The sequence below is a fragment of the Ammospiza nelsoni genome, chromosome 9, assembly GCF_027579445.1.
Source record: "Ammospiza nelsoni isolate bAmmNel1 chromosome 9, bAmmNel1.pri, whole genome shotgun sequence".
Classification (NCBI taxonomy): domain Eukaryota; kingdom Metazoa; phylum Chordata; class Aves; order Passeriformes; family Passerellidae; genus Ammospiza; species Ammospiza nelsoni.
The window spans coordinates 18,151,414-18,223,502 of NC_080641.1; the positions used below are offsets into that span (position 1 = coordinate 18,151,414).

The following is a 72,089-nucleotide window of genomic DNA, read 5'->3' on the forward strand; positions in this document are numbered from 1 at the left end:
TAAGCTGCCATGGTGTTAAAAACATTATTTAAAGAACAGTCAATCTTCCCCACATCACATATTTACCGTTACTTTGATTCCAAAGAAACTTTTTAGTTTGGTTTTAAAAGTTAATGGCTTTCTGGTAACTCTTGGTTAAATATTAATGCAGACATAATAATGCTTATTCCTTAAGTAAACTTTTAAGCAATACAACTTTCAAATTAATTATTCCTGCTGAACACTTACTGTCATGTCCCAATCTAGGTAAAAAATTTTAAACCTCACATATGACTTTCTGCCTGTAGGAAAATGAATACAATGTTTTTTGCTATAGTTTTTCCAACTAGGTTTTGGACAAGGACATCCTCTTACTGTTCATTTCTTCAGATGTGTGTGTACCTCACCTAAACCAGGATATACCCTCATTTTCCAGGTCTCCAGAACCTCCCAAATCTGCTGAAAGTTTGTGTCCATCCCTTTCAGGTTCAGATGAGTTGTTGCCTCTTCCTCCCAGTGAGGCAGTGGCACCAACACTGGGGGCTGCATCCAAACACTGGTGCAGCTTGAAAATTGTAGCACAGGGGGTTTTCTGAAGGAGTTCATGGTTCATGCTGTTGGCCAGCACTTTCAATCACTCTGTATTCAATAAGGAGCCTCTGGGGATTGCATAGATAAGGCTTCTCTGTCTTCATGGTGATTGCAGGAGTACAGTAAAGATGCTGCCTGTGTGACACACAGCAGTTAACAGCAGGTCCACACAGCAAGAGCTGCAGAGCTGGCAAGTGCTTTATGAATACTTTGCTGTCCAGGTGCTTTCTGCAAAGGTTTTACAATCTCATCCTCTTCTCACTCAAGTCAGTTGCACAGCTGGCAGGTAGGAGCTCCTCCATTTGTTAGAAACAGGGTTATTTAGCAATTTTCTTTGAGTAAATTTAAAACATATCAGAGTAGCTAATTTTACACACCTCTACTTTCATCTGTTCTTCATGAAGTTGTAAGGGACTGTTTGTCTAAAATAGTGGGCAGTGCTGATGTGTGATATTAAAATATTATTTAGATATATGAAACAAAACCACTTGATACTCCTCATGGCCTTCAAAGCTCCTGCTCAAAGGTTGATTTCATGATTAATTTATGCCAGCATTATCCTAATTTTAGTGATACTAGAAGTGAAATCCTGTCCACAGCTATCAGGAAAATGAATAGAATTCAATACATAGTGCACAAACCTTTTTGAATGATCATTATTTTAGGCATAGGCTGACAGCAGCAGGGGCCAGAAGAACCTGTATTTATTTCCTCTTTCTCCAGACATGCATGTTGCCATAGATCAGTTGTGAAGAGTTGGTATCAGGCAACACTTTAAAATCATTCAGCTTAGGGCCACTGATTTTTTACACACATCCTTGTTTTACCTTTACTGCCAGCAATTTGCTCTGGTGACAGCTCCCCTGTTAGGTACCACAGAAGGCTTTTGTTCTTTTCTTTGTATGTGTTTTCAGTCTAATGAGAGGGAGGTGCATTGTTTACAGGCCCTAGATATGAACCACTGAAATACACAGAGCATGAAAATCCAGTAAGGGGCAGACTGATTTTCAGTAATCAAATAGCTTAAGCACTTTCCAATCATAAACCTAAGGAAGGCTCCACAAAAGAAGAATCTTTGGAAATAAGTCTAAATAGGCAATAGATTTTCTAAAATTCTAAGTTTCAGAAGTATTTCCATGACAAAAAGACAATGTTTGATCTCAACAATAGACCTTATTATTACATGATGATAGAGCTACTAAAAAATCAGGAATTTATGGTCACAAGAAGGCCTCTATAAAACTGACTGCTAAAGTCTTTCCCACATAAGTTACGGCCTAGCTAAGAGAAAAAGAAATGAAAAATACATCATGAACATAATGAACATTTTTACCTAGAATGCAAAATGTCCATTGGTGCTTCTCATTTCCAAATGTCTCAGGTAATAATGTTCTAGTCATATATATACAGGTAAAATCAATGTAACACACATTGGCACTCCCCAGCTCAGCTAACCAGACATTGTATGTCCTTAGAGGTGCCTAAATTAGCAGCATGGTCGTAATTTTTGGTTACACTCAATAATTTCTAGCCTTCCACTAAGCCTCTTCAAGCTCAATTCCTTGAACCTCCACTTATCTGGTATTCAAAGTGTTACTGCTGTCTGTCTTGTTGCAATCCTGTTTATAGAACTGTACATTACAGAGAAATTAGGAGCTAAAAACAGCAGGCTAAATTGAGTATTAATAAATGCAAATAAATGCTCACTGGGGAAAAGCCAATTCTCCTATATATACACACTGATGGATATTAAATTATTCAGTAACCTTCAGAATAGCTCTGTGGACAGTTCTGTGGAATGGCAGCTCAGCATTCAGTGGTACTTCAAAAAATAAATTAGGAATATGATGACAAAAATCAAAGCATAATTATGACAACATGTCCATTTCTGGTGTGTCTGCATTTTGATCACTGGTTGCAGCGGAACTAGAAAATACAGAGAAAAGCAGTAACAATGAGCACTGATGTGAAGTGCCTTTTGTACTATATGGTATTGAGCTATGGCTTTTCCTCTGGGAATAGAGGCAGCACTTGGAAAACATGCTAGAGCTCTGTAAATTCTTGAGTGGCACAGGGAAAACAAATAGGAAAGAGTTGTTCATCTCTTCTCACAATTAAACAGGCAGGAAGTGTTACCTAAAGTTGTTGGGCAACTGGTTTAGATCACAAAATTAATTGATTTTTCCTACATATTAAGTTGTGGAATTCATTGATATTCATCATGGTAAATCCTATGAATTTAGAAAAAAAAAAAAAAAAAGAAAGGGAAAGCCATTAAGCATATTGAAAGAAGCTCTGGTGTTAAAAAAATCCTCAGGAAGGTACAGTGGGAAAAGAGCACATGGCTGGAGAAGAGCCTGTGAGGCACAGCCCTCCAGCACTGCACTGCCCTGAGCACAGACTCACCTCTGCACAGCGAGTTGTCCACTTTGGGAGAGATTGATGCTCCCTGCAGGATTTCAGGAGCACCTTAACTGACACTTCATAGATGAAAAAAAAGAGCTGAGCTTTCACTACCACTTCATGGGGCGGCAGCATGAGAGCACTTTTCCTAGCATTGCTGAAAAGGTCATGCTGGTAGTCAAGGTCTTACTTGCAATATGCATTTTTTAAGATGAAAGCCACAAAACCCTTGCTCAGCTTAGACAGCTCCACAGCCACCCAGGAGCAGCAGCCATGTGCTCTGGAATTGTCCCCTGCAGCCATTAGGAGACTGACCAGAGCAAGCTCACAAAATGCCAACACAAAAGGTGCAGGTGATGGCTGAAGCCCTGCTCTTCTGCAAGGCCAGAGCCCTGGTTAGGCTGTCTCTGATCCCTGGACCTCGTTCTTTCCATATAAAGCCTGTGTCTTGCTCAGACCTTAACCACCAGGGAGAACTGCAGAAACTACAGCTGCAGACTGGACGACCTTCTGGGTGGAATAATTCAGTGACTGGAAGACTTTAATGCATATTGCATGAGTGGATCAGCTGATCATTTTAATCCAAACCTCTTATTTTCTTAACTCCTCCTCTTCCACACTGACTATCTAAAGAGTTTCACCCTGCAAACTCCAAATGGAAGTTCTTGTGTTGGCAGGATCAGTGCTATGACTAATGGTATCACTGTACATACAGTGTTTCATGAACTGTCACTTTTTTCTTTATCCTTTAAAAATGTCAAACTGAAGATGTCTAACAAACATGTAAATAATGCAAACTGAAAACTAAATTATCAACACTTTAAAGCAGCATTAATCTCACAGAACATGTTGGGCATCTTTATGTCCTATGTTGCCATTGGGCAACTAGAAAGATCTATTAAAATAATACTAAAGTACTAGTCCTTGAGGACTACATAGCATAATTCTGTAAGTACAAGAAATTACTCAAGAAAGAGAATCTAAAGAAGCAGGCTAAAATACCAAAATACTTCTAAAAAGACAAGGATACAGACTGATGACAAACTTTCCTTAGTCAACTTTTTATTAAAATGGAGCTATTTTTACATATTTAAAACACTTTATATCAAAATTACTCAATATTTATGAAAAAATTGTATGCAAATGCATAAAAATATGTAAAATCACAGCTAAGCAATATAAAGCAATATATAGCATGTTTCAAAATGTATTTCAGGACTAGAATACCTGAGTGTACAATAAGCTGGTTTCTTGCATTTCACTGATTTTAACAGTTAAATTTAATAATATATCTGATCTCATATAAAGCACTTTGGTTGGGAGAAACTGCATGGAAAAGGCAGAGATCAAGCAGAAATATTTCTCAAGGCCTGTCTTCAGAATCTTCATCCACATGAAGATCCACTGTTTGAGATGCTAGGAAGGACTCCCATGTAGCAAGGCACTGAAAAAACCAAAGACATTTATGTGAGTGCAGCAGAGAGATTTCTGTGAACTGTTAGCCAAGGAGAAAGAGAATGAAAAAAATAGCAGAATAAAACACATTGTCACAAGCTGCTTTTGTAGGATCATGGTAAGAGCAAAATACGGTTTCCTAGGCAGCTCAAAATGCAAAATGTTAGCTAACATGCTGAGTGAGCTGTAAAGGTCAATTTTACATAATGACAGGCACACACTGTGAGCACTGTAATTGTATGTTGTAGCATGGAAGATGCTATCATTAATTATGCTCTTCTTTAATCTCTTCCTTTAGTTACAGGCAAAGATCTCTTCCAAATAGAAAGCACATTGTCAGGCACTGTTCTCTTGTAATCTCTGTGGATTCCTAATGTATACCCAATTTTCCTTCCAAGTTAAATTAAACCATTTTTTTTTTCTAAATAAGGAGAGAATTCACTTTCCCCCAGAGTAATGGGAAAGAAATAGAACCAGAAAGACAGAGGCTGGGAGTAGGGAAATTGTTATCCTTAAGTGGTATTTCTCGGCTTATGGAAAAATGTATTTACAATTGTAAAAACTATTTTTTTAATCTGAAGCGTCCTGCAGGCAGTAAAATGAAAAAAACAGAAAACCAACAAAACCCCCCAATTACTTTGGTTCAATTTAGCTTAAATGAGTGTTGGCAGCTTGGCAAGCCATTCTAAATCAGAAATTACTGTTGAGAGCCATGGCAAGGCTGTCACAAGGTAACCTGCAGTGAGTTGATGCTTGTTACCCAAAGCACCAGGTTTCTACTATTTCAAGTCTGTCAGTAGAACAGGACAGGCAAATTGCTGCAGTAATTTCCTTGTTCTCAAGCTATTGAAAAAAAGCCCTTGAAATGGAAATGTTCTTAAAAAAATTTGACTTATACATTCATACCTATTGTTCTTGACAATGCAGCTGATTTACTACTTCCTCTACACAGTTTTTTTTCCATGAAGAATCTTTATTATGCACCATAAATAAGTCTATTGAAATTTCCCAGGAAATATATATTAAAACCTGGACAGCACACTCCATTTACCTGAACTTTCAATTAAATCAGTACCCTGAAAACAGTGTTATTTGCTAACTGAAATCTTCTGTCAACAACTATTCAAGCCACAGCAACCTGCTAAGCCCAGCTCATTGAAGCACCTTGTATCCATCTGTCATTGCTTAGGAGACATGAAAATGACCCTGCTTGAACTTGCAGCCACCTAACTCCATTAGACATTTCTTGTGAATGACTTCCAATCTCTGCCATGAAATATGGAGATTTAATCATTCTACACTGAAGAGCCAGGTCCTGGTATAACTGCATGTCTGTGTGTAAGCAGATGAGTGGGAGGATCTGATAATGTTAAATATAAGCTTGAAGAGAAAAACAAAGAATACAAACAGGATGACTGGAGCTGGGGGAATCCATGATGATTCAAGGATACAGAACCAGGGATACCCAGAAAATTAAAGGTGACAAAAGTAATAAGAAAAAGAAAAAAAAAAAAAGCAGTAGCTTTGTCTCTAAAGACATAAGAAAGTAGAACAAGTGGGTCTTCAGGAAAATGAGAGCAGTTAAAACCCCAAGCCAACTGAACTAAAAGATCACAAAGAATAAGCATGAGCTTACTATTGCACGGGTTTTTGGCTATTATCAGGCACGAGATCATTCCTGCTATTCACATTTAAATTCATGGATACCATGAATTTACTGCCCCAGTCTTTCTCTTCAGATCTTGCTGACAAAAGCCCCAAGTAACTTCTGCTGCTCTTGCACACAACATTACTGTTCAGAGTGTATCTAAGGTCTGAATTACTGTGAAAAGAGAGGACTAACAGGATAAGATTCATGTGGAAATCTGCTTTCTTCATTGACTTTTTGGAGAAATGTTATTTAGAAATGGTACACCAGGGAGAAACAGTGACGATACTGCCAGCCTGAACAGTGAAATACAATGTTGAAAACTGACTTCTGATTTAGAAGGTCTTTTTGACCTTTTGTATAAAGCCTTAAAGTTTGATCATTAGATTCTCCCCTACTTCACTGTGGCATCTGAGTCTATCTGAGAGGCTTGAGCTGAAATGTGGCCTCTTGGTTTTGAAATGTCAGTGAGGCAGCTACTAGCAATGTGTCTTCACTGTGCCTCTCAAACTCCTCAATTTCTGTGTTAGAGCCCAGCCTGGATCACCATCCTAGAAAGCTGCAAGGCACAGCTGCTTTTCAAAGCTTTTTCTAGGTGTGGTACAAGAAAACATCACTTTTTCTTGAAGAGTCTTTCATTGGAAATGACAGATTTTTTTCTGAACCACAGTTTAACTGAATTACCACATAAGTCCAAGTTTTGTTATTCCATAATTTCAGTAATGTGAATTAAAACACATGTATTGTCATTGGCTGCAATGTAAAAATGGCTTTGTGTTATCTTTGCAACACTGAGCCAAGGTGCACATGTTAAAATGCAATAATACATTGCTTGACCAGATAGATATGATCTACTCAAGTCTGTCCAGACAAAGATGCAAAGCATTTTTTTCACACAAGTTATTCAGCTTATAATTTATCCCTCTTTATGGAACCAAAACACATTTTTAAAAATGTAACAGCAATGGTGGCTCATTTCACTGTCAGACATCACAGTGCTCCTACAGCTGACAAATTTTATAATTAACCACACCAAAACAAAACTAGATCCCTGTGCCTTAGGGCCAAGCTTTTCACATTGTGAAGCATGAACTGCATTAACAACGTTTTGTTAGTGATGTATACTTCAACATTATTACCAAATGATTTTACTCCATTCTCCTGGGAGGTTGAAAATGGAGATCAAAATAGAGGATCAGCCAGTTTTCACAAAGGAGACAGAAATGAAAAAAACTCCAGAAAATCCAAACAGAGGAAATTAAATGTGTTTGCACAGGATTGAAATTCATAATCCAATTACTCGTAAAAGCCCAATGGAAAAAATAAAAAAAAAGTCTAAATACACAAAATGAAATAGCAAGAACTTAAATAAGGCTACTTTACCTGAAATATTCTGATTACTACTGGACGACACATATCTATTCTGCAACATCATTCTTAGAAAAAGCAGCAAAAAGTTTTTCATATAGTATAATTGCATATATAATGAAAAGGAGATATAAAATTTGAATATGTAGTAAGGATGCTAGCAGAAGCAGTGTGTGACATGCCATGTGTGTTTCTGTTCCAGTTCCCAGTTATCCATGGCTGATACCTTAAAACCAGCAATTGTGATGGAATTTTTTGGAGTAGAATCTGAAAATGAAGTCTTGTTTGTGTCTGAAAGTATTTTCATTATTTCTGTGTGCAGGGGAACAAAAACTAGACCACACAGAAATAGTAATTCTCACACCAAAAAAATCTTCCTGAAATTATTTAAAAAAAAAAATTTAAAGGCTGAAGTGAATGAGGGTTCGAAGATGGACCTGCCTTTGAAGCAACAGGGACAAAGAGGCTCAGATTTTCAGCTTTTGAAAATCTCATGAAGTTTGGTAGCTGAACTCCCAGGCATGGCTAAGGTAGGATGTGATCAACACACAGGAGCAGCCAACTTTCTGCTACACGACTAAATGACTGCTTAAATGCATCACTACAGAGGCCTATAGGGCAAATAAAAAAATCTCATCTATTTTTCTGTAGCTTTTACAAGACTGAGAGGTTCATAAGGGCTTTGGAGTTAGAGGGAAGTTGCTGTAATGGGGAACAAGTATTGCTTTGCCCTAATGAATCTTTTGGATCCATTTATGCCTGTACAACAAATTGTGCTTGAAACACTTAAGAAAATCAGGAAATTATTTATTTTTTTGAGAAATAGTAAGATGTGCCAATACTAACAAGAATCTGACTATATCAAAGGTAACTAATTATCTGATTAAGATGCGGGGATTAATTACCCATGCAATAAATAAAATCAAATTATATGCCTTAAAACCTTAAAAAAGGTTCATCCATGCTCAAGAGAAAACAAATTCTTTCAATGCCAAAACTATCATCCCATTTTAGGAAAAACCACCAATCTGTCTGCATTTCCTGGAGTACCCAACAAGCAGTGGAAACCCAAACTCTGGTATATTTGCTGGATTTGCAATCTATAACTAGTCTTTGGGTTGGACTGTAACCTAGCCACTTATTCTGGTGGTTTTCCTAAAAAAAATAGGTTGCCAAAATTCATTGGCTGCATATGTACTAGCTATACTAAACACATGAGAAAAAAAATGAAAAATTTAGCACATGTTGAATTGCTTCTATTCTTTGAAGCCAGAGTTCAACAGGGCCTGGTTTGGTTCTGCTAGTCTGCAGCAGCAACACTTCAAACCTGCCAGCTAAGTAACACTGCCAGCACCACCACTAACTCTGCATCCTGCTTTGGATTTAGTGATGCTCCATCTTTAGAATATCTATTTCTAAATTTAACAAAATATTCATGGTGGCACTCAGTTTCTCAGATGAAAGCTCCACCCTGTGGACAGTTTGTGATTCCAGCTGTTTGGCAGATACCTCTTCTGGACTAGGCTGTCAGACCATGGTGTCATGCCTAAGACCTCATTAAAAGGAACAAAATAAATGGTGTGGTGTTAACACATGCTGAATCAATGCCATTTATTTCAGAAATAGAAGTAAATTGATGAACTTTTAAAAACTAAAACCGTTTCATTTTGTTTCAGAAAATCCTCCTTATTCTAGCAACGCATTTACTGTCATTGTAAGTACAATATTATTTTGGATTTAAGACTTTGTGGAATACAGAGAGACTTAAGGATGTTTTCAACTCTTTTCCAGAGCAAAGAAAGTACAGAACTGTATGAAGCACTGAGACCAGCTACAGGAATACCAAATGATTGGTCAGTCATGGTAATTCTTGGCTCCTAAATGATTTTAAATATATTATAACAAACCTTGCACATTATCAATTGAAAGCTTTCATTTTCACAGTCCTGCACAGGAGCACCCTGTAAATCTGCAACACTGGGATTTTATTCACGTCTTTGTTACCACAGCATTGAGAGACACAAAACAGCTGTAGAAACAAAGGAACACTTCCTATTCAAGTTTAATAAATGCAGATAGCCAGTGAACTGGAAGACTACAGGAATAACTTCTAAATTGTAAATCTGGAGAAACATAATTACATGTAACACTTTGGAGTAACATTTAATTCATGTGAACACTAATTCAGCTTAAGGAAGAGGTACTCTTTTGTGCTAGCTAAGTGATGCTTGACAAGTTGACAGCAGAATCCTTAGGAGGCAACTACAATTAAGCTAAAACCCAAACAAATGTAAGGTCATATTCTTTGCCCATTGTGACAAAGATGAAATAATATTTTGGAAATTCTAGTGTACTTTGACACGCTACTGTGTTGTGTTTGACCACACTGGCTTGGGTTTATAGTTTTGAAGGGCTGCATTCTGTACTGCATCAGCCATCAGAAAGTACAAGATGCCTGTCTCTCAGTACTTTGTGGTTCCCAAAATCTAAGGGCTGCAGGGAATCACTGTGAACAGAAATCTCTCCTCCTTTAGTTGTGTGCCTGGTAAATGCACTCAGCAAGGGAAGTAATGAGAAGCACAGTGAAATGCTGCTGTAGAGAAGAGAATGGGACACTGCTCGTGGAGAGGCACAGACAGTTTAACTGAGGGTAGGGGGAAGTTGTGGAAAGGATGAGAAGCAGGTAGTGACTAAGTTAGAAAGCAGGAGATGATTTCTTATAGGAGCTGGACAGAAGAACTGGGTGACTGAATCACATTCATAGCATCCATGGTGCCTGGGAAAATGCACAGATCATGCTTTGGGGAAGAGAAAAGGCAGGAAATAACATGTGGGATGTTACAGAAGAAAAGGCTTAGTAAGCATCAAATGGTGCATCAAAAGTCTGAATGAGTAACTTCAGACATGTGAAAGAATGCTAATGAAGCAAGTAATAACTGAACAAGTGAAAAACACTGTAACAGACACTGTGTTTGTGCATGAGTTTAATGAGTCAGACTCTAACTATTACATTTAAGGCTGGATTCTCTTTCCTACTGAAAGCATAAAAACAATATTCCCCTTCTCAGGTTTCTGAGATTCCCTTCCTGAAGTTTCAGTCCCAAACAGCAGGAGCAGATGCCAGAACTGCTTTTCCTGCTGCTTTCTGAAGTATACACTCTTGTAGTTTAAATACACAGGCCTCTGACAGTAATCAGTAATCACTTCTCTAATAATTAACCACCACTGTTAACCATGGGTCTCAAATAAACAAATTTTAGGTGAAAATTCCCAATCAAAATATTAACTTTATCAAGTTCTTTTGAATATCATGATTGTGATGGTGATTTTCTGATAAAACAGAAAGAGATTGGTAAGCTCTATCTTTGCAAACAAGGAGTGATAGAGTTAGCACAATTGTTACTTATTATTGCAACTGCTGTAGTAAGATAAGGTGCTTTTTCTAAAATGTAGATCTACAAAGATGTAACAGCAAAACCACTTAATGAAGATTTCATTATTCAAGAAAAGCACCAATAAAAGATTGTGCCTCAATATAAACCAACTTGTCTGGTATTTCAGAGGCTATTTAAGAACCTCTGGCAGTTAGAGAGAGAGCTGAATAATTTTCTACAGTTTGTGGCTTAAGAACAGTAATTTAATGTATAATATGTGCTTTAGTGCTCTGGATTAAACTTCTAATTCAGCAAAAAAACATTTCTAGACAGGAAAAAGAACCAAATAATTATTTTTATATTTTAGCTAATCATTCACAAAGAAAATATTCTAATATATTCAGCATTGTTTTAACATACATATTGCTGCTATAGAAGTCAGAGACCATCAATAAACGAAGACAATGTAAGAGGATGCCAAAAGCTTGCTGCCTGATTTCTGAAAATATTTTGATCTTAATATGTAACAACAGATTGTCAATGTCCATGCATCTCACAGACTGCATGTTAATTAATTAGACTTGATAATCAAGAGCTCTGTCTTTTCAATTATGTTTTAACAAAATGATTTGTAAAATCAGAGCACTGCCATTGGCTAATGTGCAATCCATAAAAGGCTCAGACTACAGGACTGAAGTTACACATATCAAAATATATCTGTGAAAATGACTAATTTATGATTAATATATAGCTCAGTGCATTCCATTTTTTCCCCCAAAAGTAAGGAGAAATTCTTTTAAAACCTTCAAGACATGTGGGATATTTTCAAAATGCGCATTTCAATCAACAGGGTGTTCCCCATGAGGAAACTTCACAGAATGCTTAATGTATTTTGTTATATGTTTTCAAATTCTCCTTCCTAGCATATATTCTTGGAAATTCTTACCAAGAATATTACCTGAGGCGTTTGAGCTGAAAATAAAAATCTGATGGAATCACACTTAAATGTTTTCCTCATACAGGTCTGAGCCTTTCAGAGGGCTTCTTCTGAAATGCAGCAAAATGTTTCCAAACTGAAATACAGCAGCTGACACTGAACCAAAAATCATGTTCCAAGTTGTTGTGGTTAGTAAAACAAGAGTGCCCTCTGTCGATGATGAACTCAGGATCAACGACTTGGGCACAATAAAATATATTCTGCTTGAAATCTGTCAAATTAAGCATAACTGCCCCACTATTCCCACAGAAACTGATTCCAAAGTTATCAAATATTTGAACTAAAATGGAAAAATTCCTCTTTACCATGGACTTCTTCACTGAAATAATAAAAAAATAACATTTTTGGGAGAAAGAGTTTTACCTCTTCATAGTAACGGAGATTATTCTCAGCCACATTTGTGAATGTTGATCTCATATCCCACTGCATGTTCTGCTTCCATCTGTCCCAATCCGCTTTCAGAGCATTATTGGCACGTTCAACTTTGTCTTCAAGTTTCCCAATCTCTTCTGAGAACTAAATATTAATTTTAAACATTAAAAAATATTAGGAAAATCACCATTTCCAAAATTATTTAAACCAATTGACTGTAGTGGAGATGAAGAGAACTGCAGAACCAAGGCTAGTATTTAACTTAGCAAAAAAAGTCTTTTCCCAGGGATAAATTTAAAATTAATTCTTAATTAATAACTCACTACAATTTTTGAAATATTAATAAGAGAAAATATAGATCAGAATGAAAGTATTACTGGAGATATATTTTATTCCTGAAAGAATTACAGACTCTGGCACCTCTTTACTAGCACTTGACATTAATGCATTAAAACAGAAATACATAGAGGGCTTTACCGAAGCAGAATCAATTGTACAAATTAGATTTGGCGAGGAAAACTGAGAAAATCCTGTCAGAATCTTTGATAACAGGAGAAAACAGAATGGGGAGAAGACAGCAGAAATCAAAATCACAAGCTTTCTGATTTCTTGCCTGTCACATTACCATCTTTTCTTGTGGAACTGTGTGTGACCATATGAGGGAAAAAGAAATACAGAAGCAGAGAAAGAAATTAAATGAAAGGACTCCTACAGAGAAGAAACTCTTTCACAGCAATCCAGGACTCAAAACTTTGAGGGCTACTCTTCAGATATTACTTGCTTCTCATTACTGTAGATGCACAAGCTGACTTGCCAGCTAATGGGAGTAAGTGGACAGCAGCCCTGTCTTTAATGAGTTTTTCTGGTCTTCTCAGTAATTTGGTTACCTATAGTTATTTACTCATCAGCTGCATCTGTTCTGGCTGGCACCAGGTCACAGAACATCTCCTGTCACATCTCCTGTCACATCTCCTGTCACATCTCCTGTGGCTACAGTGCAAAATCCCCTGCTGGGACTGCAGAGCCACTGTCTGCAGCAGGAGGGAAGGCAGGCACAAACACCACCAAAATAAGGAACATCAAGCAGGAAAACTCAATTCCTTGGATTGCTTCCATTGCAACTCAGGTTCATACATTTCTTCTTCATCCTTATATTCTGCCATAAAGCAAATTGTTTCCTCCTCATACCACACCCGTGTGACGTTGGATAGCTACTTTTACTTTCTGCAGAGCTAGTGTTTTCATTGATAGGAAGTTCAGGATTCCAGGACTAACTTCCAGGATTTTAAAGGAATGCTTATGCTCCTGGTAGAACACAGAAACCTCAGAACTCAGAGCAAGACATGGAAAGCCTGGGTGCAGAGCCTCAGCTTGGACCATGCAGGGGAGAACAGTGATCGAGCGCAACAGCAGTGATGCTGCCATCAGACACAAACTGAATCATCAAACACTGCCTGAAAGGGTCACAGAACCTGGATCCCATTCTGCTCTTAAAGAAGCCAAGAACTCCTTAGCTAGTAAAACTGAAAATTTCACCTGAATCAATGTTATCCACAGTCAATAACAAACATTTTTAGTTAGATTTGATTTCCACACTGATTTTCTTTGCCACACTTCTAGGTTAATGACATACTGGTTATTAATGAGGAAGAAAATGAAAAAAAAAAATTTCTACTTTACTGAAAAGCCCAAGTTTAGTTATCTGGCCAAACCACTAATCAAGCTACAGACTATTAACACTGTGTTCAAAATGAAAAGGCTAATCCAAAGCTTAAATGTGGGGGGATTACCTTTAAAGGAATTACAGACAACTGGATTTGGTATTTTGACCATGTTCCATGCTAACTGCCTTTCCTTCAAATACCAAAAAATGAATGTGCACAGAATACTGAAAATGATGATATTTTAAAGATGATTTAGAGCAGGAAAGGCAGTTGAATCCATTCTCTGCTTTTTCAAAAAAAAAAGTTCCTATGTAGGAATACACTACTCTACACACATAAAGAACTTCTCTGACTTAGAAGTCCTGGCTGGAGCTTCCCCTTACCTTGGTCTTTACAACTTTACAACTTTAAGTTATTTTACAGTTTGTTTTTGTCTAACCTTTTCTAGGAACTACAAACTTCTTCCATACTGCAGTCAGAACATGATATGGACAGGCAGACTGTTACACAACTCTGCCTGGATATGCAGTTTAAACATCCCACTCCAAAGCCCCAAAGAAATCACATGTTGTATTAAGCAGGGGTTGGACTTATGGTCTAAAGGCAGCATTATGCCACATGTCACCATGTCAAGTAGACACATTCAAGGTCTACTTCTTCAAAACTGAAAAAACCCAGCAATGCTACTCTCTTTAGCTGCCATGACAGCAGAAATTGAAGAAGAATGGTTTGGAGTTAACTAAAACATCTAGTTTTTGTTAAGTCCAAACCAAACCACACCTGGCGTGTTCCTCATTTACAAGGTGTAAATTGTTACAATTGATCCTGCAAATTAAACAGGATTCTGAATCCATTTTCTTACAAGGATCTCACTGAGGCAGCCAGTGTGAGAAATGAAATCTCCCACCACAGCACTAATCAGCCAGGGGACCAGAGCTCAGGAAGGTGGGAGCCAGGCATTGCTAGGGCAGAGTGCTGCAGACATGGACTGTGTGACTGTAGCCAAGGAGACATGGCCCAATGGACAAATTACATGGTGACAGTATTTTACACCATCTCACTAAGCAAAATAGCACAAATTTCTAGCTGCTATGTGAATTAATCCTACAGCTTGGTGATACTAACCCCTTTTTAGCCTGGAGTTAAAACACAAAATATATTCAGAATGTAATAGATTCAGCATTTCATCTCTTTACTACTCAGTTTCAAGCCTGAACACTAGAATCCTTAAGTTGGCATTTAATGCTTATCTTGCTTTGTCAGAGCACATTAATACCAGCCTTTTTTTCAGAATTATTATCAGCCCTAGTGGCAAGACTAAAACCATTAAAAATGCCCAAACCATAGAGGGATACACCAGCATTGCTGTGTAACCTTCAGGATGGAGTGAGGGAATCATGGAGCAGCATATTCCACTATCTTTTCAGCCACAGCTCTGGAGGTAAGAAATGTCTGGTTAAGCAGGAGGGTACCAAAGTTGGGCACACTCTCTCTGTCAGAGCCTGCATCCAAAATCACAGTCTTCAAACCACCCATACCTTGAATAACAGCCTCCTTTGTGGACCAAATTTGGGAGTAGAAATCAAGGTTCTGGCTTTTGTAGCAGCACCAGCAGCAGCTGGTTTCTAACACAGCTAAAGAAAACATTTTTTTCCCAGCTGATTAGACTAATGTCCCATAAGGTTTAATTTGCAATTTCAGCCTATTTCATCTGCACTGACCTTAGGGATGTTTTACATTCTTCTGCTGTACAACCTTGTATTTGTTAAATCATTTAATGTTTGCCACGACCAATGCTAAATATCTCACAGCCTTTTATCAGCTCTAATGACAGTCTGAGACTTCTTATCTGTAGTGGAAATGTATTTCAAATGAGATTAGGGTTCATGCCACTCATTGTCAGCAAAATTTCTGGCTACTAGATTGCACTGACAAGTTCAATCTGACATCTGTGAGATCATTAGAAGCTACAGGAGGTCTGCATAGGAATAGATATGTACAAATATACCCAAACTTGGTGTCTGAGACCTGTTCCAACAACATACTTGTGTTATGACCACCTTTATAAGAAATAAGTCCGATTAGAAGTGGTAGAAAATATTTCAACACATAATAAAAATGAAAACATATTAAAAAAATGACCAAGAAAATAGTTAAGTCACTTGAATGGTTAAAAATAGCAGTACACCATTCTCTGTTGCCAAACTATTCTTACTAGAAAAAGGCTTCAGCTTCTAATTAAGAAAAAGTCTTCAGGATACAGCTGCCACTCAATTAGAGAACACAGGATTTTATTATCAGATTAGACTAACAGACATCTGTTTTACCGCTCTTCTGAGACTGCAAGAAGAACCAGACTCTCAAAAACAGGATTTTCTGAAATTAGTAAGAAATAGAGGGGTTGGAAAGATAAAGCAAAGATCTGAACACCTGGGGAATCAGAGTGTCCAAAGCCTTTACCAAACTGTAAATGCAGATATGGAAACATACACACAGTGAAAAAAATAAGTTTGGGCAGACTGATTTCAAAATCCTCCTGGAAGCAAGTACAACCATCTCATGATGGAGTAAACCATTGTCAATATCAAATCAACATGGTATGATCAGTACTATGCTAAAATAAAGATATCCCTTTTTTATTTGTAACAGTTCAGGAAAAGGGAGTGCATGCACACTGTCTGAGAGCTCCATCAGATTATAACAGGAAATGCATCCTGAAAAGAGAGCACATCCTGCCAGGCTATGGTGTCTTTTCTACAGTAAACAACAATGAGTCTGGCTGCTAAACAAGCTGTATGGAGCTGAATTCATCTCTGAGTGCACCTGCCATGGCTATCCAACTCCCAGCCTAGGGGGCTTCTCCAACTCACCATCCTCTGAGCATTTTATAAGAGCTTCAGGCTTTAAACTAAGAAAAAAGGACAGGAGAAATAGCAAATAAAGTAAAAAAAAAAAAAAAAAACAAATTACAGAACACAAAATTTCTGCTTCAGGAAAAAAAAAAAAACAAAATCAGAGATATTTACTTAATGTCCCACTGCATTACACAGAGGCAAATTGTTGTATAATATACCATAGCCATTGCAGATATCAGAGTTCAGCAATATATTCTTATTTATTCATCTCAGTGCCAAAAAAATCAAATGAAAATATGCATTTAAAGTGCCAAAAAGTATCTAAGCAGCTCATCTTTACATGGAAACTAATTAGAACAAGCCCAGTAAAAAGTATCTGGAATGTTTAAGATTTTCTCCTTTGATGTACTAAAATGGTATTAGTAATTCCTACATATTATTTACACTGTATAACACTTGGTGTTAATACTGTGCTAAAAGGACATTATTTAGACTGGAGAGTTTAACTATCAAAAATTTTTAAAAGGCCAATTCTCATCCCAGAGGTTGTTTTTATTTGTCTGCTGAGTCTTGCTGGTGGTTTTGGGGATGCCTGCCCAGTTGGAGTCTGACTTAACTGGAATGAATGAAAGTTTCATATTGGAAGACAAAAAATATCCCTGGGCCCAACTAGAAAAACGAGAAACCCGTAAGAACAGAACATTTTACTTTGAATAAGTTTAATGAACAGTTTTGCTGATTCTAATCTCCTCCTCTACCTCTCCTACATCAATGAAGCAGCAGCTATGAGAGCACTGCAGCAACTGTTACTTTCTTTTAATGCAAAAATGAGCCGTGGTCAGGTCTGTGTTGACAAAGGCCAGTGGTTGCCCACCATGACCAGCAGCCCAGCTGCTCAGTGCTGCTTCTTGCTGGTGATGGCCTTTGCCTGGCACAAGAGCTGCCAGAGTGGGGACAGCCCCCAGTCCCAGCCCTTGGCCTCAGAGGACAGCGTCCTTCTGCGCCTCGCTGCTGCTACAACACGGCCTGGAAGAGGCCAGCCTTCTGAAAACACTTACCAGGTCCTTCTCTGTCTTTTTATTGGCTAAAGCATCAACTTTGGAATCCAGCTCGCCTTGAATTTGGTCTCTCCTTTTCAAAACACCCTTAGTAGGGAAGGAAAAAAAAAATAAAGAAGTAAACTGCACCAAATTTTAGCTCTTTCAGAAAACAATCAAACAAGTTGGCTATTTGATAAACAAGACCACAGAATGATACCATTTAATAATTTAGAAATTATATAAGTTTTATCAAAAAAACTCCAAACTTAAAATAATGAAGACTTATTTTTCGAAACATACTTGTATTTTATCTTACAGGTTTTTCAATAATCTTACTAAATCCAAAATCAGTGCCACAAGAATCTGCCATACACAATATCACTGCCAGCTGTATAAACAGAACTGCTACAGGAGTTTACTTGGTATCAACTTAACTTACAATATATTCATTTAAAAACAGCAACATGAGTTTACCAAATCTCATGAACAGAAGTATCTTCTTTGAGTAAAATTTACAAAATAAAGCAGAATGACTAGAAACAGTATACAAGGCATTATTGAAATTGTGACTTTAACCTTTAATATTATTTTGTAAGTGCCAAATATGGTTCTGGCAAATCAGAAAAAAAATATCAGAAAAATCAGTTAAAATTATCACAGGAATGAAAGCTTTTCTACCATTAATATATGTGCTTATTTTCAGAATACATAATTTTTACCTTTTTTGAAACTATCTTATCAGGTATTGGGTTTTTAGCATAATGTCAAAAAATAATTAGAAAGGGGAAGCAATATTACTCATTAAGCTACAAAACATGAACAGCATTTCCAATGCTCATTTGCTCTGAGACCTTGATGAAGCATTACAAATGTCTCTTTGCCTTAGCTTCCTCATCTGTAAAAGCACACTCAGGTATGCTTTTCTTCCAGAAGTGTTGCAAGGCCTTAGTATTTTTGAAAAAATCAGAAGCAGGACATATATAATTACAAATCTCAAAACCTTCTTTTACATTACCTTGCCACAACTGGTTTTACTGCTTCTTCTGTAGAGATGTTCAGTATTCACCTCTAGCATAGGGCATGTTGAAACAGCACAGGGCACAAGCAGCTCTACCTTCTCTAGCTCTCTTTTTGACTGAGTTCTCTCTGAAATTTTGGCACTTTATCAAACATGATAGAATAATTTAAGAGCTTAATTTTCAAGTAATTTTGCAATGTTTCTTTTTGAACAGGTAATCACTATAAAAACCTGGTAAATCTGACTTTGGGTTTTTCTGAGCAATAGATCAGCAATATAGATGAATACTCATCAATACCTTGGAATCTTTTGGTTAGATAAATACAGAAAATGTTTATCTGGAAGCACAGAAGCAAAAAAATCCAAACTGTCTGGAATAGCTTTTCTTCATAAAGAAAAGCTATTTCTCTTTTTTCCTATTTCTTTTGCCTCTTTTAAAGCTTTTAATGATAGCTTGGCAACATTTATCACACATACACTTTAAATTACAAGACAAAACCAATTAACATTAAGGTGCTACATCAACAAGTGCCGAGTTCTAATTGCAAACAAAGGCACTATCCTTTTAAAACATATTATTATACTTCTGCAGGGTTTTTGTACAATACTTAATGGTATCTTGCCACAAAATACACAAATAATTTTATGTGGACCCATAACTAATTAACGCTGTAATTTGTACCCTGAGGGACAGCAGATCTGTTCTGTAGGTCAGTTAGGAAGGGGTTGGTCCAGATGTAAATATTTTAGTTATGAATCCAACTCTTTTCCTAGTTACAGGCTGGACTTTCAACACTGGAAAATACAAGGATTGTATTGTATTGATCACACCTTGTTCTGCACATTTGCAAGTGATCTTGGCAGCACTGCACCAAGGTCCCTGTGATGAGGGGTTAAACACACCTCTGAACGGCTTACTAGTGGGTGACTTCCATAGAGTATTTTGGGTATTTTATTTTAGTGGCTAGCATTTCCCTGGGGAAGTAAGCAGTAAGTAAAATAAAAATCCATGGTGAACGAAGGGAAAGGAACAGTTGTGGAATAGGAATGAGCTACTGAAGGAAGACTTCTCCCCTTGACAGGACCTCATGGCAGCCTAATACTGTGTTGCAAGTGCTGCATCAAGAAAGCTACAAGCAGAAAAATTATGCAGTGGGCAACAGTAAGGTGTGCAGGAAGAGCTAGGTAATCATCCTGGGGCTTGCCCCCAGAAATCTTTCTGTGCTCTGCACAAAGCAGAACGCCTGAGAAAGGGTGAGGGTGAGCCAGGCTGCAAAATAGAAGGCAGTGGGTAGGCAGCATCTCTTCAGTAGCATAAAGACTACAATTGCTTTTGGGTAACATAGAAATTCTGAAAAATAAGATTGGAAGTGGGGGAGAAGATGACCTGCTAGGACAGTAATCTCTTCAGATCTTTAAGCAAAGCAGTACCTACCTCCATCTACCAGAAAAAAATGAGGACTGTGAGATACAGGACATTTTTGTACGGCCCCTTTTTCTGTGAAGCTTGTTTTAAAGACAGCAGTCATTGCAGCAGGAATTCCTAACTCTCAGTAGCTAAGCCTTACTGAGAAATTGGCAATACCTTGCAGAGAGCCACCAAAGGCTCAGTTAACTTGGGTCTTGCTCTATCTATGGACTGTAAGACTCATGCAGCCCCTACCCAGAAACCACTACAGCAGGAGCTGGGTTCCCAGCAGTAACACAACAGATTCTGCAGCTGGCATTGCTCAAAACCTAGACAAAGAGGGGTTTGTACACATGTTCTGCTTTCTGTAGGCAGCAAAGTGGGAATTATGACACACTGAATTCGGTTGCTTTATTATGCTGATTATCCACCAGCACTGACTGTATCAACTCTGGAGTCTGATTTTTTACATCCTCTCCAAGTGTAAGCAAAATACATACATAAAGGGAACTGAGAGCAGTAGCTTATGGCAAAGACTAACACATGCTTATATAATGGTGCAGGGACTGGAAGTTCCCAGATGTTCAGGAAAAGGAAAACATACTTAGGAAGAGCTCCTAGAAAGGGAAAAACCTCTCCACTCCTTTTCCCACACACAATCTGTTACTCAATGAGTTCATATTTTGGCAGTGCCAGGGAAGGTCTTTCTCAACTGCTGTTCCCAAACCCTCACTGCTACAATGCAGAGCTCACTGAAGATGACAAAACTAGATACCCTAGCACAGTTACCCATGGCTGCCTGCCAGGCAGAACTATCAGACTCTTCTTATTTGGAAGGAGCACCTCTTGCCTGATTAGCAAGAGAAACAGGACCAATTGGATTCCCAATAATGGACAGGTATCATATGCCGTGTATGCTTTGTACCGAGTAAATACAGGGACATTTTCATCAGCTACAAATTCTCCCCTGGACGTGGTCACTGGCCTATGTCAAATTTTATACTGAGCCATCAGGAGTCCTTCAGGAAAGCTTACCATGAGAATGTCACTGTAGAGGACGTACTCATGCAGCATGGGCAGCAGGTGCTCTGAGAGCCCTGCCATCCTCCTCTCCGTGGCCCTGCAGCAGCGCTCGATGCAGCCGGCCAGGCCCTTCAGGGAGTCGCCTATGGCCTCCTCCGACGCCGACCACAGCGTGTGGATGGGGCCGTACTCCTTCATCTCACTGCAGTAATCTTAAAAGGAACAGATACACCTATTACTCTTCATTCATAGAGATCTAAGGGGTACTAAGTGCAACTTCATATTTACTGTGAACCAAGCAAGAGACTGACACTAATTTTCAATTTGCTCAAATGACCAAGATAAGTAAACTCCAGTTCACTGTTAATGAATAAACTAATCAATTAATGTATTGTATTTAAGTAGCTTTGAGAAATTTATCAGCCAAAGTGCCCCGCACATTTCACAATGACACACATACTCAGGCAGACCTGAAGAGCTGCAGTCAGACACCAATGACCTGCATTACCTTACACTGTCTTCAAAAAGAGCAACAGGAGCCACGGCAGCTGGTCTGACTTGATGACTTCTACTGCCCTGAATTCCTCTGCTTCTTGGTAACAGTAATGTTCCAAATACAGTCTCAGTTATTGAAACTAGACGCTTTGTTATGTCCCAAAAGCTTCAGAAGAAGCACTGAAGTTCACTCCTGCTCAACAGGTATCTCCTTCAGTAGTTTTTATTAATTTAAATACAGAGATATCTTAATAATTACTTCTCTTATGTAGAAGACATAAGAGAAGTAATTTTCTAGACCAAGTGATAATCCATAAACAGAGAAGGCCCACAAATCACTGTGCCATTTGGTAGAGCTAAACATGGGCAAGTTGCAGTTCACAGGAGAGACTGTGAACACATTGGTCATGCACTGAAAATGCAATTTTGTCACTACTAGATTTATAATGAAGAAATGTCCTAAGAGACAAGAAAGCAGTTGTGTGGAATAAAGAGTGTAATGTTTATTTTGAGGTTATTTGGACAAAAAAACCCTCTATGGAAGATGTAATCAGGAACCCCATGTTAAGGTACCACAAGCAGGAATTCTCTGTATCACAGCTATCAACAATTCCTATTCACAACAGTGTAGCCCCGCACACAAGTGTTCTGACAAGTGTTGTTTGGAAAATCTAGAAAGAAGATATAACCTACCACATTTGGGAGCATGTCAAAATTCTTAAGCTTTCCCAAGAAATATTTTGGTACTGATACCTTGAACCTACAGAACTCGGACAGCTACTTTCACTGAAGGAACAATGTCAATTGTTCCCTCCAGTGAAAGAGTTCCTACTCTTTTCACCGACGTGTATTTTTCTTTTATAACACCCTTTCACTGATGACACACTGAGATCTTCAGTGAGGACACACTGAGATCTGGTATTGCACAAGAAAGCTATAGGACTCAGTTATTAACACAATGCAGCTCTTCAATTTATATTATATAGACAAGTAAATACTTTAAGTGCTGCCCAGTGGAAATTCTACTGAGCAGGCATTGTCTGAGATCAGGATCATCTCAGAATCTCAGGAAAGTCAGTAACTTAGCATTCCAACTAGATGTGTGAACTGCTCTTACTTAAGGAAAAAATTCAGATTAACCCATCCTTCTTGAGAAAACTCTAGTAGGCACAGCTTACCATGACAGAAATTATCATCAACAGTAAAGCTATTAAAAAATTAAAATCTACTTTGTCAATGGAAAAAAGGTGCAGAACAAAACTAAACAAAGTTTAGAGACCTAGAATCAAGACAGCCTCATGTCACCATAAGATTGCACAGAAAACTGCACATTGCCTTGAAAGTTAAAAACCAAAGGTCATGCAGCTTTCCAAAAAGCACATCTTAAAATATTCTTCTAAGTAGCTGAATGACATGTTATAACTCTTCATATTAAAAAATTATTCAAACTTGAATGTCTGTCAAAAACATGACCAGAAAGAAAAACACAATAAAAACACCTCCCTTTTTCCTGGAAAGAGTATTTTTCCTGCCACAATGAAAACTAATTTACTTTTAAATGTCTTAAATCAGTAAAACAGATACATGTTTTCTACTTACCCCTTTCTTCCTTGTAAATCCTATGAGCTATTTTATCTAGTAAGTTTATTTTCTGACTAAATGTTTCCATGTAATTGTTCATTTCTGTAAACATTTCAGGACGATTTTTAACTGCTCCTCTTACTGAGGATGCTACAGCTCTGACAGTCTGTCCCATCCTGCTCAGCAAACCAGGACCTTGCTTCTTGTGGGAGGAGAGTTCCTAAAGACAGAACAAGCTCTCTTTACTCCAGGTACTTTTGTTAATTCTCTGAAAATTATAAATAAAAGCGTGCATTTTCTTTTTTTACAAAAACCAAAACTACATACATAAAGCTCTGTCTTTTTAGTGTATAAATCTTATCATTGCTAGACCAGTGTCAGAACCATCCCTGTCTTGTGCATGTATTATTAGCTAAGCCTTTCTGAGCAAACACAAGCATGCCATGTGTGACAGTGTCACAAGAATGGCTGAAGACGGCAGAGAACCTTCACCCCTGTGCTCCTCAGGGTGAGTTAGCCAGTTTGCAATTTAGCTTTTTGAACAGGAAAGCAGAGGTAATGATTGAAGAAATAAGTCTTTGAGAAAAGCAGACAATGCTCCTACTGGAGGAAGTAATCCATCTATTTTTTAAACTTTTTTAATACATTGCTAGAATAACATTTGCTGAAATTCAGAAGCAGGCTTTTCTGAGTACAAAACTCCTATTTGCAACTGGACACAATTTTGCAACAATGCAACAGGAAAATCCTGTATTTTTCTTTTATGAGATTAGTAAAATTTAAAAAAAAGAAAGAAAAGACATTGCCATGCCAAAACAACAATTAATTAATACCACTGTTTTACTCATAATCTTGGAAACTTATTTGTGTACCAAAAAATATGCAGAGTTGAAATACTATGAATTTTCTACAAAAATCCAAAATGCAGTAACAAAACCAACTTTGGATGGTACAGCACCATTTATGGTCATGATTATCAAAACCATAGAACCACATGATTACCAAAACCAACAGAAAAGGTTATCTGAGATTATGAATATTCCACAAATTCCTGCCTGCTTCTGCCACTTCTGTAAAAAGCCATGGGATGACACTGCTGAATACTGAACCAGGGAGGCTCCTGATATACCCTACTAACATAACATGTGGCTTCACGTAACTGTAAATAACAACAAAGTCATTTTACCCAGGCTTGAGCAGTAAGAAAAATTTTGAAGTCCTCATTAAAAGTTAAAGTTGGATGATCCGCAATACGGTTCAAAAATTTATGTAAAGCTTTTCTTCGAGTCTCAATGAATTCATCACTAAATCGTTCCACCATTCCTCTCATTATGAATTTTTCAGGCAATGGCTAAGGAAACAAAAAGAAGAAATATATTGTATAAATTGCATAATGTTTGGAGTATTATAACAGGTCTTCTGCTTACTAAAAAACATAGGCATACCTGGTAAAATCCACTATGCAACAATCCAAAAGCTATATAAAGTTATTGTTTTCAACTAAGGTATACCATTTTTTCTTGTAATATACAGTGCAGAAGAACACAAGTACAACTAGGAAAGGACATAAATTACTGCAAATTAACCTAAGAAATACCTTTATGTGATTTTTGTCACATATATATAAAGCTAAGGAAAATAGGTTGGCTTAGTATTTGTGAAATTTCAGAAGCTGAAGAAAGACCTCAAACATCTCTATATAAAACTGGAGCCATCTTATAAACAAAGAAAAATAACTTAAGTTTTAGCAAACAAACAGGAATGATCAGTGTTGGATGTGCTTCTTCAAGTTTGCTCTTCAACCAAAGGAAATCCTGGTATCGTCTTCGGACTTCATATTCACTGGAGTCAAATTCACCACGGGTTGTCTGAAAACCAAAGGCAGAAAAAACAGGCTTAGGTTAGAATACCAGAAAAAAAAAGTTTTAGATTTTGGAGAAAACTGAGTACTTGAGGGAATGCATGCATTCTATTTGGTCTCTGCTACTGGTTTGCTGTTATGTTAAAGAACAATGATCAACTCCTTGAAGAGTTAACACACCATATTTCAGCAAGAAATCAAAGTTCTATTGGGGGAAAAAAAAAAGCACTAAGCTGCACTTTGGGCAGTGACATATAATGGTTATCTTACCACAATTTTTCCAAATTATTGCAATAATTACTTTAGTGTGGCATTTTTCTTTCAGCAATCACAGTTATGTTTGGTACTCTGGGCACTTCTCTTAAACTGATTAGTAATCTACAAGTGAGGAAAGTCCATTTTATAGCACTCTGAACAAAGCCCAAAGAGCTGACACACCTCCTTGTGACATTACTCAATAATCCCCACATTCAAAACATGAAAACTTCAGCATATCACAGCAATAACACTTCCTGCATTGCTTAATGGATTCTGCAGCCTATCATTGATTCCAGTTTTGAAGCCCCCTGTTAGAATTTGCCATCAAACATTTAATGCCTACAAAAAATGCTTATTACAGATTAAAAAATTGTCAGATCCTGAGATTGATTTTACCACTGCTCTGTCTTCTGGAGGCAAGCCACAAAGAGCCCATGTTTTCATTTACATGTGCTTTTCAGCATTCTTTGTTGCACAGAAATTTATAACACGATGCAAGTAAATTCTAAAAACCTCAGAAGATGCTTGGTAATCCAAACATTTTTGAGGGCTGAATAAAAATTTTTCAAGGTGTGTGGGAGGAATGCTATTACTTTTATCATCAACAACCAGCACTCCAAATTAAATATGATAAGAAAGGATAGAAGAGATAAAAAAGCAAGACCAATGCAACTTACAGCCCTTTCATACTTGCCTGAAGAAAAAAATGTTCTTTCGTCTACAGAAAGAGGCATAAAGTGAAAATTATTGCTAGCAACATAACAAAGATAGCTCTCTTCCTACTCATTAAATATTTTATGAGGAATTGATATATCTTATTTAAAGAGGAATAATTTCCATTTGAAAATATGCTTTTAAATGAATATTTTAAAAAGAACTCAAAGTAAAATAAATTAACAGTGCAATTCTCAAAATGGAGCCAGCAGAATATTTACTGGTAATCTCAGAAGATCTGTCTGGTCTCACAAGGCTGACTTTCTTCCTTATTTTCTGTAAATAAGTTGCATTCAGGACAACTAAAAATACACTTAATTGTTTCCTAATACTACTTTTTCATTAGAGAATTGTGGCAGTTCCCTCAGAAATCACGTGCAACTGCACATGGGAAGCAAGCACCATGTGTTAATGGATGCAATTAGAAAAGAATGGAACTGAAAGACTGTTGGAGGTAATGTTTATGCAAAATGTAAGACTGGTAGCCTGTAAGTTATCCAAAAGTCATCAATACTTGTGCTAATACAGTGTCTTCAAAGTGGGTCAGTCCTTTGGCTGTTTCCTGCTCCTGCTGAAGATCACAACAGAAAATGTTATTGCCTCACAGCACTCATTTTGCCATTGAAGAATTATTAACTACTTTCTCAACATAAAGAATCTAAGTACGTGTGTATACAGACTCACACTGAATTTTTCCATTACATAGCACAGGTTTCATGCAGTTTTGGTTGTCTATAACTCCTGGCAAAATTAAAGTTTAAATTTAGCAAAAGGCCAGAGAATGGTGTGCAAGAAGAGTGAAAATGCCAGTTGTTATCAAAGCAAGCCATTAAACCACAAATAGATACTCACCTTTGTGACTACTCTGTATGTGATAAATGTTTCAATGGCTGTAATGTGGCTTTCAGGATCATCCACTGTAATGAAGAGATCTCTTAATTCTGGCCCATCTTCAAATTTATACTGGTTTATCATTGATGAGGGGGATATTGGCACTGAAGGACTGAATGAGTTTACCTCAGTCAGAGATGTATCCTACAGATAAGACATGAGGACATCCATATCAGTAATCTTTGTATACAAACACGTCTCTGATGCTAAAATGGCAAGCTTTAAAATAATCTGATAGAACAGATACAACTCAGATCAAATGAATTATGTAGTACATAGCAAATCTGGTATCCTTTTCAGTATTTGCTTTGGTGAGGATGTAAGAAATGAGATTTATTCTAAAATGGATGAAAGATCAAAATACTACTATTTGAGAAAATGTTATGCATAGGTAGAAAGAGTACTTGCTATGAATAGTAAAATTAGTTATGAACCAAGCACCCATTAATTGTGTAGGGTACTTACCAGTTTTATTAAAATTGTTAGAAGCCAATTATTGAGGACTTATGATGTTTGAATTATCTCTTATTACCTGAACAGGATGGATAAAAAAATTATGATTCAAAAAAACAAGGCAAAATCCAAATCAGAATTTTTACTGGAAGTGGATATTTCAGTTGCATTTATTTTAAATAGTATTTGAAATGGAAAACAATTAAAATACATAAATTAATTTTTTTTTCTTGAGGAAAACAGTAAGTAAGGATGCAGTACAAATTTGCTGCTTAATTGCTAAAAAAAAAGTCAAACCACTGTTTTGCTGAAGTGAAAAACCTCTTTTTGATACCATTGACCACTTCCACACAACTCAATAAGAATATAGCAGCTGCTTCTGCTAGTGCATTCAATGGTGTTCACTCAACTGCTGAGAAACAAGGTGGAAATTGGAAATGGGCCAGAAATCTCATTTTCTTCCTCAGATACAAGTCTGGGTGAAATCTACTAATCTAGAATCTTGAGGGATACAGTCACCATGAAAAGAAATTAAATTCACTTACTTCATAAAAGAGCATAACAAATTAATAAATCATTAGAGATAATAACAGAAATTGAAACAAATATTTTTAATATCAAATACTGTATATGGCTTTTTTAATATAAGCAATACAAAGAATTCTCTTTGTAACAAACTTTAATCTATTTCCTAGAAGTTTTCTAAAAGGGCTGTTAGACTACACAAACTATGAGCAACAAAGAGTTCCCGTCTCCAATGCCTTGTTAATTATGGAGGAAGGAGAAGAGGGATGCAGTTAAAGAGAAAACTGCTCAAATGCCAGGACTGGAATAGTTGAATCCACACAAACTGGAGTCACAGCATCATCCCAAGGCTGATCTCACAGGAATGAAGGGAACCTCACTTTAGTGCTGCTGAACTGTGTCAGTTGCTTTTTGCCCTTTGAATTCAACTGGATCAAAACTTTCGAAACACCTTATCTTGTTCTTTTGCTTTGGATTTATCAATGTCCTCCTACAAATACGGAAGAGACATTTATACTAGAAATTATGTCCAGAAAGTGCTTATGTACTAGCTCTCCTCCCCTCCCTTACATGCAGCTCTTTGAACAGGGAGACAAAAGCAACACAGAAGACTGAAGACAACACTTTAAATATTACACAGTGGCCTTCTTGTATGCCTGTCAGTCATTTTACTTTTTCTCAGTGTGTTTCTACACAACTTCTATGCAGCCAGCACTATCCTGAGTAGTGCAGAATAAACAGAGCCGTTCCCAGAGCCTGCTAGCACTGGCTGCCCGTGGTCTAGGTGAAGAATGAGGACTGCTAGCTCAGAGCAGCCCATGCAATTCAAACTGCTGAGGCAATGGGAAATTTCTATGGAAAGAAAAATGGATGTGAGCAAGTAAGCGACTTGAATGGCCATATAATTTGAGCAGTAATGACTCTGCAAAGCCTAAATTGGATCAAGGTAAATGTGTTTCATATTTTGTCATTTTACATAGAGCATTAATGTCATAATGCTTCCTTCTTCTAGGTTGCTACTAAAAATTGTTCTATTAATGCAGGCATGAAAGTATATGTTTATGTGGAAGGGCTTATGAATATGTGATTTGAGAAACAAAATATGGGTAACAAAAATCCATAGAATAAGCAAGTCTCTGGTTTTGTTTAATATAGCTCTAGTATTCACATGCACAGGAATGAATACACCTGAGTTTTAAAGAAGCATCTATCTCTTTATCCTCATGATAGTTCAGGTTTACTTCCAGTAATTCTTGAAGTTCATGTGACCTAAGCCTGATGTCATCACAGAAACACAGTTAAAAAACCTCATGATAATTTTCTGTACAGCTGTAATTTTGTGGCTGGAACTATATTTTTGTGTGCATACAGATGAGGGCAGGAGTTTTGTAGCACAGGAAAAACAGACAGCTCTCAGGTCGTGTAACCTTCTTCCTCCTCATCCATGCCAAGAACATCAAGGCCCTGTCCCAGAAAATGACGTCCTTTCCCACACGTCCCCCAACCCCACCTACCTGCAGTACCCCTTCTCTTTCCAAGCCCCTTCCCTCCTGACAGAGCAGATGGCAGAGCTGTGTGTGTGCCAGTCCACAAACAGGTTCATGCCTTTGGATTTACTGGCCAAGAGACCAAAGCCATGGAAAATCAATGAGCTCCTCGCAGCATGAGTACCTTTTTCTGTGTCTCCTTCCTCTAACACTTGCAGTTACCTATCTCAGTCTCACATTTGATTGCAGTCCAAAATACATAAGGGAAGAAAACACTCCTGCAGCCAGAGCAGCCTCAAAACAGGCTACACCCAGAGCTGAGACTGCAGCTCTTTGGAGACAACACAAAGCCTGGGGGTTTGTCTAAACAATGTTCTCTCCCACAGCATAGATCCTTGACCCAAGGTTACCTCTGTGCTCCATCCATCCATCCATCCATCCATCCATCCATCCATCCATCCATCCATCCATCCATCCATCCATCCATCCATCCATCCAAGCAAGGATCCAGTTCTTGAGATAAAGGACATGGGGCAGAGTTTATCTTGTAAGTGAATAGCTTGGTTGTTGGAGAATTCTTCAAAGAGCAAAGAGATTCAGGAGGACTGATTTATAAGTGCATTTTTTGGCCAAGAAACTATTCTGTCTCAAATCCTTGATGAACTTGAAGAAAAATCTTGAAGAAAAATTTGTTTCTATGCAATTATGAAGTGGTATATACAAGTTTTTTAGAAATATCATTAGGTATTCTGTAATTATGAAATGCAGACAACCACTGTAAAACAGAGTTTGAAAGCAGAGGTGCTAAAGATTTTAAATATTAACCAAACTGCTGACAGCTTTGTCAATGCTACATATCAGTAATCAAAGAATGCAAAAGATAACTGAATGGGTATTTGTGATACAGGCAGTACTCTATACTTTGAAGCTAAGGGAAGGAAGCAGGTTGAAAACATTCCATCTGTCTGACTCATAACTCAGCTTCCAGAATTTGTCTCTGCTGAAAAGAATTACACACTTTTTCAGTGGCAGTGGAAACTAGGACAAAGTGAAATGCATATCACATCATGAAATGCTTTATCAGAGCTGCTGAAGATGCTGGTCTGTAATATTTGAGATATGTCAGAGGATACCGGGTCAATGGTTTATAGCACTATCAGGTTAAATGTCTATGGATTTTCATAAAATAAAAGCCCAGTGTTTACATTCTGAGTAATAACTCAGGGTATTGAGGTTGACAATTTTTAAGAATCTCATTTTTCACCATTTTGTTAGCTGGCACATTGCACTGCCTCAACTGAGAAAGATGAAGCTGATGAGAGTGGCAGGCAGCGAGCTCTGCACGGCTGCCTTGGCCTGCAAAGGCTGCACCACTGCCTTACAGACACTGCATGAGGAACCCCATTAAGGTGCAATTTAAAACAGGGCAGTCCTGGAACACTATGTTATGGAAAAACTGGTTTTACAAAACTTAGCTGTAAGCTACATTTAGCCTGTCAGATTTCTCCGAATATATGGAACATGAATAAATAGGGTGGAAAGCCCAACCACCCTCACAGATTTTCATCAGCTCAAAAGATCAGATCTCAAATTGCACTTGAAAATAAACCATGAATTTCTGGTTGATATATACAACCACTACATGCAGGTATCCAAGCTTTGGACGGAAAGCTGTATTTTCATATAATATGACAAATTTTCTTGTTTGCAGGAATAACTTAAGCATGCATTAACAGTAGTTAAGATTTCATATATGTAAGAAGTATTTGGCATGAATCCAGGGAGAAATTTAAAGATCTCAATATCTGCCATAAAGCAGGAGTAACTTGTATCAACTCCACTTGGTTTTATTTCTTATTCCTAAGGAGAATTGCTCTTGATAAGGAAGCAGCATAAGCATCAATACACTGTGTTGATAAGCAGATACCTTCATGCAGAAATGCCTGAACTTCACTCGTAAAAGGAAATGGATGCAAAGTGAGCACCAACAACTAAAATGATATTTTAGCACTATTTCTGCATGCAAGTTCAGTGAATTATTCATCTTTTTAAGTAAAATCAGGACTGGTGCTTTCCAAGAAAATATAATTCAGCTCGGCCCTAGTTATGCTTCAGAAAAACACAGGTAAACTTGGTGAAATTTAGTCTAATCTCTTGCATGTTACAGACTATTAAATCACCTAAGAGTCCTTTCTGGCCTTAAAAGCCATGAGTTTCAAGAATTCTATTACAGTTTAAATACACAGCAATACATACATAAATTCTATTACAGAGTTTAAATACACAGCTCCTAAGAAGGAAGTCCTTATCCCAATAGTAGTATTCATTCATACCACAACAGTGTTTCTCACCTACAGAAATATAAAAACCACACATTTACTGCCTTTGACAATCTGTCCTATTGAATAGATATACACTGTCACTTTTTCAAATTGTAAATGTAACTGCTATTTCTCTCCCATGGCACACCACACATCCTATCACAGCAGTTCACAAGTCTCAGATGGTGAATGACACCCTAGCCCCATAGACATTTTCTCCACCCTACTTCTCTGTATGCGTTTATATTTTAGATGCTGCCTTGATAAGGCAAATAAACCCATGGCATGCCCTCTTCTTTAACTACAGAGGAGACAGAGGTAAGTCTGTCAGCAACAGACTTCACCTGTACTAAATCAGTACTAAATGAGAACGATACACGTGGAAGCCATACCCCCCTCCGCTGGTTTAATTAAAACCAGCACTATCAGCCAGACGGGCACGCATCTACCTGGCTGTGTGCTCTCTGAAGGTGGACACTGATACATTGTCAGTTAGGTTCATTTTATTCCCTTCATCAAAATTCAAGTATTATCGTCTCAAATCTCCCATCTGAAGGTATGATACTTCATCTTTTAAAAGAAAACTCAAACTGAAACTTGGAAACATTTATTTACACTCAAACACAAGTGCAATTACTAAACACGATTGTTTATTTAATTTACAGATACTTATATGGCACCTGACGAGCATAAGTGATGGTAAGGGTACAGCGAGTCCAGATTAGATGGCACATGCAAGGTAAGCGCAGTGATGACTCGCACTGCTGGTCCAAAGCAGCGACTCCACGTTTCGTGCCCGAGAAGTCACCCGGGACCGCCGATCGCTGCCAGCGCCGCGCCCTGGGGCAGCCCGGCCCGTCACGGAGCCCCGGCGGCACCGGGGAGCGCCGCGCGTGCGAGGGGCGGGCGGGCAGAGGCCGCGATCGCCGCCCGGGGCGGAGCCGTCCCGTCCCGTCCCGTCGCGCCACCCCGGCTCGCCTGGCGCCCGCTGGGGCAAAGGACCGGCGAGCCCGCCCGGCCGCCCCCGGCGCGGAGGGTGCTGCCGTACCTTGCTGAACACCTCCAGATCGTCTTCCTCATCATCCAGGGCCAGTACCTCGGCGGCGGCGAGCAGCGGCCCCCGGGCCGTGCCGAGGGCGCCCGCAGCGAGATGCGAGTCGGCTCCGGGTCCTTCCCCGCCGGCGGGGAGCGCCGGCTCCGGTACCCGGCCCTCCGTCTCCATCCTGCCCTGCGAGCGCGGGCGGCGGCCCCGCCACAGCCGCTCCCCGCGGGACCGCAATTGGCGGCTCCCCGCCCGCCCCTAGCCGCGGCCGGCCCGGGGGGCGCGCCCAGTGCGCAGGAGTGGAAGCGGCGGCAGGAGGGCCGCGCTGCCGGGCAGGGCTGGGAAGGAGCGGGGCCGGGGGGTGTCAAGACTGCCGGCAGGCCCGGACAACGGGGACTGCGGCTGCGGCCTCTGCGGAGGCGGGACGGGGCGGCTCAACGCCCACAGGCGTGTTCGTGGCGGCGCGGGGGACGCCGCCCTGGCCGCCCCCGGGGCTGCCAAGGGACTGGGCGAGCCGCCCACGGGGTGCCGCTGGCCGCAGCCGCTGGAAAGAGTATGCAGGGTCTCGGTCGGGAGAGCTCCGTGCGCTCCCAGGCAGCCGCCCGCTCTGCCCTCGGCAGCCCCCGGGCCCGGCAGGGGCGTACCCAGGCTTGCTTTTCTGCGCTCTCCGGCTTGGACTTTATTCCCTCTTGGCTGGCACTCAGCGCCGCCACCGGGGCAGCAGGCAAAACCCACGCGTTGCTGCTTTGTCTCTTGCCTCTCGTACAGCTTCTCTTGAGCAGCCGCTCTGTCGCTCGTAGCTGGACCCCTTCGCTGTGAGGTCAGGCGTATGTCCTGATGCTGGGGCCAGGGACTCTTTGGTGTCAGAAATGTGAGAACAAAGTGACGGCACATTACATCAGAAAAGCAGAGGGGAGAGAAACACCAAACATTTAAAAGCGCAAAGCTGTCCTTTTCTGTAAAGTAAAACCATCGGAATTGTGGGATTTCGAAGTTGGCAGTGTTGAACTGGAAGTAATGGCCGGCGCCGTTCGTTGCCGGAGCCAGGGCCGAGCAGGGAGGCGGCGGGCGGGGAAGGCAGCCCTGACCTGCCCTGGGCTCCAGCGCTTCCCTGGCACCGACCCTGGGCCGGGCAGGGAGCGCCGCTGCGGGGCCGGGCCCGCGTTTGCTCAGTGTGGAACAGGGCACATCTCTCCAGGCGCCGCCTGAAATAGCTGAAGTCAACTTTGTTGTTAATGTAAATTTCAGGAGTCGTGGGCGGGTTCTTAAACAGGCAGATATAACATTGTCTTTGTGTATCTTGATTCCCTTGCTGTCAAATTAGAAAAGGCAAACCCCGTAATCAAATGAAAGTATTTTGAAAAGTATTCCTTCGTGAAGCGCTGCCGGCAGCTGATGAGGAAATACATTTGATATTTCACGGTTTCCGGCGAAGTGTTGAACCACAACTTGAAATAAAGGGATTAAAATAAAAACCACCAAATAGTCACTGAACTGTGAAAAGAGACAAAGACTACGTCTGCCTAATTAGAGAGTGTTTACTGAGACATTTTAATTTTTGTTTGAAAATACCCTAAAATTCGCGAGGAGCCGGGGGCAGTGGCCCGCTGCACGCCTCAGGCGCCAGCAGCGTTTGCTGCAGGGGTCTCGCCCGGAGCCGCCGGCAGAGGGAGGCGGGATGCGCCCGTCCTGGAGCCTCGCACGCCCGCCGATGCCTGAGGAGCTTCCAGTAAGTGCAGATAAACGGTTCCTGTAGCATTAAAATAACAACTGCCCCTGGTACGAGATGCCCAGGCTTCTTTTCTTTCCCGCCCTGTGTAGACTGTGCCTGCCCTACAGCTCTTTGCTGTGCCTCAGCTCTGCGCCCCTGAGGGGCCCGGGGCTCTTTGGGGCGCTGCGTTCCTCGCAGCCTGCCAGGGGCCCTGGCCTGAGCGCTGCTCCCCTCCAGGTGCTGCCAGGGCCCTGCTGGGGCTCCTTGTGGTGCAGGTGCTTCTCGTCTGGTGTCAAATCTCCGGCTCTTCCTACCTCTGTGTCTTACGGCTCCTTTCCAGTGTCGTCGCTGCTCCTGTCCCTCTGATTACCTTCAGGTACCAAAGACTGATGAAAAGTGACTATTACAATATAAATTTTCTACTCTGTCTTTTGTCCATCAGTGAGAAGTGTAGCTAGTTTCTGACTTTATCTATAGTATACAGATTCCAGTGGCTTTGCCCTTATTTCCACATGTTCTGCTATAGGCCTGCAGGTTTTCTGAATAGAATAAGTACCTACAACCTGTATAATGCCCAAGTTTTTAATATGTCTGTATTTAAATTTAGATTATATACTTGTGAGGCAATAACAAAACTAACTCAAGGAACACAATTTCAGACAATGCACATCAGAGATGATAAAGAAGCCAGTCAAAGAAAGGATAAAATTGATGTACTGTAGGCTTGCATATTAAGGCTGTTGTCTGAGTCATACTAATTTTCCAAAGTTTTACCATGCTCTTAGAGTTTTTTATTTCTGTTTGAGAGAAATATTGCAAGATGCTTTAATTGGATTTTTTTTCTTATTATAGCTTTTTATTAGCTCATTAATCAAGCTTAAGAATATTTTTAGATTCCTTGCTGGCAGTGCTTATCTTTCTGTGCTTTTTATTTGAAGTATCAGTCTGTAAGGAAAAGGTATTCATTGTCCTTCACTCTAGAAAAAATATGCATTGCATTTAACAGTCAGTTGGAGGTTTAATCGTCAAAAGGACCCCTGCTAAAACAAAATAGGAGACTGCTCTGTGATTACTTTCAGCTTCCCACCCCACCCTCTCCACCAGTTGTCCCTAATTTCTGTTAAAAGGGCTGAGTAAGCAAATGCATCTTCAGGGCACCTTCCCACCCATGCTGAGTCCCAGGGGCTTGCCAGCACCTCTCCCCTGCATTGTTTAGCAAAAAGAGCATTTTACAGACTCAGGGATTTTGAGCTCATTTCCTGACCAGAGATGACTTCAAATAGTTGAATAGTTGTTCAACTCAAAGATCTTGCAGATAGTGTAAATACAGACTGCACTTAGCAAAGGGGATTTGCAGGTTTCTCTTGAACTTTTATTTAAGAATTACATTGCTGTAGATCCTATTTTTTCTTCATTTCCATGTGTGTATATTCACAGGCTGCATGTTTCCTGGGCACCAGGGATTTACACATTTTACTGCAGATAACCTTTACTGAACCTGTGGAATGAGATCTTGGCAATAATTAAGTCAATATATTAGATGTTGTACCATTAATATTGTTGCCCCACTTATTTAAAGGAATAGGTATTGCACTGAAACAATACTTGACAATATTTTGCTAAAGAAATTGTAGCATTTTGCAAAATATGGGGGTTTTTTCTAAATTCCTATGCAGTTTTCATGAAATACTGTAGCTTTCCAGGCTCTCCTACTCAAGAACACTAAGTGGAATATTCTCATATGCTGGGGTTGAGCTGCAATCGCCTCCAAATTTTATTTATTCACTTAAATCCAAAAAGCTATTTTGTATTACAAAAACATCAATATTATTCCTACTTGCATTTTCTCTTTTTCTTTGGTAAGAGTGTTGATCTTAGCTAGTAATCCCTTCCAGAGTTGCTTTTCCTTGAACAAATTAAATTTACAAACACCGAAGCAGAACCAAGCTATTCCTTTGCTCTTATGTGCAGGCTGCATGTGATCCCTTTAGGCCACAATACCACGTTGAATACTTAATGTTGACTTGTCAAGTTTCACCAACTGCACAGTGATATGGACGGGATTAAATCTTGTTTTATTTCACCATCTCCCTAGCCAGGCAGCAGCAGGGCATGGAGGGCTCCTGGTGTTTTACTCTGTTCCACCACTGCAGTGCAAATAAGCGTGTTAGTGAATCTGCTGACATTCAGCACCTTGACGCAAATGAGAACGTTTCTCTAGCTCTGAAATGGATTGTCAAGTAGCATTCTTGTCAGGGTTGTGTAGTGCATAAGCAGAAGTCATTATGTTTACACCCAGAAGATATTTTGATGGTGAATTAAGGGCTGACCTTCATATCATACCATTTATTAGAGCAAGCTTTATAGTAAGCTCCATTTAATGGCTTAGAATAAGGTTAACTATTTATGTTCCATGCCTGGACTCACAAGAAGTTGGAACATTAAAACTCTACATTGTGAGCTGCTTAGCTTTTCAGCTGCCTTTTGATTTGTGGTTGAAAGGTAATTGTTAAGTTATTGTGTTATTTTTGTTGTTGTTAATTTAAATTTGGAAGATTCTTTAATTGGAATATTGTAAAATGATTCATCTGTCAGATGGTGGATATCCTGCAAGCTTATTTGTTTCAGAGACTATCAGACTGTTTTTCCTTTCTGACTGCCCAAAGGAAATTACAATGTAGTGTACTCATAATCATGTTATCTCTTTTATAGCTGCAGATGATTTTTATGGCATTGCAGCTGTACAAACCCCTGATCAATATCTGGAGATGTGCTATCCTTTTAAGTTATGTTACTGTCACATTTTAGACAAGAAAATATTCCAGGTGAAGCACTATTTGGTCTCATATGTTTTACAATGTCTAAAACCAGTTAAGCTTCATTAGATATGAAAGCATCATTTTTTGGGGAGGGTGGGGTGAGGGGGTGTAATACTTTGCATTGTTGTGAAATAGAGTCTATCTGTTCTAATATAGCATTGTCTTTTCTGCTGAAAAAATGGTTTCCTGTTTTCAAATAAATGCTGCTGTCCTAGTTTTTTGAGGAACTGTATATTTAGCAATCTGTACTGTATGGCATGAAATACTAGAGTATCTCCTAGTCAGAAAGTATGCAAAAATATTCATACATTAAATACATATCAAGGTTTATTGAAGTAATTTGATACAGGAGTTGGAATTCTCTCTGGTTTTAATTTTTCTCATGCCTACTTTGGAACTCTAGGTAAAGAGAAACAGATTAATAGTGGACTTCAATTTTTCCATTTATCAATGACCAGATGTAATCCTTCTTGTTAATAAATCCAAAGTTGACAATGGTTGATATGAATGTTATTTCTTTATAAGTGTCTGTTTATAATCCATTTCACTTGAAGAATTGTGTATTTCAGCTGGTGCAGTGTAATGGCTCTGAAAACACTGTGCAAACTGGTGATCATTTTTTGACCTTTAGGCACAGGTTTTGCCACCATTTCAAGGTTAATTAGCCCTTAAGGAATTGCTTGGTATGGATTTAGCAATCTTTAATGTTTGCACATGCTTTCAGTGACCCTCAAAACTTTTTAGTAGGTGAGCCTAAGTATGTTTGTGGTAGGTGAGAGTACTTATATCAATACAGACGATGCACCGTGGTTGAATTAACACTCCATATTTGTGATGTTTTAATAGATTTATTTTTTAGATAGCAAATTTGTGGGCCTTTTGCCTTAGTTTATTACTACCAGGATGACTACTAAGAAAGTTTTATATAAGAGATTTTTTTTTTAGTCCTCAAATACACATATGAACTATTTACATAAAATTTCGAACAGCACACAACCTAATTAACAATTTTGTACTAATTGATAGAAAGTGACATGTGTATTGGTATTCATAAAACATGTAGAAAATTCATATTGCAGCTGTACTGCTGGAGAATCTCTCCATTTTATCTGAGCTCTTTCCATAAAATGCTATAGTATAATACTAATTGTAAAGGACAGTGACTCAAGGTCATTCTTGCTAAAAGCTTCCACTTTTTGTTCTACAAAGATCAGAATTTTTTTTAAAAGCCCCATCATCATAATGCAGAAATAAAAGTATGATCATGTTACTAGATTATAACCCAGAGGAAAGAATGTGAACAGCATGGCTGCAGAGAGGAATTCCAAGTGATGTATGTGAAACTGCCAAAATGAGAATTGCAGCTGAAGGAAGTGAGCCAGCAGTCTAACTACAATCAATATCCAGGTTAAGTAAACAATTACACTCTGCCAGAGCTGGAAGAAAATCCACACAGCCTGACAGGGTACCTGAAGTGTCTTCAGGTGTAAATTCTGAATTTACTTCTTGGATAGCTTTCTTGTCATTTGCACAGACTGTAACTGTTGGTTCTTTGGTTTTTATTTTTTGTAATCTATAAGGGAAAAACTGCTCTCACTGTATGAAGAGCTGTTCTTAGGTCCTGGCAAACAAATGATACATTTCAGTTGATAGTGGAGGTTGTTTAAAAGGCTGGAAACTGGTGCGGCTCTGAAGTGACCAAAGAACAATGTATCTTATCAGACAATCTGATTGGTCAGGAAGGCAGGCATTTGAATAATTAAACAATACAAAGGAGTAATATTAGGGTCCTTTGTGAGCACTGAGATTACCCAGCATAGATGTCAAGTTTAAAATGGGAACAGCTGTGTTCACACTATTTGAGGACAGTTTTTTTATCAAAGATTAATGTGGAAAAGCCCTTGTGGGAAAACTTGGCAGTTGGTCTAAGATTCTTCTTCCCTTTGACATCCTCTTCCTCTCCTAACTTTATTTATTATGAAGTTGCTAAATAGCTCAAAATAGTTTCAACATCATTAAAAGAGCTGCCTAAATCTCAAAAAGAGCTAAAATAGACTTATAGAAGAATTAATGTTTTTTATACTGTGCCTTAAGTAAATCTCTTACCCCTTAGGTAAAACTTCACAGGAAACCTCAAAATTTTCCTGCCAGGATACATATATATATAAAACTAGCAGTATAGTAGACAATTGTTCTACTCATGTGCCCTAATTTTATATTTAATCCCCCCAAATGTCTTCATGATTTAAAAATAATCTGTTGCTTCTAGTGGACAGTCAAATGACAGAGTATTTCCCATTGCTCAGAACACATAAAAAGGAACAAACCAGCTACTGTCTGCTCCCTCACCACTGCATGACATGCTTGGGATTAGCTAAGGTTTGTGGTGTGTCTGGTGGGAATGCTATATAGCAAATGTGTGCATGAGCACAAGTGCACAGGGAGCAGACTTCAGTAATTTTGTAGATTGGAGTTTTTAAGTTTCCTCTTAGCATATCTTAGTGTGTTTGCATTGTGTACAATTTTGGAGGCTCCGTGTCTTGAAAACTGAGAAGTATTTGTCTTCAGATACTAAGAACTATTGCCAAATTCTAGAAAAGAATAGCAGGGGAAACAAATTTCAAGACTTTATACCATGATGTAGTCCAAGAATAGAGTGACTTTGGACAGTATGGTCAGACTGCAGCTGCAAGAGCTCTAGATCAGATGGGAAGGAAGTATTCCAGCAGATGTGATTTACAGTGGCAACACAAGCAGTCATTTGCTTCCTGCAGTTTTCTCTTTTGTGAGAAAATGAAAGAGACCAGATTGGTCTGTGTCTTAGAGGGAAAACAATGGGATTAATTAGGGATTAATTATTACATCCAGCAGATTTTCCACTTAGGGATGATGTGATAGCAAGGCACTGATGATGTTGACCCTGTGGATTTGCAAGAGAACTTCTGTTTAAAATGAGGTTGGTGGATAGACTGTGACATTGAAATATTGTGTTCTGGCGAGCTGCAGTGAGCTCTGTAGCTAGCATTGATACTTGTTTACCACAGAGAGAAAGAGAAAAGCTGTTAGGCAAGATGAAACTGCAGGGGAGAGTAGGTGTACCTCCCCAGCTCCTAGGAATTAATCCCTATCATATTACATGAAAGCTTAAATACATCAAATTTCTCTTCTTTATTCATCTTTCTGATAAGCAATTGCTAGAAGGATGCTGTAGACTTCAAAAAGGAAGACTATAGGAAAGAATATATGAGAACTTAAGAGGCATTTACCACAATATTTACACTTTACCTACTCCATACTCTGAAAAAGTTCAGAAATCAGAGAGGTCAGTTCCTTCTGCCATAAGTATGTAATTTTGCTTTTGTTTTTAATCCATGAAGCCAGGTTGCATACTATTTTTGGCTTTGTTGAGCTTCTGAAGCATCAGCAGAATAATATTTTCTTTTCTATATGCCCTATCACTTAAGACAGCAAATGACCATCTGCTAGATTACATTTCTCAGCCTGTGGCAACATATACTATAATAGTTGTTTTGGTGGTCTGCAAAAATTTCTCTTCAAACTGACTTAATGATTTACGCTGCCAAATTGTTCACATTTCTAAACTGTATATGAAACTATTGAAGCAGACTAGAATTTGAGATTTTTCTGTTCTCATGTGATACACATGAGGAAAAAAAGCAATGAACAGGGCAGAACTATTGGAAAGGGTACATTTTCCATGTGCAACATCTCTGAAAGCACCTTTGGTTTTGCTCAAGAGATATTCTAGTTTAACCATTCTAGCACCTTTGAGACTATATCTTAGCTGGGCAAACTCTGTTGAGGCCAGACTCAGTAGCTGAGTGTAGGGGGAAGGGTCTCAGTGATAAACTCATCTGTTTTGAACCAGCTGGGAATTACTCCAGCTCTTCAGAAGGCTGGAATACTTTAGGAGTGCCTTCGTGTGAATTTGTATCTCTGTGTTTCAGAAAGCCCTCCAAGCCACCAGGAGGAACGATACAAGGCTTGGAAGACTTACATTTGGCTCCCATTCCACCAAAAATATCTCATATAATTTCCTATAAGATGTATGGATTGTGTTTGAAGCCCCATGCTGATAAGGCAATACAGAAGTGTTTTGTATATAATGCTGCAGCCATTCTTCCCTCTAGCTATTCCCTCTGCTAAAAAGAGTCATTGAGTAGGATTGGAGCAAATCTCCTTCAATATCTCCCTGCCTTTTGAGGGCCTTAGGAGCATCCCCCAAGAAGATTTCTAATTCCTGGGCTTTAGCAGAACCAATTCAGATTATTCACGAGACAACAAATTAGCTGAAGGTTTCCATGAAAAGATGCTGCTGCTTTTAGGATGCTTTAATTTTACATGCACACTGGAACACAGAAACATGCCTAGGAGTAAGGAAAGGAGGTGAAAGGCAACAATAAAAGCAAACATGGAAGTTATGAACTTAAACCCAGATGAAAAAAGGTTTCAACAATCCCATGTTTATGAAATTTACTTAAAGGTGTAATCTAATCAATTAATCATTTTTTGCTCATTATTTTTAGTACAAAAAAGCCAGGTAGTGTAGTAACATGCAGATTAGCATGTTACTGGAGGAATGAGTCTCCAGTAATAGTATGGCCTGAAATCAAATTATTTTTAAACAAAATTATGTCTATTTAAAAAATGAATTAGTCAGTTTTTAGGTAACCACAATGCAGAGCAGAATGGATACAAATTCTCTGGTAGATAATGGTATGAACTGCTGCATACTGAAGAAGTTGGAAATAGGAAATAGCTTTGGTAATCTGCCTCTGGGGGCTGAAGTTGGCTTGATGGACATAATGGGTCTGAAGCCAAGAAACGGGGTAAGACAGATTTTTGGACTGCCCAACTTACCTTCTGTTAAAAGCAAAAGTCAGTTCAAGTGTTTTCCAATGATGATGGAGCTGACAATGAGCAGAACCAGTTCAGAAGGTGAGGGGATGTGTCACTGAGATAGGCTTTAGTGGGTGTGGTGCATTAGGGCAAAGGCTGGACTTGATGATCTCGGAGGTTTTTTCCAACCTTAATGAGTCTATGTTAGACGGATTGCAGGCGTGTAGTGGAACCACAGGTGAGAAATCTGATGTGCTCATCGCAAAAGGTAGAATTGCACGAATTCTTGTCAATAGCTCTAGTGTAGCTATGTCTTTTGAAACAAAAAAACTCAAAATCAGAGAATGATGGCAGAAGTCTATTAGTTTGGTGAGTCTGTAGGATATTGTAGGGTTGAATTTGCATATTAAAAGGGATCTTTTTAAAGCATTTTATGTTTTAACATTCTGTGCGTGGTTAAAGCTTTTAAGTACTACTAGGAGTTGTGACCAGATGGGTGGGCAGCCCTACATATGGAAGTATTTAACTTCTTCAGAATAGCTTGGAGAACAAATGCTGATAGTACTGGTTATTTCTGCTGATAATAGCTGACAGTTTTTTCACTTCATCAATAAGGTTTCATTTAAGTAATGAAGATATTCTAGATGAGCTGATTAAAGAATGTATGATGTGTGATTTGGATAAAATTAAATGACAAGAGGAAAAAAATCTGTATGTAACTGAGGATTTCAAAGCTCAATACTCTACAGATGTGAATCAATCTACCAAAGAAGCCCTGAAACTTAAACATGGAAAAGGTCTGGAATTTCCTTATTCAAAAGCTTTAACACTCTATAGTATTAATACCTGGAAAAAAGAAAGAAGCATTGTAGAAATAATGTAACTGGATCAATAGCCAGATAATCAAAGGTAAATTAGCAGAATGTAAAAAGATTGCAGAAAGGACTGACAGGCATAGAAATGTATGCAAAAGAGTTAAAGATAGGAGTAAGGTGAATTAAAGTCAAGCAGAGCTAGACCTTGCACTGGATATTAAACACGATAAAATTAATTAGCCTTAAGCAGTTTTAGAAACAAACTCCTAAGAACAACATGTAGTCACTGTTCAGGGATTAAATGTATTGCCCTAAAAAAAAAAGGAAATATTTTATTCTGTCTTCATTGGAGGCATTGATGCTGATTGTGGTGAGAAAGGAAGGTTACATAGTAGGAATAAGTCCACAATCTTAATAAAAACCATTGCAACTGAGATCCAAGGAGTTTGGTGGACTGAAGGGTGGTGACCAACAGTGCCTTGGCCAGAAAGATACTGGCTCATGAAGTCTCATACCTGACCATATGGCAGCAAATACACAGTGATTAGGGAGCAGGAATAATGACCCAATTGGTTATGGGTGCATTAGTCCTACCTTGAGGCTTCAGAACAACTTGTAAAGGAAAGCCTTCCTGTAGCTGCAAATAAATGCTTGACTGATTGCAGCTTTGGTTCTGAGCGTGGGCTATCAGAGGACGGCAGTGCTGCAGGCAGTGCACCCACACACCTCCTCAGACACCACGTGTTCTTAGGGGCCACTTTACCCCAGCTTTGGGCTGGAACACTTCTGTACAATTTGGATCTTTAAGTAGTATTAGATTTTTTTTTTTTTTTGTGTCTGAACATGGCTCAGTCTAGAAATTATTCTTAATTCCTTGCCTGTAACTTAATTTTCATGCATACTGGGCAGATCTAGATTTGCATAAACATGAATTTCAGTTGTAGGCTTAAATTGTCTCATACAATGCACCAAAACTTAATATAGGTGCAGAACAGAGATTGTGGAGTTTTTGTGAGATTCCCCTCCCACTGACTTATGAGTGCAGTGAACTCTGTGAAATGATCTTGACTTTCTTCTTGAGGATGAGAGAGATTGTGAAGAACACACTTGAGTCTACAAATATTTTTCCATAAGATTCAAGTCCACTAGATGAATTTCAAATTTTGTCCTGTAAGTTAAGGGCTTTGGACCTCTTCCTAGCACTAGGCATAAATTGTGAATTGTAATAGTTTCAGAAAAATTAAATTTATTTCTAAATTGTATTTAAGAAGTGAAAAGACCCACAGATCTTTTACCAATAGGTTTCCTGACAAAGGAATTTTCTTCTTGACCATCAGAACCAACAGCTTGATAAAAAGCATCCTAAATACCACATTTGTTCCACCATATCTATAGAGACTGTAAGAAAAATAGGCTTAACCCAAATATCAGGGATAAAGTCACATTTTGTGACCTGTGGTCTTCCCCACAGTTTAGGACTGCCTGTTGAACTGAAGTTTGAGAAGTTCTTTCCAGAACTGAGATGAGATGAGATAGGGGTGGGCATTTTTACATTAGGTAATTTTAGTATTAAAATTATTACTTAGAGTGCTTATTCTCTCTGAAGAGTGCTGGAAGAGGACTGTGTGATGAATAAAAAGCTTAGGCAATGCTGATAAATTAAAAATAAAACCTGGCTTTAGAATTTGCTCAGAGGAGCTTGTTAATCTTTAAAATTTCCCAAAATTAAATATGAAATTATTGGTAATGTCTGGCATCCTTTAAAGGAATGTAATTCAGATACACTCACCAAAAGAGCTCACATCATTAGCGGGGTGATTGTGTCACCTTCTGTTGAAATATTCCACACCATTGGTGTTTCTTGGCAGACTGACATGTTTTCACTTGACATTGCTGTAACCTCTGGGAAAGAAAGCCCTACCTTTCTGTGAATAATTCATTAGTGAGCCATCATACTGAAGTATTCCCTTCTTTTGAGGGAGCAGGGGAGGGTTACCAAAGCTACTTACTTTTGGTTTGGGTTTTTTTTTTGGTTTTTGCTTTTTTAAATGCTACCTTGCAGTCTGAACACTTCTGAAGTATTCTTCCATAGGCACCTTCTCTCCTAACATAGAGCTAACTCTCAGTTCTGATCCTTTGGTTTGTGAATTAATCCATATAATTTTTCCAAGGGTTCTGGCTCAGAGCAGTGGAAGGCTGCTGATGCAGTATAACCTTTCTGATAGTGCTGGGTGGTCTGGAACTGGACAATAATGCCAATAAATCAAACTGCCAGAAATTCAGCTAAGAAGCATGGCTGGCTGTTTAGTAAAATGTGCTAAAATATGTTTGAAGTGACTGTGTAGGCTTCCATTGCCAGCAGTGAGCATGCAGGACACACAGTACGCTCCTGGCAGAGCCAGGGGAAGGAGCCCTTTTGTGTTTGACCAGAGAATGGAGGGTTCAGTGTCCACAGGCATGTTTGAAGCACTGGGGAAAATGTTTACATGGAGTTGGTTTGTCTGACTTTTGAAGTGTAAAGTCTGTATCTTCACTTCACCTGGATAAATGGTCCTGTTGCTAGCAATGATTTTAAGAAACAAGGTGAAACAGAAGACCCAGTACAGCTTTTTTAAAAATTTATGTTAGATAAGCCTTTTTTTAGGTAGCCTGTTTGAAGGTTCTACCAATGACTTTTTTCCCTAAAATTGTATCAGTAGCAAGTGTTCACTTTGTTCTTTACTTTTTCACTTGTAGTATGTATTTTTTCATGTCTGCTGGAAAAGCTTGACTCTCAGTTTAAAGCATGTTCTTGATAACAGACAGGCAAAGGCTGGATGAGCTGTTCTTCTATTCTTATGTACAATATCTTGGGTATTTGAAGGGCTCTTTAGTGATCCCTTCCTCTAAGAAGCTCAAATAATTCCTGGTCTTTTATTAATCTGTCAGAGCAGGGGTTGCTTCTGAATTTATCTTAGTATTTCTGTCTGAAACAGCTGTGCAGCCTATGCTTCAAATTGCCAGCATTAAATCAACATAGTTTTCCTCCTCATTCTTCATCAATTTGTCATATAGATAAGCCCACTACCTGCACTAGCAATCTTCCATTATCCACTGTTCTTGCTGGTTTCTTCCACATACTCCCATCAACACCCACAGAGGCTTTTTACCCTCAGATATATTCTGTCTTTCTCTCTCTAGGTTTTTTAATTCCACTGCATAAGACAGTGTCTACAGATAGCTAATGACTCTAAAATTGAGCATGACATATGACTTATTTTGCCAGTGATATAGCTAGGTGATTTGGACTTTAATATCTTGAGATAGTATAAAGGAAATTAAAAAAATTATAAAGCTGATAAAAAGAAAAAATATCACAAGAAAAAGGCATGTTGATGGTTTTTGTTATTTATGTAAACTCTAACATCCAAATTTCTTTTCTAATTGCTGAAACTGTATGCACTGAAAATGTATTCATTTGAGGAATATAAAAAGAATATACTGTACCCTCCATTATGCACTGTGCAGAAAGTGTCCTTCATGATGAGATTTCTACCCCCTGAAATTTAATCTTCATTCAGATTCTTCTTTTTTCATTTATTTGCCTGTCTTTAAGTGTGCTTTTGTGACATCTGTATATGTAACCTCCATAACTAAGATGTGCTTATTTGCATTGTAAAAGAGTAAAGTGTTTCCAGTGCCAGTTTTATAATGAATACTATGTTTAAAAGATCATGCCTCATTTTTCTGTGTGCTGTGTCGGCAGCAGTGTTGTAGTCTGTCCTGATATTTCACTGTATAAATTAGACAGCTAAGGAAGGGAGAAGGAGAGCAGCAGATACAGATTGAGTGACCTGTTCCATATCACAACACACGAGTTTGACAGCATGAGAAGCAGATTCCTAGCCCAGCCTACTAAATAAGGAGTCATCAGAAATGTAGTCCTGATTATTAGAAGGAGGTGAGGAGTTTGGAATTGTCTTGAATTTTATTTTTGTCCTTTTTGTGCCTCTCTACCAAAATAGTTATAACTATATACAATTATAACTGTTATAACTATATACTACTTATTACAGTGGCTGTTGTAAACCTCTTTGAAATGTTTTCAGAAGCTACTGCTTCCAATTGTCATTCTGTAATGTTTTTTTAAATTAAAAAAATTACTTTTTTCATAGAAAGAAAGAAAAACATTTCAATGGTTTCTGGTTTTCCTCCATTAGAGCTCAAGAACAAGTTGAAAAGGGGCATATGTTTTTCAATGTGTAACTTCCATGTATAAACATACTGGATGCTAAAAAAAGAACTGATAGACTTTATAAAAAGGAATAGATCTATTTGCATGGAGAAGGATTAGCAAAATAATCTAAGCACCTGAAGAAATAAACAATTAAGAATAGAAAAAATGGAGACTCCTCTAAAAATTTTGGCAAGGTGTTTGCAAATAAATACTTTAAAGGAGGTGAATCCTGTTTCAAATCAGAGCAAAGCTGCTGGTTCCCTTTGCTTCCCTGTGGCTGCTGCAGGTGCCCCAGGCTTTTTCCTCCAGAGCAGCTGTGCTCCACTGACACAAATGGCACTTCCTGGGGACTACATCTTTAGTTACTGGTGCATCACAATGTGCAATAGGATATTTCAGTCATGCTTTCAAATGGCTGCTAAAACACAGCAGTGCATAAGCAAATCACAACTGCATGCTTGCAGATAGAGGTGCCAGTGACACAGCTACCTATGTGTAATTCCCTTCAAAGAGGAGCTACTAGAAAAATTGTAGGGCAGCAAGGAAACGTGTGAAAAAACCAGATGCTTAGTGATGTAGTCTTACTGCTGCCTGTCTTCCCATCTCCCTCCCAGCTTTCTCTTTCAGCTCATGATCTCCAAAATACTGAGTTTTCATAGCTCAACTTATTTTTTGCCTCACATCACAGAGAATGCCTAACAATGTCAAATATGGAAAAGCTGATTCAAAGTATGCCTGTCTTCAGAAAGGTCCCAGTTTTTACCTGCACAAAGCAAACATTTTGCTTAGGAGAGTGCAATATGATGTGCATTAACAGGATGCTTTGCCTATTCCCTAACAAAGATCTCTTAATTTAGAATTTGTGTATTAAAGCAGGGGTAAACCCAAATAAAGATTGTAAAGTTCACAGCCTGTTCTGCAGGATAGACATTAATAGGATAAAGAAAAAAGTTAATCAGTGTTGAGGAATTGGAGCATAATGTTCCTTTCTCTTTCCTAGTATCCCACAGTAAATACTAAAAAGGAATCACATTAAAGTTGACTTTGATGCAGCATGTGTTCCTGGCTTCTCAGGACCTCATCCAGGACATGCAAAATTTATCTGCCAAGGAGTTTGCAGCTGTGGAGGTTCTTGATCTCAAAAGTGGTGCAGGAATCTTCACCTTGCTCTAAGGGCTTGTGTGTCATGGTGGGATGCTGTTGAGTGAAGGTATTGAGATAACCAGTAAAGAATAATGTACACTTGGGGCAAGTAAAGAGGGATTTAAAAGTTCTTCTGAGTGCTTAGAAACTGAGCCCCACCATAGCCAGCAGCATCTGGTCCCAGGCTTTTTTATTTTCATAGCTTCATGATTTGGTCATTAGCTTATTCTGCCCTTAAATACAGTTTGCAGCTTGTCAGGTTTTTCATTTGAGGAGGTAAGCTTGTCATCCTGGATCCATGAAGTTGTATCTATAATATGAACAGGTGACTAGTAACACTTCAAACACCAGCATGTATTTCAGGCAGACCCTGTATACTGATAAAATGTTAGAATTTAGGGTCTTTCCAATGACAGCCATGACTGCTTTGTTTAATGTCAGGCTTCTGAAAGATCCTTTCCTAGCCAATGCTGTTTACCTCTCTGTCCCTTAAAGAAAAAGGAGACACAGATCTTGAATTTGAGTTACTCTTTCCAGCTGGAAATGTAGTGTAGGACATTCTTTGCTGTATTTATTACAGAATATGTGGTACCTGCTTGAGTATCCCAAAACCACATACTTGAATTGCTTTTTTAGAAAATTGTTAATGACATTTCCCCAATGATTTACACTCAAAGCTTATTATTGCAACAGAATTTCAGTCCCATCTTGCATTCTCTACTATTTATTTTGTCATCAGAACTGTTAAATTTTATAATAAGTGATTTGGCACTCTATTTGTTAGGCAGTTTATTTGGGAGCAATTATGGTTATCTCCTAGATATTTCTAATATGCTTTTTTGAAACACAGCATTTGGCTCTACAGTATTTGAAAAAAACATTGATTGAAATCTGAACTGTATGCTACCATGATAGACAGTATATCCTGGTTTTGTTTTCTGCTTGGGGAGGAATCAGATTTCAGCTCAAATGGTCATGGCTGTCCCTCTGTGTTTTGTTTCTGATAGGTTGTTCTACAAACCTGCAGATTAATGATACAGAACAAAAGCCTCTTGAATACATCCTAAATGTTTTCACATGTATATATTTTATAGACATGTAGATTTGCCAGCATAGAATATTTGTAATTTCAGGGTTTTTAGTTGCCTTATAGTTTGGATAGGATTTTTGTGTGTCAGAAAAGAAATGTCTGTCTTTATCATCAGCTGATTTTTTGCAGTAGTGTAAGGCAATTATAAATATGTCTGGTAAAAATAGTCTCCTTTGATTCTTTAGTAGGTGTTGCTTAAATTCATCAGTCTCTTTATATATGTATGTGAATTCAAAGACAAGATCAATATGTTTGGGAAACTTAAGAGCTGCTGGAAAGGGGACAGTGGACAGTGACTCAGATTCAGCATAAGTGAGACTGGAGATGCAAACAACTGCATTTAATATTGATAGCCGTACCTAATTTTCTTCTGATGATTTGTGTCATTTCAAAAACATGATTTTAAGGGTGAAGCTTTCTGTGGAGCTTTCAAAATTTTGTATTTCACATTTCTGAAATAATCAAATTACATCTTCTTATACATAACTAGAGAGACTGAGGTGCTTTTCACATGCAGTATTGCACTTAGCACACAAACAAATGCTAATGTGACTATCAGTACAGGACCAAACTTTATCTGAGATCTGGGGTGTTGCCATGGCAATTCCAATTGTTGGAAAAAAATTCTCTTTTGTGCTTCATTCTGACATTAGATTGCAAAATGATGATTATGAAGAAACATACAACTCAAAAGGAGGGTGTGGGGGGGAAATCTCTTCTTGAAGATATAAAACATACTTTCTATCACATTTACTTTTTCTGAAACACTGAGTGTATGCCCAGATTGTTACAAGCTGTGTTTTTTGCAGATTCAGATATATTGTTATTTCTCAAGCTGCCATAATAATACTCAGTGTTATTTCTCCCAAATGTAATAATCAGCATAATAAGGAACTCAGAGACATATATCCCATTTCCTATACAAAATATCAGCTTCTAGTTATGTTATACTGCTGCTGTGGCCCTTTTGCTTTTAACAATACTGCCTATGTTAGTTGAAGCATATCTAAAATACAGACCTTGCTTAAGTTATTTATATAAATCATCTCTATAATCTATGTATAATAGAATAGCTCATACTAGCCAATAGATCAGTCATTTCTGTTTAGTTATAAAATTGTTTTTCTACCAATACATCTCACTGTGAGAAAATTGATATGGCTATTACCTGTTCCTTGCTAAATCAATACACAACAAGCTTTAAATAAATCAATAAATAAATAAATACACACTCCTATGCCATCCCCCAAAAAACCCCACCAGCCAAACAACAAAACCACACAATACTTCCTAAAAAGAAGCAAATGAAGGAGTGCAGTTAAAATGTGGTTTGCAGTGCAATTCATGCTGAAGTTTATTGTGCATTCTTTTATGTAGGAAATGTGCAAAATGGGAAACATTTCCAGAAGAGAACTAATTCTTGCAGTGCTGCATTGCTGCTTTATAAATAAATCATTGTTCTTTCTCTATTGATCACTGGAACAATCCAGTCGAAGAATGCTGACTTAGTGCAGCCCTTCGCAGGATGGCTGGATTGAGAGGAAAAGCCGGGTAAGTGGGACCCAGCAGCAGGGAATTGGGAAAATCCCAGACTGGTTAGAGATCAGGTTTGGTGCATGAAATCCTTGACTTGTCTTTTACCTCCAAAAAAAACTGGACAAAGCAGCTGATTTCTACAAGATATTCTGACTTTCCATAATGTCATTGATCAGGAGAAATTAAATATAAGATAATACTAGTTGTAATAAGTGGATGATGCTGAAAATCCGTGTTTTATGTATTGTGATATATATATATTTTTGAGAACACACAAAAAAAAGACATTCCAAATTTATTTAATGATCTCAATTATGATATTTATTTGTTAAGAAATAAGGGCTCAAATCTGCCAGAAATATGTTTGAGTTTATAGACTCTCAAAAATAGTACTGCATTCCTGTGAGTTGAGGTGGAATCTGAATTTTATTTGGTTATCACAGATAACCAAGATCACAGCTTGCCAGTCTGACAATTGCATGATGTCTGATGTTTCAGGACTTCTGGTATCAAGCCCCAAGGCTTTTCTGGGAATAGGAGTAGCCTGTTACAACGAGGAGTGAGAAATACTATTTGGGTTTGCATGTCTGACCAATAAGATCAGTATTGGATCTCAGAGGCATATACTATTTAAAACACGGCTTTCACTGATGCCTGTGGTTGTCATCTATAGCAAGAGTGTATACTCACAATGTTTTTATCCAGAACATACAGCTAGTTCTAGAATATAAAGTTCCTATTTTTCATAAAATGAGATTTACTGGTAAATGCAGCGCTCAGCTGATGGCAAGTTAGTCAGGGTCATGGTGATGCATTGCTTTTAGAACACGTTGTCATCACATCATTTTTTTCTGTTTCTCATTAATTACAGATACTTCCAGGATGCAGGTCTGTAAAATGTAATTATTTATCCCACTGGGTGTTTTATCCCTAGTGCTGCAATCAGAGGCAGCACATGCTGCTGTGTTCTCACCGGGGTGCTGTTGGGTGGCTCACAGGAAGCAGAGGGGCTTGCAGAAGCTTTCCCGGCTGCAGCCGAGGCGCGGGCACGGAGCAGAGCAGCTCCATGCGGGGCTGCAGGGCCGGCTCTGGGCTGCGCGCTGCTGCCGGGGCTGCTGCGGGGCCGCCGCATCCGCTCCCTGTTCAACGCCCAGTTGACGGCAACAGTTCTCCAACTTGAATGATAAACCTGGACCAAATGGGCTACAGGGAACAATTCTGGAGGTACAGGAAGAGACTACATGTGTCGGTGTTGCTAGCATGGCAGAAAGCATCTGGCACAGCCCTAGTGTCCATTGGACTGGCAGTGGACGGGCTTTCCCTGTCCTCTCCCAATGTCCAAGTATCAATCGGTTCGTGCCTTCTGCTAGGATGCTAAAGGGCCTGTAATTAACATGAGCATAATAATCCATATAGTATTTCGCTATCTGAAATAATGCGAAACAAACAAAAACCCCGGCGGTGTTTATCATTACTCCTGCGTTTGACCGTCTTCCTCTTCCAGCTGGAGCAGAGCCTGGCCGCTGGCCACTAGATGCCACTGTTGTATAAGGACATGTTGGGCGTAATGCCTCAGACAATGAGTAATTTGCTTAGAGAACATGTATGTGTATAATTAGGAGTCATCAATGCCTTTCTTTTAAAATAAAATAAGTTTACCATATCTAATTAGATATTTCTTATAAGATGGATTTCATTCTAATTGGGTAAAGCTATGCTGCTGGTTTAAAATACAGCAAAGGATGTATTTGTATTCACTTTCACAGTTTCCATATTTTTTTAGTCCTTGCAATAAATTTATCTGATTACACCTTTTAAATCGATGTTCTCTCAAACTGGTATGACATAAATGATTGTTCTGTCATTGTGATTTTACTGCCATTGTTTTCAGCATGTGAGGTTTTCTAGTGATATCTCTCTTAATCTCATTCTGTCTTTCCCTGTCCTCCTATTTGTGATCTTAGATCTGCATATTCTTTCCATCCAAACTCAAGTAATCTATTTAAAGAGCCAACAGTGGCCACCACGGATGACTCTGGCTTGACCATGACAGCACAGGCTTTCCAGCAGCAGTGAGCTAAGTAATCCACAGCTAATGAGCCAGAGCTCCAAAATGTCCGTTGTGCAAGGATCTTCTTTAAAAGCTCAGATTTCCTGTAGCTGAGTGTTGACAATGGAAGTCTAGATTTTTCAGATGTTGGACTGTATCCAGCCTGGGTAAAATTCAAATTCAATGCTTTTTTTGCAGGGAAAATACATGCCTTAAAGCTTCAATATGAATTCAGAAGGCAGTGGCTAGTCAGTGTGACACCCAGTGTGGGTAAGGCTTGCACCCCTTCCCAAAGCAGTTTCATTAATGCCTGAATTCTCTTCACCAACCTGAGTTCTGGATTTTCCCACCAAAATTCTGTGTTGCATGCTGACGTCAGAACTTTGCTGGTTTTACAGTTCTTTCAGAAGTGTGGGAGTTTTGGTGTGGGTGATCTTCCTCAGATCAGCTCTAGTGGCCCAAGGCTGCAACACTGACCACTTTCACCTTATGAGTGCTCCCATCAGCCTAGTCCTGCCTGTCTGGCACGTGAGCCACTCCTGTGTTTCCCAATTATGACTCGAACTTGTCTATTCAATCTTGATGGCATCTTTCAAATTACTTTGAATTATCTCCTGAAAGAAGCTACGCCTGCAACAAAACAGTGGCGAAGTGATTTTAGAGTAATTTTCAGATTGTGGTTTATAACTGTGTTGTACCTCAGAAATAGCTTGTCCCAGTGGGCATGGCTTTCTCTGCTATCCCTATCTCTCATATATCAAATTATGGATTATTATACAAAAGTTGTATCTCTGTCTTATTTATTGAAGTGTTGGTTCACTAAATAAAGGATCTCAACAATGATTTGAGCTGGCTGAAAACATGCTTGAAATTTATGTATTTCAGTGAAAGCTTTTCAACAAGCTCTATTTCTGAAGCTAAAGTACTTCAGTTCCCAATGACCAAATTCATTAAAATATAAATTAGCCTAAAGAAACATATGAATGACAATAGTATATTTGCATATCATCTATTTGGTGTGCCTATAACAGTTTCTTCATGTAGACTAACAGCTACTGCAATCTTTACAACCACAGAGTTGAATAAATGACTGTGGGGTGAATAAGAAAGCAAAGAGAACAAGGAAGAAAATTCTTTCTGCTGAATGGGGAAGAATACTGCAGAATTCTGCAATTGAAATTAAAACCTGTGTTAAACCAGTTTCCTCCACTAAGACATGTCTTAGCTAATCAATTAGCATTGACTGTCTCAGTATTCTAATAATAGGAAAGGATTTAAGGAAATGTCATGTTTTGTTTGTATTTTCAGAACTGTAGATAATTACTGATAATTGCAGAAGAGTGAATATCCTCTAAGAAATAAAGGTGAAGAGGATGGAACAAGAATGTCTTGTCTAAGGGGAGTTAGATGATCCTCCTGCAGTAAGACATTTGCATCCTCAAAAGGCAGCACCAGAAATTTCTCATAAGGTTTGACCTGTTGTTCTGTAAGTAATCTATCCGAGACTCCAATACAGAGTATCTTGTCAGTTCCTTTGAATAAATGAAGCTGAACTGATGCAGCAGCTTGGCTAGTTTCTCTGATCTGTACCAGTTCTCTGCTCTATGCCTTCACATGTATTTCCATGAATTGTTGATACACTTGGCCAGTGAATTTTCTGTGACTTCAAAGCTAAGCCTTTCACTTTGCCTTGTATAAAACATGCCCAGAAGCTGGATTTGGAAGAAAATAAGTAGAAGGAAAAATATTGATTTTAGATGTTAGGATAATATAAGAAAAATGGTTCAAAAATAAAAGGGGAGGGGAAGCCTGTTTTCTTTTTCTTTTTTTTTTTAAGATTTGTCATTTGTTGCAAATACTTCCCAGAAAATTATTTTGTAGTGAAGTAATTATCTCCATATAAATGCAAACAATAACAAATGCAAATATTGCATTTGTGACATCCAGAAAGTGCCATAACATTCTTAAGAGATGTTGTTGTACATCTGTTCTTCATCTTTCCAGGAGAAAGGAGGAAGAAAGGATTGGTTAGTCTTCAAGAATGATGGGCATCAGGTTCATTGTTGGATTTTCTGCAAAGGCTTATGTTTGATATCATAGAGCACAAACTCAATTAGCTCTAATGTAATTTGTTAGCTGTTGTGATGCAACTCAGTGTGTGTCATTGTGCATTGCTCTGATCAAGGAACGTTAGGGAGACAGTCAAAAGAACCAAATAGTCACAGATTTATGCCCTTTCTAGAAGAGACTAGGACATTTTGAATCTTATAGGAGAATAGACCTTTACACTTCTAACTTACCTAGAATACCTTTGAAAATATGACCTTTAATATAGTCCCATCTTTCTAAACAGCTGCAGGGTCATCCCAGCATTTCGAGATAAAATTGAAGACATATAAAATAAGGAATTGCTGAGTTTTCATCAAACTGAGAAAGAATAAATCATAAGATGTGAAAAAAAAAAAGTTTCATGACTAAAGCTTTACAAACAATGCAATTTTACTGTATTATGATATCCCATTAGTTCTTCAGTCACATGAGAACACAAAGCATGTAGGTAACCTAAGCATGACTATTGCTGCTCTCTAGGAAAATTGTTCAATAATTCATTGACCTCCCATTGCTTAGGTTTTCTGCCTAAAATATAATCCTCCGTTTTCTTGATATTGTCAATTTTTTTTGTAAGTGGAAGAATTTTTAATATTCAACTAAGTAGCATTTGAAATCAGCTTGAAATAGAAAATTTTATGAGTTTTATAAACTTCATTTAAACTGAATCCTAGGAAAGGTGGAAAAAAAGTATTGCAGATGACTAATTTTTAAGGAATTGGGAGGAAGAGACACCATTATGTAAAGGAATGTTTAGTATCAAAGCATATAAATAGCTTTAGCTGACAGCAGAACAATAACTTCAAAAGTTAACAAATCATGCTCAAATTTTGATAGAAAAGGAAGCTAGAAAAAGAAAGCTAGATTTATACCATTCTGAAGATAAGAAAGGCTGTTTTAATTGTGATTTTTAAGGATTTTTCAGACATGCTCAACTTTTGATTTCAGTGTTTTTAATCCTGATTTGCACTAATAAAAACTAGGTGCAAATGAGTGCTGATGAGTCTGTATTGAAGTTAAACGAATAGTTGAAAATGTCTATGAATATTCATTTAAATTCAAAAATTAACTCCAAATTGATCGTGCCTATGACTTTGTGAATTTGCTTTTTATGAGCATACTTGCACTTGAAATTACCTTTCATGAATATTTGAAAAAGCAAATTTTCAATTAGATATTTCATATACTTGCAGAAAATAATTTTTCAGTGATATATTTAATTGTGAGATTTGGATTTTACATCATGCTGCCTGATATTTGTGATCTGTTCTGTGGGACTGCGTATTTGAAGGAAGGTTTTAGCTGGATGGAACACTTTGGAAAACCTTTACCTTGTGAGTTACAGGATTTATCAAGAAGCAGAAACAAATGAGAATAAACAATAAAATAAGAAATTCTGCAGATTTCCAATTTCCATTTGAGGATTTTTAAAAAAATATATTGAACTTTGTACTTCAGCATGAAGTGAATCTTAGAGGCCAATTTCTCCTCATTTGTGCTGTCAGGCCATGATCACGGCCAAGTTCAGTGACTATGTCCAAGCAGAATAACTTTAAGGAAGTGGTTGTTTGGATTTTTAACCATTGAAGACGAGAGTCATGATAAATTGCAATGGCTGATAGTTTGGGGTAGCTTAGAAAAGTGGTATACATGCAATGACTGTCACTGGAGCTCCAACATGGGATGTGTGGTTTCAATTAGAAGCTGACTTCACAAAAGAAGTCCTAGATCTAATAAGGTGTTTATTGTATAGAACTGTTCTCATTGTGTATCCAGTTTAAACATTATCTAGAGCCCGGTGACTTGCAGGAAGAGCTGAAGGTGAAAATAATATTCTTACTAAGGGGCACAAGAGAAATTACTGTTTGGCGAGTCTTCCATATCAGGAGGAGAAACCAACACCAGCAAGTGAGAGGAGAGAATGGGGTGTGGGCCTGCTTGGCACAGGTTTTTTTTTGTGTTCCTAGGAAGAAGGAGAAGCAGGAAGGATGCTTGACCCCTCCATGGATGCAGTAGGATGAGTTCTGGCCAGAGCTGTGATGTGTGGGGAGGCTCAGAGGAGACGCTGCTGGCAGCCTGCAGGTGACCACGGGACCCCATGGGCCAGCCAGGAAGGTGAGCTCGCCCAGCTCAAACAAGGGCAAGGGGTGCTCAAGGGGAGCAGCCTGAGCAAGGCTTGCACTGGCCTTAGCAGCCCCTGTGCTGACAATCTCACGGGGGGGAGAGGTCCTCATCGATAACGGCAGTCTAGGAATACAATTTTAAATTTCAGTTTAGTTTTTATTTCGTGGCTTCATTCATTGTTGTGCACAGGAGTGTAAACACTTATTTTGCTGGGCTAAACGTATCCTGATTTCATCTTTCACCTTGGCAGCTGAACAGAGTATTCCCTATGGCTGATTCAAGGCACTTTCTTACTGGTGGAGTAAGGAAATAGACACATACAAGTGTTCCCTCGGAGCAGGAGAGTGGCTTCCCACCTAGTTACTGGAGCCAGCTTGGGGCAGGTAAGGCAGTGCTGAGTCAGTCTCCCTCATCAGGCACAGCCAGTGCCTCCAACAAGCAGCAGGGGAGGGAGGGATTGCTTATGATGCACAGAAAATGGAAAATTTACAAGGTACCATAAGAGATACCATACAACTCAAAAGAAATTGAATCAGGTTCTGAAACTGAGACAACCAAATTTTTCAGCATGATCAGCCTTGGCTTGCCAGGATATTGAGTACCTTGAATTCCATGTTCAAATATTTTGCAAGCTAAAATACTGTTTATTGGAAGAAATTTGTGAGTACTTTAAAGCCAGGAATTATTTGGTGAAATTTCGCAGTGATTTTTAGATAATTTTAAAAGAAGAAATGTAGGATGAATAAATTATTTTGTTATATTGCGTCTTCATCTGTAGTTTGAATAGTGAGAGAGAAATCTGGCCCCAGTGCCTAGAAGTCATACTCAAGGATTGGATTTCCTGTGTAAAAGCTATACAGTGTGATAACACAGTTGTACTGCATATTCAGTTTTGATATGTAACCTTTTAAATAAATTGGAATACTCTTTGTGCCTATACTGGCACACACACAGAGATCATAAACAATAATTTTGTAAAGGTCACTTCCTCACTAAGCGCTTGAGCTCATGGCAAGAGCAGCATAGGGCTATTAAAGGACCTTTATGCTTCTATTTTTTGGTGTCTGTTAATATTTTTGCAGCTTTGAAGCTCTGTTTAATATAAAGGCTGTGTCCCATGCCATGGGTCTGTCTGTGCAGGCCTGTGCAGTCAGACCCTGGGCTTCCTCCCTGTGCATTTTAGTAGCAAATGCCTGGTGGCCCTAGGATCTGGGGTTACTCACAGCCTGGAGCAGCATGCCCGAGGCTGGCAGCATCCTTCCTGCTGGGAATGAGGGGGAACACAGCAAGATCCAAATGGTGGAGACTTTTGTGTCAGTAGCACCTCAAGACAGCCAGGTATCAGGAACCTGGGCAATACATGAGTGCCAGCAGTGGCTGAGGGATCTGCACAAGGTGAGAGTTACCAGATGCTTGCCAAGTTCAGCTACATAGCATGTTGCTCAGATTTTCCTGCTGTTGCCCTTCTAAGGTGCTAATGAAGTTGTTAGTTGAATAATTTTTTTTTGGTCCAGTGGAAATTCTCCTTGTCTTGCTTGTCTCCAGCAAAATACTTTGTCTCAGAGGAAATGCTTGGAAATTTATAGTCCATGCAACCAACATTAAAACCACATATATCTGCTGGTCTTCAGAAACAAAAGCACATTTTGTTGCAAACTCCCTTTATGCTATACCTGTTGGACTGTTCTTTCCTGTGATTGACAACATGGCCTAAATCAATATTCTTTTATTTTCAGATCTCTATTATTTTGAAGAAATCCTCCTGACAATGTAGGGAGAGGTTATTCTTCACTATAGTGGCATCAGAGGAAACTCTTAGGAGGGTAAGTGGAGTCTATCAGATGTCATTAAAACAGCCCCAAGTGTGTTGTATTTTCTGGGGGGCAGTAGAGCAGGAGGCTGAGATGGTGCATTTTAACTCTGAGATGTTTTCTTTCCACTGCTGCCTGCTGGTGTAAAGCCACTATGACTCACAGTAGGAACAGGATGTTTGTAAGGATATTGGCCATACACAGAGGGGTTGTAACTGGAAAACACCACAGTGTGCCTGGAGAAAGGATGCTTGACGTTGCAGGCTTGGCCTCTCCAGTGGGCAGAGGTTGGTGCTGCTCACACAGGAGGTGGCTTATCCATCTGCTTGTGGGGACACTCCCACACCTGCTCTGGCACAGCTGGAATTGCCCCAATCCCAGACACAGCACTGTGCAAAGCCAAGGCCAGAGCTGTGAACAGCCCAGGTACCCTTCCAGCTTCTGCTGCCACCCTCCGTGCTGCTGTGGTGTTTATTCAATATCCAGAATTTTGTTTAAAATTATTTCACTTCTGTCTCAGTGAGAAACCCTTGAATGTATGATTCAAAGCTTTGATTTTCTCTTCTGTGGAAGACCTGTGCCTAGCACCTGTCTGTGATCTTGGGGAGGTTAGATGCACTCAACAACAGAGTTATGTCAGCCTTAAAGTTTAAATCACTCAGATGTCTCTTATCCTGGAAAATTTCTTCACTCATTCTGAGGGCAAGCTGATAAAAATCCATATTTCCTAGATTTAAAGTATCAATGTTGCTAGCTCCTTCTGCATTAATAGATTGTCTGTTTTATGGGGTTCTTAATAACTCACTTAAATTTTAACCAATTTGCATTAATGAATTTTAAGGAAGGTCATAACATTATAAAATTATGTATTTGTACTTGTTCCACGTCACTCTACAAACTGTAACTGTTTTTTTCTCAAGCTGATAATTGTAGCTAGCCTTTGGCAGCATTTGTCTGACCTTCCCTACCTTCCCCCACTTCCTGAATTGAAAATTTTTGGTAAGATACTACAAAATCTTCACCAAAAAGGGATGGAACTTCAATCTCGTAATAAGAAATAAAAAAGGTAATTTCCCTTATGATTGATAAGCATAATTTGTAAATGAACCTGTTTTATGGAATGGTGAAAAATGGTTGGAGCAGTTAAAAATGAATTGAATATGCAGAAAATAGATTCCCTATAAGAAATAGTATAAATTTGTAAACGCAGAATACAAAATTATTTATAGACGTTGAATGAACTAATTAATTTGGCTGACATTACCTTGCATTTACATAGAAACCGGCTTTCACATTTTCCGTGTAGACTATTTTCTGTGTTCTGCTGTGACTGAGGGAAAAACAAAGCACATGAGTCCTTTAAGGCAAGAGGAAAATATCCCAAAAGTAATTTTAACTGATTCCAAGAGTTGTGCAGCGGGCAGAGATTCATGGAATGACAAAGGCACATGCAGAGAGGGAGGCAGCAATGCCAGGGAAACAGCTGGTGTCTGAAAAGCCCAGTCTGCTGTTCCCCTTACTGCTCTGCCTGGAGGCTGGGGTGGAGCCCTTTGCTGATCAGGCCAGGCTCCATCCAGGATGCTGGGGGGATGCTGGTCTGGAGCTCGTGGCTTGGGAGGCCCCAGCCAGCTGGGATCGAGTACGGCAAAACCAGGTCCTAACTCCACACTGCCACAGAGAACTGTAAAGCCAGCTTCTTGCTTGACCCCATGGGCTCAGTGGGAGTGACTGTACTCCCACTGAGGAGGAAAGGTCTCTGGGGTGGGCTTGTTTCAGTTCTGCTAGCATGGTAGACATTGCTCCCACACTACATGGATACATGTGGGCATGTCTGGGTACTTCTGGTTTTCTATCATAAGACTATCATAAGGAAGCAAAGTTTTAATCCATAGGCCTTTGTTTCTCTAATTCTTTCTGATCATCCCAGTGCTGTACACCTGGTGAAGGCCAAAGATATGTGTTTAGTGCACCAGTGCTGCAAACAAACCACGGCATGGTTCTGTCATGTCATGTCATGTCATAACAGCATCCAGCACATTTCTTGTGCAGGAGGATCTAGATGAACATCTCAGAAGATGCAGCTAAATTGCACAAGCAAAGTCCAGCTCCTGAGCCCCACGGAATGTCTTGGAACAGCCACAGGCTGGTACAGAGGCTAGGAATGGTGACAGTCAGATTCCTCTTCTTTCTTCTGCATCCTTTCCCATCTTCTTGGTGAGAAGTACATGAAACACCCATTTATTCTTCTTAGATCAAGCCGTAGCTAATCCATAATGAGACATGCTGGTATCCTTTCTTGCTACCCAGGCACATAAAACACTCAGCAAGTTTTTCCAGGCTTAAAAACTCGCTGAGTTGAGCCTTGCATAGTGACATTGTGTGACCAAAAGCAAAGTGCAAAAATGCCTAAAATTCAGGACCTCAATTTAACTCACTTTTGTTGGGACATTTCAGACAGGATAATGACATATGAATCCAAAAGACAATTTTTGTATAAAAAGAATAATAAATGTTTCCAATTTCTTCCACAAGCATTTAAGAAAAAAAAATTAACAACTATGCTGTCCTGTTCTGTTTCAACATTGAAAGTAGTAGCAAACTATTTGAAATTGGCCCTTCACAGTAACTGTTGCCACGGGAAGGAAACTATAATGTCAAGGTATTAGGAAGAGAGAAGCAAAAAAATAGGTTGCCCGTTCTCTTTTCTTTCATCTCTTGCACAGTTTGGCAGAGAGTTCGGGAAGGGGCTTTTCGCCTCTTCAGGGAGAGACATAAACTTGGACCACACATTCTCAAACACTGCCAGCTTGTCATTCAGCTCATGCATTCAAGATGTTGCATATTAATAGCACTCCCTGATGACTGGTGGGTAGGGGTCTCTCCACCTATACAAAATAAGCCTCTTGGCACAACAAAGTACAAAAGAGGCCCATACAGGGAAAAAAATGCACTTGAGAACTGGTTTGGAGAAACTCTGCACAGATGCTCATGTGCAGATGCATATTTCAGATGGTTTTTTCTTGATTAGCATGCAGCAAACTCACCTGTTTTGCTGCCTGAAGGAGTCACAGCAGACATGGAGGAACACCTGCGTGAGTTCAGTTCTGTCTCCCTGTGAATATGATTTCCACCCTTATTCCGTTGCTGTTCTGCGTAGCCACTGAGACCCTTTTCAATCCCCCTCTTGGACATGCCTAAGCCAGCAAACACAAGGAGGTACTTTGGGATGGAGACAAAGCATGAACAGTGCAGGGTGCTGCATGTTGAGAAGGGAAGCAGGAATGAGTGGGTGGATTGGTCACACAGGTCCATTGGGGGTGCACTGGGGATGCTCAGACCAGATGGGCTCTGGCGTGGCTGAGATAGGAGGATGAGCTCCCAGGACCTGCGCAAGAGCCTTGTGTTTGTCATCTGCAAATGATCTGACACTTGGCACATCCAGAGTTTCACCTGAGGTCTGGTCATGAGATTGAAGAGAAGGAAGCAGGCTGTCTCCCCCCTCCCCTGCAGTGTGTTGGTTACACGTGTCTGCCTTAATTCTCACACTGCGCTCTACAGACAGATCCTACACACGCATGGGGAATGAATTTCCTTTGTGCTCTGCTCCATTGTAGTTTACTCCAATGGCAGAAAGCACAGCTTAGTTCTAACCATGTGTTTTGTAAAAATGAGCCTCAGGAGGAGAAAGTGGGGAGAGAGCTGCTTATACATGTGTCGATATCTGATGCAATCCGCAGTGTGAGCCACGTTTTTCTGGATATTTCAGCATACACTGAGAATGACACATGAGTAGTCCAAGCTATTTTCAGAACTGACAGTTTTCCTTTTCACTCCAACAATTGCTTCTTCAATACACTAGAGTATGCAAAGTGCTTCAATAAACTTTTAATTGGGAGTAGGAGTAACACTGAAACTAAGGGAAAACTTTAGGCAAAATGAGCTGACCTCAGCTCATACCTGTTTTGTGGGCTTGTTATTAACTTTTTAAAAGAGGCTGCACACCTTGGCATTTGTTGGTTTCTGGCAAGGCTTTTCAGAAGAAATCCTTTTCAGGAGTCTTGCAATAGCCTATGAATGGTTTTATGGTGTTCTTGACCTAGGAAAGATCCAGCAGAAATCTGCGCTGGTGGGAGCCATGGGCTAAAGGTGCCTGGATGTATTTTGAAATACCAAAGCTCTTAGGTATTTCTCTAAAACAAAATATTCAAAATGTTTGGGATTTTCAGAAAATCTCCTCAGATTCTTACAACAGAAAAGAGATTACAAGCAGAACTCTTCAGATAAATGTGAAATGGATTTTGCTCTAATGGCTCTTTCATACTCTTTGACTGAAGTTCGCTGGCTGACACCAAGAACGCAAATATGCCAGGGACAGGGTCTCTACTTCTTCTTAAGCTGTCAAAATCAGTGAGGGATCTGAGGCATGGTGGAGTATTTCCTAGGAACCTAATTTCTTTCTATTACCCTTCTGACAAAATTAACCAATCTCTTTGGAGCTTGCAAAGTAAGGTGCATCCCACAGAGCTAATGCTGTGTGCACTACTTGTAGAAAGGTATTCTTAAAAAAAGCTGCATTCTGGATGCACTCCAAATATCATTACTATTGTTTAATTTCAGTTCCAGTTCAGCATCTGTTTAAGATAGTTTCAAAGATAATAATCTCACCAGACAGATACAAAATACAAAACTGAAATTACGTTGCTCAATTATTTTGTTTACTAGTGGTGTTAAACCACTGTTTTTGTCTGAATCATGCAGAAGAGCTGTGATTTTTTTTTACCTTTAAGCTCCTCTGAAAATACAGCTTTAGCATCAGTACCTATTTCTTTCCAGATTACGTTATATGAATGAGTTTGATAGGAGTCACCATGGTGAGGAAAGGATAATGGAATTTCAGGTAAGAGTTCTCCATAATGAATTCATTCCTTACAGCATGTTAACACCCACCCATGGAATTAGGGACCTTTGTAACACAATGCAACAATTTACTAGACATCACAAAACACCAATTATAGAATTGGACTGAAATGAGCTGCCAAATCCTCTGTTCCTGATAAAAGAAGGATAGGTATAGTCATGCCAGCACATTTTAACTCCTTCCTAAAAATTCACTTGGGTCCATTGTGAACATTCTCGGTGATACAGTAGATTGACTGCAGTGCTATGTGTATGACATGAAAGTAAAATAAAATAAAAATGAATAGGTCATGAACAGCAGTGAAGATGAACTCAATTTGGATCATATTTATTTAAATAATTACAGCAGATTGTTAACTTTGAGAATCTCCTGATTTATGCAAGGGAAAATGAAAGAGAGTTGGCTTCTATATTGTATATTTAGCTTGATAAAAGGAAGCCAGTCTGCATGGAAGAAGTGTGCAATTGAAGTTCCTCAGCAGATATTTTATAAAAGCACAATTAAATGTCATTACTTTACAAAGAACTCTTAAATCCTAAGACTGAATCTCGTCTGTTTTTACTGGTAGCAGAGTACCAAACTGTAAGCAGAACTGAGCAGGATCTGACTTTCCATCACAGACAGTTAATAATTAAATCAAACATTATATTCAACAATAGAACATATGCATCAGCTTCTTTCAAATTGCATTTCCTTCCTGTTAGATCCATTAGTGTAAACCAGACTGCCTTTAGAAAACCCCTTATTGCTGCTGTCTTTCAGCACAGTTCCTGAAATGGATAATGTGGTGCATATTATGGGCAATTACACAGAACTCCCTAGTGACAGGGTTTTAGAGTTTCAGAATAAAACAGCTGGAACTACAGGGTTGTAAACTAATCGGAAAAAGAGACAATAGTAGCACATTTAATGCACGTTGTTAGAACATGGACAAAGACTAGATGTGAAATACTACATATCACTATACCTACTGTATTGCACAGCATCTTCACTGCAAATCCTGTTTAACTCTTGAAAGACCAGGTAGTCAAAAGCCAAAGATTTTGTCATGAACAAGTGCATGCACAGCTCTATAACCTGAGCTAATTGGAAACATTAGAGGAAGAAGCCTTGATCCAGAGCTGTGGTTTTCTCTTAATGTCAGCGTAGTTTGAATCAAATCCAGAACTCTATTCAAAAATTATAATTTATTAATGAATGCATAATGAATATATACCTACATATGCTAAAAAACTATGTCTCCACCCCTCTTTTATTGTTTCAATATACTGAGGATTTAGCATTTGTGTTGCAAAAAATGCATTTGCTCTTCAGTATATCTTGGATATTGCCACAATGCATAGCGTTTGATCCTCCATCAGTTTAAATTGATGGCAAAGCTCCCATTAATTTTAGTAATACAGCAGTGGATTTTTAGAATAGCACATGCATCATTTAAAAGCACAATGACCATGATTACATGTGTAATCACAGTAATTGTACACACAATTACTGGTTGGGTATCTAACTGCCTTTCAAAAATCAGTTGCTCTACTTGCGTGTATACTCACAGTAGTCACATGTGAAAATGAAGGGCAGCCCAGAGCATCCCCACCTCTGTGCCTGCCCCTGAAATACTGCAGGTGAAGTCTTGTCTCTAGCAGTAGGAATGTAGGATAGAGAAGTATATGTTTACATTGCAGTGATTTGAACCATAAACAAGAAAGGGAGAGAAATAGCTGCAGGGTCTCTTTGGGAAAGTAAAAATGTAAAATTACTTCAACTAATTTTTCAAAAGGACAGAGACTGATTTGCACCAGCTCCTGTCTTGTGAGCCTCCTTATCAGCAGTGTCCAGCAGGCATGGGCACGTTAATGTTTTATAATGGTATGGCAAAATGATAAAATAATATATCAAATAACAGCACCATACTACAATATAACAACAACAAAAAAACCAAAACAAACAAACAAACAAAAACCAAAACCCAAACAAATAAAATCACACTGAATAAAATTTTGCAGCTTAAAAAATTCAGTAAACAAAGTTTCAACATAGTGCAGTGAGTTTCTTAGAATGCAGAACCCAAGAACTAACTGCTGTGGCTCCTTCTAGTTTACAGGGTGTCTCCTTTTGCTTAGAAGGTTGGTTCCTATAGCTGCAGAGGTATAGGAAAACACATCCTCCCTATACAGGGATAAGACTTCCAGATCCATCCTTTTGCTCAGTAAAATGGTAGCTGGAGAAAGTTTTACACAAACCATTTTATCCAGTTGTGCCCCACAGTCCTGGCTTCCCTCCTGCCCTGGGCCATGGCGAGTGCGCTTTGCTTTCCCAGTTACAGCTTTATGACCCCACAGCGGAGGGGAGGGATGGGGGAGCTGGCCAGGCTGGGCCTGTGCTTCTCCCAAGGGAAGGCTGGGCCACGAGCCCCATGAGGGAAAGCACCCTCTTCCTGGGGAGGAATGGGTGTGATTCCAGGGGATGGGAGCACTGGAGTTGTGTTGAATGAGAAGTATCTCAGCTTCTCCAGGAGCTCCCCTTGCTGTGCAGTGACAGCCTACAGCACTCACTCTGAGGGACTGGGCAGGACAAGATCCCATGGCTTGTGACAACAGGTCCCCCAGCAGCACTGACCCTATGGGAGAGGCAACTGTCTTTCCAGATTAAAGACTCCAAAATTGGCAATGAATGAAAAATTAACTCTTTCTGAGGCTTCCAGTGCCTGGAGGAGGGTGGCTGGACTGAGATGCCTTCAGCAGACTACATGTTGTATGTTTACCACGGAGGAAACCTTGTAAAATGTGCTGGGGCAGATGTAGTGGTTGCAAATCACGTGCTGTCTAAATAAGATCTGAATATCAAATGTTGTAATGTTTGACAATATCTGGTTCTCGACTTACCTTGTTTTAGAGGTGGCAATTTTGAGGCTCACCCTCATATGTGGGATTTTAGTCCCATCAGAGTTTGGGAAATTTTGTCCTGGGCTCTGGTGTGTTGAGAAGACAACAAATGTATTCTGTCAGGAAGAAGAGGGAACAGTGGTCAGATGCTTGAAAAATGTTTCTTCTGCTACTGGAAAACTTCACCACCTTTTTCTTCAACAGCATCTGCTTGCAGCTGAGCTCACTGCATGCATGGCTGTGCTCCCTGGATTCTCAGAGCCCACGGCTACAGTGACTTAACATGTTTTCAGAATAGCTTTATGTAAGTTAATCCACATGCCATGTTCTGTTGCCTCTGCACAAATACCTGCTAAATAGTTTTTTAAAACTTTATTGAAGCACCTGATTCCCTTCTTGATTCTCTACAACCATCCTGCTGATCACTGTAGCAGATTCTGTTCTTATTTTCCTTACAATAAACGTGAAGTAACCTCATTGACATCCAGTCAGAGGGAATTTCAGCTCTCTGCATTGCCTTGGGTATACAGTCTTGTACACAGGAGCTGTTCAAGTAGATTGAATTCAGCACAGAGCATTAAACGCCGTCACTTTTGTTATTAACATTAGAGAGCTATATGAAGCCTTGAAGCTATGAAATCCCTTAAGTCCTGCAGAAAACATTTCTTTATACAGATCTGAAGTGTTATTCAAACAAATTCACCCTAAAAGATGGAGAATTGCTGGGACATGAAGAACATAAGGCTTTAAGACTGTATATTGGAGAAAAGTTCCCTCAGAAGTGTGCATTTAGTCACCTTTGGTGACACATGCTGCCTTGCCTGCCACCTCTGCAAGTGTGGCCTTACTTTCACTTTTATTGCAACATGTGTCAAATGAAATGAAAACAGAGATTTGGGAAAGGATATAATTAACCTACTTGTAAACATTAACCTTAAATATCTTGCTAATTATCTCACTAATTTAATCACTGTAGATCTCAAACTTGTTTGTTAAATATTTAATTCTACAAATTGTTTTTGATACAGAGGTGTGGGGAGCTTTCTGTGAATGTAAGTTACTTTATAAAACTCTGTAAAACCATTGTTATGTTCACACTTCATTGAACAAACCCTGCTGTCAACAAGACTTTTAATGGAAATCACAAGCAACTGTGCCCTGAGGCGAAGAGATATAGTGCCCTATTATTTTAAAATCTAATGAACACATTGTATGGAGTGTAGACCAGAAATTTCTTCCTGCACATCTTTGGGTTTGATTCTATGGGAGTCTAGACTAGAAAGCTCTGGGTTTCCTTGTTCCTTTGGTTGCAGTGAAGCAATCCACCTATTTCTTACCTATTCACCTCTTTATTACTTGAATAACTCAGCAAGATTATGCCATTGATTTTCAGCCCTTTTTATCAAGTCACTACCTTGTGCTACAGGGAACCTAAAAGGTGTTTAGATGCTCCAGTTACAATGCCACCCAAAGTGCCTCTAATTATTCCTGAGAGGAAGCTCTTGAATTTGGTAGTGTTTGTTGAGAAGCTGAAAGCTCTGTTTTTGTTCCTTCCTCCCTGATGGGAAGGGGGCCATGCTTCTGCTGCCTCCTGCAAACACCCACGGCACAGCCAAGCACTGCAAGGCAGGGCATGGGTGCTGGGGACATCCTGGGTGGAGCGGATGGCTAAGCCAGGACACTGAGGAACATCCCGTGTGGAGCGGATGGCTAAGGCAGGACACATTGGGGACATCCAGGATGGAGCGGATGGCTAAGGCAGGACACACTGGGGACATCCAGGATGGAGCGGATGGCTAAGGCAGGACACACTGGGGACATCCAGGATGGAGCGGATGGCTAAGGCAGGACACACTGGGGACATCCAGGATGGAGCGGATGGCTAAGGCAGGACACACTGGGGACATCCAGGATGGAGCGGATGGCTAAGGCAGGACACACTGGGGACATCCAGGATGGAGCGGATGGCTAAGGCAGGACACACTGGGGACATCCAGGATGGAGCGGATGGCTAAGGCAGGACACACTGGGGACATCCAGGATGGAGCGGATGGCTAAGGCAGGACACACTGGGGACATCCAGGATGGAGCGGATGGCTGAGCCAGGACACACTGGGGACATCCAGGATGGAGTGGATGGCTGAGCCAGGACACACTGGGGACATCCAGGATGGAGCGGATGGCTGAGCCAGGACACACTGGGGAACATCCCGTGTGGAGCAGTTGGCTAAGCCAGCACACGCTCTGGAGGCTGGAGGCGCCCCAATCCTCTGTCCCATGGGAAGGCAGGGGCCCTCAGCTGTGCAGTGCCTCCCCTCAGACAGGAGCTTCAGCCAGCCCTGTGTTTCAGGCTGTACCCCCATGGCAGCTCTTCATCAGTGTTCTCTCCATTTTTGTTATATTTGTCTTCTTAATTGAGGAAGCTGGTGGAAGACTGGGACTCACATTGTGTTTTTGCACAGTAATTCTTACAATCAGAGAAGGTGCGAAGGTATGCTAAATTCTGGTGACAGCTCACAGCAGACCTGTGACAAGAGCTATTTGAAAAGTTAGGTGTCCATATAAATACCTATTTGGGACTATATTACTACCTTATCATACATTATTTACAATTTCATCCTGATTGTCTGTGGTTATTTATTACACACTTATATACTGGTTAGTTCAATAAAAAAACAAATTTCTGTGACTTTAGCTGAAAAAAGCTCTCTTTGTTCCTGTTAGTTATATGAAGTCTCATTCTTTCTATGCATTATCTCAATTTCTGGGCATTTTTCCCTTCATTTACTCCAAAAATTACTTCAGTACTAATGAATACTGAAAGACAGCCAAGACAGTATGAACTTTTGGACAATTTATGCAAACATGACAGATGATAATAGATTTACTGTAAACATGTCAGGCACAAAAGATTTGACTGCTTTTTAAATACAGTGATAATGGAAGAGATTTATAGATATTTTCAACTGTTCATTAAAGAGAAAAATATTTTGAAACTATAGGCTCTATCCTTTTATCCATTTTTGCCTTCCAGGCTGAGTTTGCAAACCTTTGATGTTTTCTTCACCAAAAAATAAAATTAGTTATGAATTTATTTCTTCCAAGTACTTTCATTTTTGTGTCATTTTACGGTTTTTATTACATTCCTGGCAGTCCAAATGATGGTGTTTAGAGAGCATCTAGAGTCCACAGCTCTAAGTTTTCTAAAAGTAAGGACTAAGTTCACTTAATGATGCTTTCTGGCTACTGTCTTTTTTCTTCTCTAGTAATAAAAGGTTAATAAAATCACTGAATACTATAACTGCCTGTTAGACCAACCAACCAATTAAAGGTTATTCTATTCTAAATGACTGGAAGCTACTTGAATTGATAAAAGTTAACATGAAATAGCTAGTACCTGTTGGATCAGGTTAATAAAAAGCAAAGTCCTAGACATGAAAATCATGTATAAATACGGTTCCTGTAGTTGACCCAGGTATCAATTCTTACAGCCAGACAGGCGAATTCTTAACTGATTATTGTCAGAGTCTGCTTCTGTGCCTTTACAAATCAATAGTAAGCCTTGCTTTCAACTTCAGTGCAGCTGATGTTGTTGGCAGTCAATGATTTTGCAAGATCAGTTCAAGATACTGGAATGGTTTCAGGGAATTATTGGATTCTTTCTTTCTAAAATAGTGTTAAACTCGTAAGTAGGAATTTAAGGAATTTAAACGTGAAAATATATGCACTTGCACTGCTTCTTAAAACTAGTGTATCTTGCCAAATCTCCTATCAAGTCAAAGCAGTGCACCAAAATGATAGCAGGAAGGATTGTGCAGTGCTCAAACATCTAATCCTGCATACTCACAGTGCTGAGCATGCCCTCATTTTTTGAATAGACGGAGAAAGATGGAGAAAGAGCAGATTTGAATGGAAAATAGCAGTTTTCATTGCAACCTTAGAAGAATATTGGCAATTTTGTAACAGAATGATTTGAGTGTTCTGAGACCCCTCAAAGGAAGGCGGGAATCTTAATAAAGGCTTTATTTTGGAAAAACATGTAGCTGAAAGTAGTATTTTACTAATTCTTATTGGAGAAGCATTTCTGGCTTTTGGAAATTAGTTTAAGAGCCACAAACCAACACACATTTATGAATAACATAATGCTGTTGGAGATAATGCAAATGTCTTTATAAATAACATATTATAGCTTAAATCATTATTTTTAATGCCTCTTTTTTTTTTTTTTTTCCCTATATGAACAGGTCTGTGCTGGTCTGCATTAATTAAATGTAGGTAGGTTTGTGAGGCCAGATCATCATTACTTCTGTGTCCCTGATTTAAATCTGCAGTAAAACATTTCTCCATTTAGTTTGGTGCTTTTGTGTCATATTTCATACACTAGTTGTCTCTTAATTAAATCCATGATAGCCCACCAACACAGACTATTAAAATAACTATACTTTGCACTTGACATATTTATGAGACAGATTCATAAGAGTATAGACTGATACTTGAACTACTCACTGAGAAATGCTAATAAGATTATGATGAAGGTAAGATTAGAACATTCGTCTCCTTTTCACTTCTCTCTTCTTTATAGGAATTTATTTTTATAACTGCAATTCACTATTTCTATTCCAGGCTCTTTGATGTTGTTGTATATACCAACAGTTCTTTCTGAGTTGATTTATTGTAGCAATGAAGAGTGGGAAACTGCTAATTTATATCACACCAGCAAAGTGCATAACTGTTGTGTTCCTTGAAGTATGAATGTTTGCAGATGTCTGTAAACCTTCGCATGGGACTGACATGTTCAAGATAATACCATTGGATATTACCTTTGGATTTGGGTGATGAACAATATGGATGATGGCGAAGTGCCACGTTGTTTTACTTTTATTGTCTTACTCCTTCAACCCTCCTGGTGGTGTAGAGCTGGCTGAGTCTGCTCCTGGACGAGGGAAGAGACAGTGGCATTGTGCCTGTGACCCCTCAGTGCCTGTCTCTGTGCCTGTGACCCCTCAGTGCCTGTGCCCGAGACCCCTCAGTGCCTGTCTCTGTGCCCGAGACCCCTCAGTGCCTGTGACCCCTCAGTGCCTGTCTCTGTGCCTGTGACCCCTCAGTGCCTGTCTCTGTGCCTGTGACCCCTTGGTGCCTGTTTCTGTGCCTGTGACCCCTCAGTGCCTGTGCCTGTGCCTGT

At 39.2% G+C, this 72,089-nt stretch overlaps 1 protein-coding gene across 1 annotated transcript; it reads right to left on the reverse strand.

Moving 5' to 3' along the window:
• Window positions 1-4,027: 4,027 nt before the first annotated feature.
• On the reverse strand, window positions 4,028-33,198 carry SNX7 (sorting nexin 7). Its single transcript, XM_059478215.1, has 9 exons — window positions 32,830-33,198; window positions 26,957-27,139; window positions 25,029-25,139; window positions 24,458-24,622; window positions 23,290-23,491; window positions 21,208-21,407; window positions 17,765-17,851; window positions 12,179-12,331; window positions 4,028-4,417 (listed from the first exon to the last, which is right to left on the reverse strand). The coding sequence occupies exons 1-9, from the start codon at window positions 33,001-33,003 to the stop codon at window positions 4,337-4,339; spliced, it is 1,356 nt and encodes a 451-aa protein (XP_059334198.1). The 5' UTR covers window positions 33,004-33,198; the 3' UTR covers window positions 4,028-4,336.
• Between the last annotated feature and the right edge of the window lie 38,891 nt (window positions 33,199-72,089).

What these genes read in the sequence shown, in the direction of transcription:
- SNX7 (XM_059478215.1), bottom strand. Translation starts at nt 33,003, where the DNA reads ATGGAGACGGAGGGCCGGGTACCGGAGCCGGCGCTCCCCGCCGGCGGG. An exon ending in ATCTGGAGGTGTTCAGCAAG is followed by an intron (nt 27,140 to 32,829) that starts GTACGGCAGCAC and finishes TCTTATCTGTAG; the next exon opens with GATACATCTCTGACTGAGGT. An exon ending in AAAAGACAGAGAAGGACCTG is followed by an intron (nt 12,332 to 17,764) that starts GTAAGTGTTTTC and finishes ATTAATATTTAG; the next exon opens with TTCTCAGAAGAGATTGGGAA.